We start from the raw sequence: 70,730 nt of genomic DNA, 5'->3' as shown, positions 1-70,730 counted from the left end.
TTATCCAAAAAACTGAACCCGGAAAAACCTAAATTGAAACAACAACAAAAAGATCCGAACCAAAAAAATCAAAATTGCACAAATCTATCCCAAAAAATCGAAAAAACAAAAAATTCAAAAACTATTTTGTGTAATTAACATATACACATATCGTACCAACCAATTAACATATCTAAACAATTACAATATTAGTAAAGTTTAAATATCATAATATCCATTAATATCAATCTAATTGAAAATTCAAAATCTATAGAAAATTTAAACTGATTTAAACAGAAGTTTGGAAAAAATAAATCAAATTTTAAATTTTGGTTGATATTTGATTTTCAAATATTTTGCTCACCCTAGGGAAATAACAATAAGGAAGCTATATGATTTTTGTCCTATAGATGGCATGAGATGTAAAGCATGGAAAAAGAAGAAGAAAAGTAGACAATCTATTTGAATATACTACGTATTAGAAATCAACTAGGCAACAACTAGCTAGTCTTTATAATTGTGTTTACTTCTCATGCAACCACCAAATGGTATGATCTCCTTTTTGTCATCAATAACATTTATAGATTGAACTAGTTGTTTGGACATAGAGTATTATGATTTCTTTTTTTCACATCTCACTTCTATCATACTTGATTGGCTTTTGAATTTGATTGATCATAGAGAATAATTTCTTCAAATTAAAGTTAAAACTCATTAATAGTATTTAAATCTAAATATTGTGAGCGCTCTAATATTTCCATTGGCCTTCCTAAGGACTCGAAGACGTGCTTCCTAAACGTGTCGTAATTGGATTAGAGACTGATGCCCAAACTTCTCATTCTCGTTGGGATCGTTGTTCGATAACTTCAGAGACGTTGATTAGCCAATCCTTTTATAAATTACACTTGCGATCGATGATTAGCCAATTTATATATGTTCATGTTTGCGTATGTACGTACGTAGGGATCCTATATCCAAATTCATTAATCAGATTATTAATTGGGAATTAGATTAATCGAGAAGAAATAGTTAGAAGATCAACAATGGGAGCAGTGAGTATCTAATATGCCTAGGTAGAAGAAGTAATTAGTTTTGTTAATCTCACTAGTACCTCTAGCATTAATCATGTATAATGAATCCATCATAAATTCATAATTTATCCCTTTCTCGACATTTGATAGTTCAAATTATGTTCTATATATTCTTAAGCTGATAAAATATCCAATTTCTGTAAATTAAACAAAAAAATCTAACGTTTTGTCTAAAGCCGCTATAAAAGAAAAGCAACAGACGAACATGCAGAAAGAAAAAAGAAAACCCACTTAACAAAACTTGATTTGATGCTAATTGCTAAGCACGGCTGTTATGTAAATTAACTCATATTCTAACACAAGGAACCAATTTAAAAATAAGCAGAGCAATCAATAGTTTTTCTGTTATTATTACATTTACGACTATAGTTCAAACTTCAAACATCATGATTAATATAACCCCTTTGTTAAGTACTTAATTTTCTTAAAATGTGATAATATGCCATTGGTTTCGCCAACATGTCCCCAACGTGTTCCAAGAGACAAAGAAATGTGAAACCTATAATTATTAAATCAAATATAAACAAATTGGTAAAGAGAAAAATTGAGGCATAATGGGAAGCTTCATGCATATAATTTGTTCAATCAACAATTATCTCGATTATTTGATATTCCGTCCGGTCCAAGCTACTTGTTTTTTTTTCGATTAATCGGGAGTGCCTCTTGTGTATTATCGGTGTCCTTGTTGTTTGATGTGTTTCCTTTTGTTTCGATTAGGCAAAGTTGATGCCTTGATGGTGTGATAGTCGTGCTCTGTCTTTGTATTTGGAGGACTTTGGGTTTGCCATCTAGGCTATTCGAGTATTTCTTTTGATGAAAAAATGCATGAGTTCCTCTTCGATCAACCCAAAATATGTACAAGAACAAAACCATCAATTTTGTTTCTTGTTTCTTTTCCAAGTTGAAATTATGATAGTGTAGAAGCCAAATGAGATTACAACATTGTCATTTAAAGGAGGATATATTTAATGTGTAAGAAATAAATAGTGACATGAATATTCAATTGTTGGGGCCATTCACGGAAGACATACGACAAATATTTTTTGTATTTATTTCCCAATACATATGAATTTAATACTTGTCGCTTTTCTTACCTAAAATTTACAAATTGTGCCGTTGAAATATTACGAGGGGGTACATGAATACCCTAATTTCCACATTAATCAGCCATAGAAAAATTGGAATTAAACAATGAAGGTGACATATTGTTGAGGTTTGAGACATTTTAGTAGCGTATAATATTCATAAGATAAATAATCTATAACTTGTATATTACTAGTAATTAACAATTTACAGAAAGTAGGTATTAGGTTAAAGTAGACAATACTCATTACTCAAAAAAGCAGAAGACAAAACCTACATACGTTATATATATAGGAGTTAATTAGGACTCATCTTGATAGAAAACTTCTTAATTACTACTTAGTTGCATTCCTCAACTTTATTAATCACAATTGTGACACCAAAAACACTCAAGAATAAACAAATTACTAAGCTTGATATGATAGTTTTAGTTGAGTTCAACAAGTACTTAATCAGTTGGCAAAATAAATACATTCAAATTAGACTGTCCCAAAATCTACTTGATTAAAGAAACCTTGTAACCTTGAATTTCTTAGAGTTAGACAAATTTAGACGTGCTCCTTAAATTTTGATAAATTTGAATGATCATGTTGTTTGTCATAATCCATTTCCTGTCCTAACTCCATTATATCATTATAACTAAATTCCTTGTGACATTGTAATTGATAACTAGTCCAGTTGAAGACTTGTTATCTTCCACGAGTAACTCGGTTGTTTAATATTTTTTTTTCCATTAGGTATTCACTTTTTTTAATGTCACGGATTTCAGAATGAAGTTGTTGAGTGTAAAAAATTTAGAGAAATAAAAGTAACTGAATATTTTAATAAAGAGATTAAAAAGACAAATTTTATTTTAAAAATATGGAAGTGAGATATCTTGCTTCAAACAATTTAAAAAAGAAGATGTGATCTTTGAAATTGGAGGGTGAGAGCTTTTTTATTTCGATTTTACTTTGGTTTTCCAATTCATTACAATATCAAGTAGTGGATTTTTGCTGGATTGTTGAGTGGTAGTACTTCTTTCTCTGATTTTACCGAAGTAACATTCGCATATAAGAACAACCTTTTACTTTATAAATTTTGATAGTTGTATGTTATGTACTCCTAATATTTAATTTATTTTAATAATAATAATAATAATAATAATCATTTTCCTAATATTTTTATATAGAATATTTTTTCACATGTGATTATTAATTAGTTAAAAATAAATAATAGCAGAACTACTTAATTGTAAGTAACACACTTCAATTTTATTTTGAAAAATAAAAGCAACTTCCATACTTGTATCATATACATTGATACGTAGAATATGTTCAACTTTAACTAACTAATTCCTTTTTCTTTCACCAAAAATTCAGTAGGCCAGCTTTAGTATCTTACACATTCAATAATTTTTCATTTAGTTATGCTCTCTTAATTTTTCATAATTTTATGTACATGACCTAATTTTTTTTGGTAAAATTCAGTTGAGACATTGACAGTTCATTACAAACAAAAAAAAAAGTCTTTTAATACTGATAATATGTAAAACGACAATTCAGGTATGCTTTCTTTGTGTATGGTGACTAATCACAACACCAAAATAAAATAAAATTAAAAAAACATAGTGATTGTACAGTGTAAAATATATAAATACTTCCAGAATAGAAGAAAAAATTTGGGTCTAAAAAAACAATAAGCTAAAATTTGATTAAATTTAGGAATAAGTTAAGGAGCCTATTTTGGATGAAAAGGAAAAGGAAAAAAAAGGGAAATGCATTTAATAATGTGGTAAAAGCACTAAATTTTACCCAAAAAAAAAGATTAACCATCTTTACAGTCTTTTGACTTTATTTCTTTTTCCCTTTTGTTTCCCACGTTGTTTGCACCTTTAATTTTTGGTAAAGCACTTTTATTTACTCTTTAATAAAAATAAAACTTTTATAATGAGAGATTAGGAAATCATGGCCGTTGAATGTGTGAGGTCAAACCTTTCAAAAACGAGTCGGAGTCTGACCCGTAGGCGTGGCGACCCGGTGCCCTATGTCTGACCCGCTCAGTTTTTTTTACGCCTAAAAGCAAAGGCTGAAAGGCGAAAGCTCCTTCTCACAAAATAAATATCCACTTTTTATTATTTATTTAATTTTTTACTTTCTTTTTGGAAGTTTATTGGGTATAGGCAGAATCATTCCTTTTTGTCATCGTCAGCTCATTTGGATTGAGCTATCGTTTTCCTAAACTAATGAATGGATTTTGTCATTCAGAAATTTCTGAGATGCAATTGATTTTGATGTTTGTTTATATTCGAAGTGAAAGAATCTTCACTTTGAACGAATCATGGCAAAATTTTCGGGTAAAAATTCGCTTTGATTGGTGCAGTTTATATGGGACTTGTTTGGATTGATTGAAAACCCGTGATGAAGAATAATTTGATGTTTTGTAAGATTGATGGGTTACCCGTGATGGAAAATGGTATGGGTATTATCACACCCCTACCTAAATCTATATTGAAATTAATTACTATAGTAAGGAGTTGTAGAAATTTTTTACTACTACACAATAACACAAACAAAGAATAAATCAGGCGACACAACAAAGAATTAACGAACGCAAAAGGGAGAGCAAAAACAAGAAGCTTCATATCACAACCAACTAAAACCACAAAATGCAAGATCAAATAGCAGAACAACAACCCGAGTAAATGAGAGCGAACAACAACCACATGAGAGAAGAAGGGAAGAATCACTTCCTTAACCAAGTGAACAAAACAAAAAATATACATCCGAAAACAAAAGAATTAGATCGCACTAGAGATCTGCAATTGAAGACGCCGTGTTCCGGACAATATATATCCCCTTGCTAAAGATGCAACGTAATATTTCAACAGTTATTGTCTTACCAATTAAGTTGTGATTTATCCACGATAAAAAAAATAAGTATTGTATATTCCCTTCGGCTCAAGATAGTTGAGTTGTATTCGATTTTAGGTTGTCGCAAAATAGTTGGATCATTTTCTTTTTTGTCAATAACTTTATTATCTCTCATATTTTACGTTTTTACTCTCTCTTCATCTCTCACTTTATTCCTTATATTTTTGTAGTCTCTCCATTTTAACACATTAATTTCTTAAATTTGTGCCCAATATGAGAAATTATATTTGGCTTAAGAGCATCTCCAATGGCGGCGAGCGGGCCGGCTAGCCGATTTCCGGCGCTCGTCGGTCTGCTCGCCGAACCATTGGAACCGGCGTGCGCCATTTCGGCGAAAAAATCGGCTAGCGCTGGCCGATTCGCGAGCGCTCGCCGATGTGCTTGCCGGTCCGCTCGCCGCCATTGCAGGCTCAGAACCGGCGAGCGTATTTAATTTTTTTTAATGTAAATTTTTTTAAATTAATGTATTTTTTTATTGTACTTTTTTTTAATTGAAATAATATTATTTGTTTTATATAATTAGGGGTGATGTGGCTAGACTATTGCTGGGCTATTGTTGAGCTATTGGTGGGCTATTTGTTTATCCTGATGATGTAGCAGGAGGATTTTTAGTGCTGATGATGTGGCAGGAGGAGTTTGTGGCTGGGCTATTGCTTGACGAAAGCCACCATCAACACCAAATAGTCCAAACTACCTAAAAGCCTGAGCCCTAGTCATGGTCAAGCTCTGACCGGTGCACCAGTTATTTCAGGCCTGCTTAAACAGTTCTACTCCTCTGCACTCTGTTTGGCATTATCCTCTTTCCTCTCCCTTTTTCACTTTTCTCCTGCCTTACGTGGTACCGCTTTTTATCTCTCTCCAAACATGACGCTACCTATTCCTCCTCTATATTTAGCTCCCCTCTCCTCCCCCCATCCATTATTCAACTCTCTCCATCTCTCTAAAATTTCAGATTTTCTCTCTTTTACACTTTCTCTCTATCCAATTAGATGGAAGCGCTTGCTCTTCTCAAATTCTGGAGAACTGCTGCCGCCAGAGCTGACGTGAGCTCCGAGGGGGATGACGTGCGCAATGCAGCATTCGTCACCGATGATGATGACTCCGACGAAGACTCGTTCTTCGACTTGGACTTCAAGTCGCCGGAGCGCGGTGGTGCGGCGGAGGAACGCGACGGAGATTCGAAGAAGGATTTTCAGTTCATTGAATCTCCGAGAGACGTTCTCCTAACCAAAAACGACGATTTCTCGAATTCAAAGCCGTTGTCTCCGGTGACGATCCTCCGATCAGCTCCGAAGTTTAAGGTCTTCATGCTAGGTTTCAGGAAATCGTCGAAATGCAGCAAGGCTGAGCCGACGAACGGCGAGACGAAGGCGGATCCGGCGAATCAGCTCTCGAAATCGTCGAAACTCGACCGGAGCAACCGTTTCTCCGCCAATTGCAGAGTCGCGGCGGAGGCGCCGGTTTTCACCAGAGACAACAGTTTGAGGAGCAAAATGATGAGAGAGAAGAGCTTCGATTACGAGACCGCTTCTGACGCCGGGTCGACGGAGAGATCCGTACCTATGTATTTAAAATTGATTAAGCCTTTCTACGCTAAGGCTTCGAGTAAGGTGAAATCGACGGATTCTGTTACTCCGTCGTCTTCTCCCCTGACCGCGGCGATTAACTTGTCTCCGAGGAAGTTTTCAGAAGGCAGCCGGATCGGAAGCTTTAAGATCGTGGCGCGGAATTTAGGAAAGAGCCGTTCGGCGTCGTCCGCGGCGACGGTAGGCGTTGCGCCGTCGTCGATCCGCCGCAGAGACGATTCGTTGCTGGAACAGAACGACGGAATCCAAGGCGCTATTCTCCATTGCAAAAAATCACTCAATTCTTCTTCACAAGGTAACTTCAATTTTTGTATATATAATCGGATTAAACTGTTCAAATTCAACCTGCTAATCATTTCATTATTCAATTAATTTCAGATTATTCGCGATTATTCCCGTTGAGAAATTCATTCGAGGAGCAAAAACGGTGCAGCATTTGAACTACAGCGGGAACACACAAAGCGATGATTTTAGCATGACGTCATATTTTCCAGAGCTATGATGAAGATGAGATTTTATTAGGATCTTCTTCATGTAAATTTAGGGCGCAGTAAAAAGAAAAAGAAAAAGAAAAATTCAGAAAATAGGAGGTTGGGCAGAATGTGAATGCCCAATGAGTAGAGCGTAGTTTTGGTTGTGTAAAAAGTAAGTTTGAAAGTCTGCCAAAAATCAAACGAGGAATTACTACGAAAAAAAGAAGAGGGAAATATGATTAATGATGTTTGGTGTGGCTGAATTTTGGAGGTGTCTTGGATTGTAATATTTCGAGTTGTTTGGTACGTATGGATTAGTATTTTCTACTTAAAATTAAAGTCATGATGTGATCATTTGCGTTTGTGGATTCCCATGAAAAATCAAATTATTTAATTATGGTGACTTAAATCTAAAGCTGACAAGCAATGCAGATTGGGTGAATTACATATATCATCATTATCATTCTAATTTCATATGTTTATTTTTGAAATCAACTTTGTGATATGTTGCTTTAATAAAAGGATACGTCCCTACCACTCCCACCGTTAGACTTTTGGCCTTAATCCGTAAACCCAAACTAGCAGGATTAGTCGGGTTCAACTAAATGCAACGTTCAGAATAACTATGGTCAAACCAGACAGACTTATCCATGACATAACATCAAATTACTGCTACATTTGTCCCGATTTAGTTAAAGCGTTGCTTTGTACGCGAGAGGGATTGGATCCCTGCTATGGTGGCAACACAGCAGGGGCTGTTGTGCCAATAAAACGCAGCGTTTGGAGTCAATTACTACTGCCCTTTGCATCATCAATTTAGCTTATACATGCTTACTTTTTAGTTTTTAATTTAAATCACTTGCGGTATACATGATTAATTTGATCAATGATTTAAGTTAATATTGCACTACTATATTGCCCACACGGCCACACCGACGGTTAAATTCAGAATTATTTTATAATATACGTATTGAATACTGATTTTACTTATATAGTAATGATACTTTTATGAATATTACTAATTTTTAGTAAATAAAAATTTATCACTTTTACATTATTTTAACTATAGCTAGTATTAATAAATAAATGTAATATCTACATATTTTTATTTAAAATCATAAGCACAGCTTATTGATTTCAATAGGGAGTTATTATTTACAATTCTAATTTATTTTGACTAAAAATTTATCAAATTTGAAAACTCATTTTATTTTTGAATTTAGGGTATTAAATAATAATTTATTGACATTAGATTAATTTATCATAATATTAATAGTTAATACTCCATCCGTCCACCATTAGGAGTCTCGGTTTACTATTTTGTCCGTCCGCCATTAGGAATCTCGGTTTACTTTCACTATAAATGGTAGGTACACCTCACTTTCCACAAACTCATTCTACTCACAATCTATTATAAAACTAACATATAAAAATGTGTCTCAAATTCCACTATATTTTCTCATCCACTTTTCTTTATAGTATTTCTTAAAATCTATGCCGAACTCAAATGAGACTCCTAATAGCAAACGGATGGAGTAGTACATAAGATTTAAATGATCATGTAATTGAATATAAAATTATGAAATTTATTTAGTATACTTAAAATAATAATTCATAAATTGTAATGAATAGTTTAATAGTACTAATTGATCGTTATTTATATGAAATTATTATCCAACGTAAACCACCTAAAATATGTTGACGCTATTTAGGAAGAATAAAGGAGCAAAAGTCGAGTAATAAAAAAGATAAGCAATATAACTATATTGATAATGAATATGGCTCAAAGTCGACTAAAACTGTTTTTCACAAATAAGTCGCTTTTAATATACCACTACATTGGTCTCATTATAGTTGAATCATATTCATTTTCTCACAATTATATTGTAGTTGAATTATTTGCATTTATGACAAAAAATAACATGCACTAATATTTTTTTTATCACTTCTACTTTATTTAATTTTACTTACTCTTCCACTTTACTCAAGTTTACTTACCTAAGGAATACGTACTTTAATTTTACTTACTCTTCCACTAAATATAAGTTTCTTAATTTTCCTTCGAAAAGAATTGTCTTAATTACGATAGCATGGAGGGAGTACTATGTATAAGTACAACAAACTAATGTAAGATAATTAAACATTATTGTTTTGGATGCCCAACTTCCTTTTCTTCACGCTTTATAGAAAAAAATGAATTATATTTTTATTGATTGAATAAACAATAGGGCATCCGCAGCGCTAACTCGTTGCTAGCTCGGTCTCGTCTCGATGAGGCGAGACAACATCGAGCCAGCGATGCGGCCACTCTGTCTCGTCCCGTATCCCTCCCGCCGAGAGCATGTTGGCGAGCTGGCTCGCCACGAGCGTTGGCCACGTGGCGAGTTCCCGTGCGGCCGTGACGCCCACTCGCCGGCCTGTGAGTGGGCGTCGTTTATATCCGTTGAAAAAATATTTTTTTTAATTTTTTTTCAAACTTCAGAAAAAAAATTGAAAAAAAAATTCTCCCAAAAATACTAGCCGTTTATAGCCGTTTTTCCAATATTTTATTTTTTTTCTATTTTTTTAAGCCCCAATCACTTCTATAAATATCAAATCATTCCCACAAATTATCTACCATAAAAAAACTCTCTATTCTCACTCAAACACTCTACATTCTTCATCTCAAAACATTAATCTTCTCCCAAATTTAATCCATTCATGGATCCGTTTGAGTAAGTAGTCCGTCTCGCAATGGAGTGCATCCTTCTTTGCACAAGCGAATGTGTGTTCGGGCAAAGACACGTGATTCTATCGCCTACGCCCAACTCCAGGAGGATCTAATGGAGCATATTTGGGTAAAATTTGGCAACTTTTAGACGATCACCGCATCACATTCCATGATTATGCGGATTTCAATAAATTGTAATATTAGGATTTCAATAAGTTTCAAAAGTTTCTGTTAATCAATAAGATGTGGTAGTTTATTACTAATTTAACACTACTTTATTCTCTATTCACTCAACTTATAAAACAAAATGCATACAATCTCGTCCCAATTAAGTAGGAAGTGCTCCATTTAGAATGTGATGAGAGAGTAGTAATACACGTTATTCATGGTTGTTCAGTTGTTCTCGCTACCATCAGATGTATGCGTCAATTGACGATTAAAATAATACATGCAATAGCGAAGTTTATTTGAATAACAACATTAGGTGTTTTTGGTATCCACGTAGACAACTTAGAATTAGATGTATACATCAATTGACAATAACATAATACATGCAATATAAAGTTTATTTGCATAACAATGGTGTGGGCTTTTAACATGGGCCATTAAAATATGACAGTTTGCTGAGATGCATAACTTGAAGAAAGATAAAGTCATAGGCTACATATATATCTTGTGGAACTCAGTCCAATAATAAGTATCTAACACATTTTGGTTCATATTAAATAGTACCTCCGTCCCACTGTAAATTGAGTCTTTCTAATTCGGCACGAGATTTTATATAGTGTTGTTTTATGAGTAAAGTAGAGATAATAACGTAAAAGTGAGGGAAAAAATAGAGAGAATGGTGTTTCTATATTTAGAAATATGACATTTAGAGTAGGAACATCCCAAAAACATAAATTTGACACTTAGAGGGACGGTGGGAGTAGTAATATGTAACATCGAAGAATGAAAGTCCTTTGAAATGTCAGTTTCTGCATGCCTTTCTGGTACGTCTTATGACTAAAATAATATGGGACAGTCCAAAATAAAATACTGACACAAATAACATAAAATAGAGATATTACTAAAATAGCCCTAAAGTCAAAAAGGTGAAAATGTCCAAAAGAATTATCTTACATTGAATATATCATTTCACCATATGCCTCGATATATATAGTGATATTAATTTTCACAAGTACAGCAAATATACAAATGACATTCACTAAATACCTTTTTTTAGATATAGTGAACTGACCCACCTAACCATATGCATAGTAAATAAACTAAATTTAATTCTGAAACGGCTATAGCTAGCTGTTGAAAAAAAAGGCAATTTTTTTTAAAAAAAAATGAATTTCAGATTTATTCAAAAAATATAAATAAATGGCCTAAACGATGCCCGACCAAGGGTCGCGTGCAACGTGTTGCACGCGATGAGTAGATTGACTCTTGCGAGTGATTGCGCAACACACAGAAGGCCACATGCGTGACGTGCAAAGCTGTGTTTTTAGATAGTTCATGCTATGATCGCCGATTGCGCAATTAGTTTGATATTGTTTGTTTTAGGCTGCTTTGTTTTAGATTACTCCTCAAACTCACCGTTAACTTATTATGCATAAAATTGTATAGTTGTTCTCATAGTAAATATGCGAAACAACTACTCCATCAAGCAATATTAATAAAAACTAATTTCATTCATCATAGTACGTACATGCATGATAGATGGCAAGTCCTTATTTCACTACACACATAGCTAGTAGTACAAGATAACACAAATACAAACATATTGCCATCATCTTATTTGTAGGACTCAAACGAGAGCAAGCTCAATCGCCAAGCCCTTATTACATCACACCATCAAATCCAAATCACACATATTGGTGAATGTGGCCGGCGCCGGTATTCACAAGAGTCGAAGTAAAATACCACGACACGACGTCGAAAACCGCGATCGCCCCGCCCGTGCTACCCGATAGCCCAACCTCCACCATCTGCGGAAGGAAAGTGCTCAAATCCTGCACATAGCTCACCTCAAAGCTCTCCGATCCCGCGCTCACCTGCACACTAATCAGCTTCGTCGCTTGAACGTAGTTGATCCGGGCAGTCACCTCCTGCCCGAGCAGCGCGCCGCCCACGTCTGTCGTGTTCTTCGAAACATTCGACCCGATATCGATCCCCACGTGGCGGTAGCTCGGATCCACCCCCGCGTTGGGATAGATATCGAACTCCACTGCAAACACGGCCGGGTTAAGCCCGGACGGGTTGAAGATGCCGAAGCTGGCGCCGGTGAAACCGAGTGGTGTGCCGACGGGCTGGATGAAGAAGGTGAGGCCGTCGCCGGGGACGGAGGCGGTGCCCGTGTGGGAGATGGTGAATTTGAGGGTGGTTTCGAAATCGGCGTGGGCCCCGGCTTGGTAGAGGTGGATGGGGTTGGAGTGGACGGCGCGGCCGGCGCGGTGGGAGAGGGGGTTGCCGGAGTTGTCGGTGTTGGTGAGGCGGAGGAAGGTGGAGTCGGAGGGGAAGTGGGCGTCGCCTTGGTAGAGTAGGTCGGTTGGTTTTTGGCCGTAGAAGTCGTAGATGAAGGAGGTCGCCTGCGACCGGGCCGTGGTGGCGGTGGCGAGGAGGAGAAGGGAGAGGAGTGGAGTTAGGGTTTGGAGGAGCTTAGCCATGGCTTTCTTACTTGCTTAGGTTGATGTATTTGGTTGTTTTTTTGCTTTGGATGTGGTGGATGCTTATGGCTTGTGTACACTTCTATTTATACTAGTTAGTGCTCATTTACATCATATTTTACAATTTTTTAGATTACATATCATGATAGTATTAATCTAATTGTATAAGTAAGATGTAACACGTCTCTCCATATCTAACAAACAATCTCGTATTTTCATAAAGTTTGTAACACTAACCAAATGAAATTTAGTCAAATACAAACTCTAAATATATTACAAACTCTAAACTATGATCTGGACCATTAAAAAATGTCAACAGATGACAAATAGTAGCAACAAAAAATGTCAACATAGTGTCAACGGTTGATGCTGTGTTGATATTATGAAACCAATGTGACCATTGACTTAATAACATGTACACGCTTGAATTGAACTAAAATAATATCCAAACGAACACTTGCTCTAGTGATACCAAAGGTTACTCGAAGACTTGCAGCAAAAATAGGTGCTCAATAGTTTTCGTCACTTATTTGCATAGAACACATCGGTCGTTCTCATTCTGACTAGTCTCAATTTAAAAAGCTTATCTCTGGTGTTTATTTTATTCGAAGAAGAAACTACTTGAAGTTTTGTTCATGTTGAGACAATATTCTGCGTTTTTGGCAAACTCTCATCCTCCATGATTTTTGATAATTTCAAAACAAAGTTAGAAATTGAGAATGAATTTGATAAATCACTCGACCAAATCCTCCTCATAATAGCTGTTGAAAGCAAGCCCGTTTACAGCCACGAAGGATGAAGCAGTCTTAAATATGTTCATTTTGTTGCAAGTTATGAATGATTTGGTTATCATCGACGATAATTTAATTGTGCATATAATAATATAAATATATTAACCTAAGAATACCATATGATATGCTTATATTTAGTTAATATGCATTGAATAAATATATAACGACAAAATAGAGCAAAGCAAAAAAAATGTGCGCAGCAAAAAAAAAAAGTTTACTACGGTTTGGTCATGTGGATAAATTTTCTTACTCAATTATTGCACTACTCCTTAGTACATGCACAATTATCAAGCTGAATTTAAAACGTGTTATTTTTGTCCTAAATGCAATAAGGTAACTTTTCATGGGACCACGGTATTGTAGTGTGGATAATATTTCGAACTCAATATTATCAATTGAATGCCAGATGACACCTGTCAAGAAGAATTTAAAATGTGTTAATTTTGTTCGAAATGCAATATTGCATTGCTCATATTAGTATGGGAGAATTATGAGACACAATATATTATTAGCATTGTAGTCACGAACTGAGATAAATTGTAAATTTGTAATAGGTCCAAGTTTTTATAGAGAAAAAACAATCAAACAAGAAATAAAAAAAAAAACATAACTTCTAGTCATGAATCAAGAGTAAGTGGAAATGCTTTGGATGGTAGCTTTGCTGTTTACTAATGTTGTTGTTTTGGTCATAAAATAAATGATCTTTGAATTTTGTTATTGAGGTACAATTGTTCAAGGCGTTCTGGTCAATCTCCGAAGATCCGAAGGTTGGCACGAACCAATCCGGCGATCACTATTGGTGGCGCATCTGTTGCCGATACAATGAAAACCGACCGGCGGGAACAATCGAGCGCAACGAGAGTATGATGCGCAACGCCATCTACCGAGCAAACGAAGAAATCCAAAAGTTCCAGGGGTATTACCTCGAGGAAGAGCGGTCGGCGGGGAGCTGCCGGAGCGAGGTCGACGTCATCACTGCCGCGATGAACACCTACCAATCCATGAACTACAAGCCGTTAAAGTACCTCAACATTTGGCAGGAGACGCGGTCGCATCCGAAGTATAGGGGAGGCGTAACATCCTCCTCTAGCGGCTCATCCAAACGGTCAAGGTCGGTATCCCTATCCGACACAGGCTCCGAAGACGTGGCTAGCTAACTCGCCGGAGCTAACTTGGGTAGCCCCGACGACAGACCAAGCGGTTCCCAACGCCGACAGAAGGGAAGGAAGAAGGCGGCGGCCAACCGCCGTCGCGCCGCGACTCCATCTGGCGATGCTCCCGAACCCGCTCCCGTTCCCGTGCCTTATGCGCCACCTCCACCCCCCACCAACTCGTTGTTGGGGATTTTGGCCCAACTCAATATGGCCGGTAGGTCAACTATGACCCCCGCGCAACTTCGATCGCACGAGGCCATGATATTAGGCCTCCAAAAACAATTGGGGGTAGTGTCGTCGGATGAATAGTCTTCCACGGGGATATTTTTAGCTTTAATTATGTAATTTTTAATTTTTAATATTTTAATTATGTAATTTTTAATTTTTAGGATTTTAATTATGTAATATTTATTTTTTAGGATTTTAATTATGTCTTTTTTATTTTATTTGTAATTTGTAATATTTTTTCGATTTTTTTAATGAATTTTAATATTATGGAAATGTTTTTATTTAAATTGAATAATAGAATTATAGGACCCTTGTGCTCGTCCTTGCGGAAGAGCACAGCTGTGGGTGTTGTGCTCTTGCCTAAGAGCAGGCAGAAAAGTAGGGCCGGGCCCACAACCGTGCTCGTTGGCAAGAGCACGGTTGTAGGTGCTCTTAAAACGTATTATTTTTGTCCTAAATGCAATAAGGTAACTTTTCATGGGACCACGGTATTGTAGTGTGGATAATATTTCGAACTCAATATTATCAATTGAATGTCACATAACACCTGTCAAGAAGAATTTAAAATGTGTTAATTGCAATTTTTTCAGATGCCACAACAATTGCAATTTCACTCAAATTCGATTCTTTGAAAAAATTGAGAAAAATGTTAAAATTCATAGTTTTTATTGGTAAATTTTTGAAATCCAGAATTTGACCAAAATTCATTGTTTTTGGAGTTTGGCCTTACATAAATCGAAGTAGAAATTAAGTAAATTGAAAATAGTATCCCGATCAAATTCAACGATAGATCTTAGAATGAGATATGCCTTCCAAGTTCCAACGATCAAGTTCCTATACTTCGGATGCGACCGCGTCTCCTGCCAAATGTTGAGGTACTTTAACGGCTTGTAGTTCATGGATTGGTAGGTGTTCATCGCGGCAGTGATGACGTCGACCTCGCTCCGGCCGCTCCCCGCCGACCGCTCTTCCTCGAGGTAATACCCCTGGAACTTTTGGATTTCTTTGTTGGCTCGGTAGATGGCGTTGCGCACCATACTCTCGTTGCGCTCGATTGTTCCCGCCGGCCGGTTTTCATTGTACCGGCAACAGATGCGCCACCAATAGTGATCGCCGGATTGGTTCGTGCCAACCTTCGGATCTTCGGAGATTGACCAGAACGCCTTGAACAATTGTACCGCAATAACAAAATTCAAAGATCATTTATTTTATGACCAAAACAACAACATTAGAGCACCCACAACCGTGCTCTTGCCAGCGGCACGGTTGTGGGCCCGGGTGGTACTATTCATGCCTGCTCTCTGGCAAGAGCACAACACCCACAACTGTACTCTTCCGCAAGGACGAGCACAATTAATATAAAATTCAATTACACAAAAACATTTTCATAATACTAAAATTCATTAAAAAACCACAATAAAAATTACAAATTACAAATAAAATAAAAAGACATAATTAAAATCCTAAAAATTAAAAATTACATAATTAGAATACTAAAAATTAAAAATTACATAATTAAACTCCTAAAAATTAAAAATTACATAATTATTGGCTAATATTACCCGAGGAAGACTACGCATCCGGCGGCACCAACCCCAATTGTTTTTGGAGACCCAATATCATGGACTCGTGCGTTTGAAGTTGCGTTGGGGTCATAGTTGACCTATCGGCCATATTGAGTTGGGCCAAAAGGGTCCACAACGAGTTGTTCGGGGGTGGAGGTGGAACATAGGGTGCGTGTTCGGGAGCGGGGGCAGATGGAGTCGCGGCGCGACGGCGTTCGGCCGCCGCCTTCTTCCTTCCTTGCGGTCGGCGTCGGGAACCGCTTGGTCCGGCGTCGGGGCTACCCAAGTTAGCTTCGGCGAGTTGGCTAGCCACTTCTTCGCCGGCGTCGGATAGGGATGCCGACCGTGAGCGTTTGGAGGAGCCGCTAGAGGAGGATGTTACGCCTCCCAGATACTTCGGGTGCGTCCTCGTTTCCTGCCAAACATTAAGGTACTTGAACGACTTACCGTTCATGGATTGGTAGGTGCTCAGCGCGGCAGTGATGATGTCGACCTCGCTCCGCCCGCTCCCGGCATTCCGCGACTCCTGGAGGAAATAGCCATTGAACTTGCCAATTTCGTCGTTGGCTCGGCCGATGCAGTTGCGCACCATACTCTCGTTGCGCTCGATCGTTCCCGGCGGCCGGTTTACATTGTACCGCCGAGAGACGCGCCACCAAAAGTGATCGCCGGATTGGTTCGTGCCAACCACCGCATCTTCGGAGATTTCCAAGTACGACTTGAACAATCTATCCATCTCTGCCGGTGAGTACGGTGTGCGGACACCGGTGCGAGATGGAGGAGTCTGCGTTTGGGAAGGGACGGGAGGCCTAGGCTCCGGAGTCCACCCGTATCGCCCATCGGAGCCACCTTGGTCGTCGACCGGGTATGGCCGGTAGCCACCCGGAACGCCCGAATCTTGGGTTTAAGGAGGGGCCGAATATTCCGTATCCGGACTAGGAAACGGTTGCGAACCGAACCATTCGGGGTTCCAACCGTGGGAGCCGCTTGGGTTGTCGTCGTGACCGGACATAGTGGTGTTGTAGGGTGTGAGAGGAAGATGAAAATGGATATGAGAGATTGAAGATGAGAATGGAGATGAGAGAATGATGATGAGAATTGTGTAGTGAAAGTGTGAATTTTTGGGAGTGAAATTGAGGATATTTATAGATGAAAGTGTGTATTTTTGGGGTAAAAAAAATGAAAAAAAAATTAAAAAGGTGTAAAAAACGGTTATAAACGGATATATTTTTTTGGGGAAGTGAATTTTTTTTTATCGGTTTTTTAATTAAAAAACCGATTTTTTAAAAAAATAATAAAAAAATTTTAAACTCAACGGCTATGCTGTTGACGAATGGGAGGGCGACACGTGTGCGTCCGCTGGCACGGACGTGCTCGATACATCGAGCAGCGCCGTGCCAGCGGCGCGGCTGCAGCGGCGGCGGTCCTTCGCCTTGCCAACGGCGCGGACGGCGGTGGCGACTTTCGCCACCGCTGCGGATGCTCTTAGTAAACAGCAAAGCTATCATCCAAAGCATTTCCACTTACTCTTGATTCATGACTAGAAGTTATGTTTTTTTTATTTCTTGTTTGATTGTCATTTCTCTAAAAAAAACTTTGACCTATTACAAATTTACAATTTATCACAGTTCGTGACTACAATGCTAATAATATATTGTGTCTCATAATTCTCCCATACTACTATGAGCAATGCAATATTGCATTTCGAACAAAATTAACACATTTTAAATTCTTCTTGACAGGTGTCATCTGGCATTCAATTGATAATATTGAGTTCGAAATATTATCCACACTACAATACCGTGGTCCCATGAAAAGTTACCTTATTGCATTTAGGACAAAAATAACACGTTTTAAATTCAGCTTGATAATTGTGCATGTACTAAGGAGTAGTGCAATAATTGAGTAAGAAAATTTATCCACATGACCAAACCGTAGTAAACTTTTTTTTTTTGCTGCGCACATTTTTTTTGCTTTGCTCTATTTTGTCGTTATATATTTATTCAATGCATATTAACTAAATATAAGCATATCATATGGTATTCTTAGGTTAATATATTTATATTATTATATGCACAATTAAATTATCGTCGATGATAACCAAATCATTCATAACTTGCAACAAAATGAACATATTTAAGACTGCTTCATCCTTCGTGGCTGTAAACGGGCTTGCTTTCAACAGCTATTATGAGGAGGATTTGGTCGAGTGATTTATCAAATTCATTCTCAATTTCTAACTTTGTTTTGAAATTATCAAAAATCATGGAGGATGAGAGTTTGCCAAAAACGCAGAATATTGTCTCAACATGAGCAAAACTTCAAGTAGTTTCTTCTTCGAAAAAAATAAACACCAGAGATAAGCTTTTTAAATTGAGACTAGTCAGAATGAGAACGATCGATGTGTTCTATGCAAATAAGTGACGAAAACTATTGAGCACCTATTTTTGCTGCAAGTCTTCGAGTAACCTTTGGTATCACTAGAGCAAGTGTTCGTTTGGATATTATTTTAGTTCAATTCAAGCGTGTACATGTTATTAAGTCAATGGTCACATTGGTTTCATAATATCAACACAGCATCAACCGTTGACACTATGTTGACTTTTTTTGTTGCTACTATTTGTCATCTGTTGACATTTTTTAATGGTCCAGATCATAGTTTAGAGTCTGCACAATATTTAGAGTTTGCATTTGATTAAATTCCATTGTTACAAACTTTGTGAAAATACGAGATTGTTTGTTAGATTAATACTATCATGATATGTAATCTAAAAAATTGTAAAATATGATGTAAATGAGCACTAACTAGTATAAATAGAAGTGTACACAAGCCATAAGCATCCACCACATCCAAAGCAAAAAAACAACCAAATACATCAACCTAAGCAAGTAAGAAAGCCATGGCTAAGCTCCTCCAAACCCTAACTCCACTCCTCTCCCTTCTCCTCCTCGCCACCGCCACCACGGCCCGGTCGCAGGCGACCTCCTTCATCTACGACTTCTACGGCCAAAAACCAACCGACCTACTCTACCAAGGCGACGCCCACTTCCCCTCCGACTCCACCTTCCTCCGCCTCACCAACACCGACAGCTCCGGCAACCCCCTCTCCCACCGCGCCGGCCGCGCCGTCCACTCCAACCCCATCCACCTCTACCAAGCCGGGGCCCACGCCGATTTCGAAACCACCCTCAAATTCACCATCTCCCACACGGGCACCGCCTCCGTCCCCGGCGACGGCCTCACCTTCTTCATCCAGCCCGTCGGCACACCACTCGGCTTCACCGGCGCCAGCTTCGGCATCTTCAACCCGGCCGGGCTTAACCCGGCCGTGTTTGCTGTCGAGTTCGATATCTATCCCAACGCGGGGGTGGATCCGAGCTACCGCCACGTGGGGATCGATATCGGGTCGAATGTTTCGAAGAACACGACGGACGTGGGCGGCGCGCTGCTCGGGCAGGAGGTGACTGCCCGGATCAACTACGTTCAAGCGACGAAGCTGATTAGTGTGCAGGTGAGCGCGGGATCGGAGAGCTTTGAGGTGAGCTATGTGCAGGATTTGAGCACTTTCCTTCCGCAGATGGTGGAGGTTGGGCTATCGGGTAGCACGGGCGGGGCGATCGCGGTTTTCGACGTCGTGTCGTGGTATTTTACTTCGACTCTTGTGAATACCGGCGCCGGCCACATTCACCAATATGTGTGATTTGGATTTGATGGTGTGATGTAATAAGGGCTTGGCGATTGAGCTTGCTCTCGTTTGAGTCCTACAAATAAAATGATGGCAATATGTTTGTATTTGTGTTAATTTATGTTATCTTGTACTACTAGCTATGTGTGTAGTGAAATAAGGACTTGCCATCTATCATGCATGTACGTACTATGATGAATGAAATTAGTTTTTATTAATATTGCTTGATGCAGTAGTTGTTTCGCATATTTACTATGAGAACAACTATACAATTTTATGCATAATAAGTTAACGGTGAGTTTGAGGAGTAATCTAAAACAAAGCAGCCTAAAACAGACAATATCAAACTAATTGCGCAATCGGCGATCATAGCATGAACTATGTAAAAACACAACTTTGCACGTCACGCATGTGGCCTTCTGTGTGTTGCGCAATCACTCGCAAGAGTCAATCTACTCATCGCGTGCAACAAACACGACCCTTGGTCAGGCATCGTTTATGCCCTTTATTTATATTTTTTGAATAAATCTGAAATTCAGTTTTTTTTTTTTAAAAAAAATTGCCTTTTTTTTCAACAGCTAGCTATAGCCGTTTCAGAATTAAATTTAGTTTATTTACTATGCATATGGTTAGGTGAGTCAGTTCACTATATCTAAAAAAAAGGTATTTAGTGAATGTCATTTGTATATTTGCTGTACTTGTGAAAATTAATATCACTATATATATCGAGGCATATGGTGAAATGATATATTCAATGTAAGATAATTCTTTTGGACATTTTCACCTTTTTGACTTTAGGGCTATTTTAGTAATATCTCTATTTTATGTTATTTGAGTCCGTATTTTATTTTGGAGTGTCCCATATTATTTGAGTCATAAGACGTACCAGAAAGGCAGGCAGAAACTGACATTTCAAAGGACTTTCATTCTTCGATGTTACATATTACTACTCCCACCGTCCCTCTAAGTGTCAAATTTATGTTTTTGGGATGTTCCTACTCTAAATGTCATATTTATAAATATAGAACATCATTCTCTCTATTTTTTCCCTCACTTTTACGTTATTATCTCTACTTTACTCATAAAAAAACACTATATAAAATCTCATGCCGAATTAGAAAGACTCAACTTATAGTGGGACGGAGGGAGTATTTGATATGAACCAAAATGTGTTAGATACTTATTATTGGACTTAGTTCCACAAGATATATATGTAGCCTATGACTTTATCTTTCTTCAAGTTATGAAGCTCAGCAAACTGTCATATTTTAATGGCCCATGTTAGAAGCCCACACCATTGTTATGCAAATAAACTTTATATTGCATGTATTATGTTATTGTCAATTGATGTATACATCTAATTCTAAGTTGTCTACGTGGATACCAAAAACACCTAATGCTGTTGTTATTCAAATAAACTTCGCTATTGCATGTATTATTTTAATCGTCAATTGACGCATACATCTGATGGTAGTGAGAACAACTGAACAACCATAAATAACGTGTATTACTACTCTCTCGTCACATTCTAAACGGAGCATTTCCTATTTAATTGGGACGAGATTGTATGCATTTTGTTTTATAAGTTGTGTGAATAGAGAATAAAGTAGTGTTAAATAAGCAATAAACTACCACCTCTTATCGATTAACAGAAATTTTGAAACTACACGAATTTTAATGCATAAGGGTTTCTATTTTTTAAATATGTCAATTAGAATGAGACATTAAAAAAGAAAAACATGTCATTTACAGTGGGATGCAAAGAGTATATCATAAAGCACAAAATGTCAGAAGAACTACTAAGTTTGCTCATTTTTCTAATAAAAAAAATGACCAGTTATATTATAACTCTGACATTTATTTCTTAATCGTCTTATAGCAAGAAATTTCACAAAATTTTATATTATGTACAAACCGTAAAATCATAACTTTCATATTCTTCTAATTTCCATCATTAAAAACAAAAAAGTGTAGCCATTCCCATGTCAATTTTATTGTTTCCATGTCATACAAAATTTCACTCAAACTCCTGATCATGGGAGTAATATAATTGACCACTTCTAAAAGTTTATCCAATATATAAGAATTTGATCAAAATTCATAATTTTCATGATCCATCATAAAATATGACTTAAATAAGCACTAGACTAGTATAAATAGAGGTAGAGCTGCCCTAAGCTTCCACCACATCCAAAGCAAAAACCTAACTAAGCAATCCATGGCTAAGCTTCTCCAAAACCTAATCCCACTCCTCTCCTTCCTCCTCTTCGCCGCCACCACGGCGTGGTCGCAGTCGACCTCCTTCTCCTACGACTTCTACGGCCAGAAACCAACCGACCTAATCTACCAAGGTGAAGCCCACTTCCCCTCCGACTCCTCCGGCAACCCCCTCACCCACCGCACCTATCACGCCCGCATTTTCTAAGGATAGAAAACACGGTTGATCGCGACTAGGGGAGAATTAAAGAAGCGGGGACGAAAGGGGAAAATCAACACAACTCGACCATAGCTCGAAACAAATGGGAATAGCTCGAATAAAATCAAAGTATCTCAACATTCAACAACTCGAAACAAATATTATCTCAACAATACTTGCAAAAGAAACAATATTCAGCGGAAGCATTTCGAGAGTAGAATAATGCTATGTATGAAGACACAACATATTCTAGACATTTGATAGACATTCTTCACTTTTATGATCAACACCCACCGCGCTCGTCACCGCTCAACCTGCACATAGGGAAAACATATGTAGGGCTGAGTACTTGATGCACTCAGTGGACAAATGCCAAAACAATTTTATAAAAACAGTTATATCATGCCACCATTGAGTGACCTCGGGGTTTTAACTTGAAAAGGCCCGAGACACTAAAAATATCTCAAACACAAACTTTCAACTCATCCTCAAATCATTTTTCCTCATCATTTCAAAACACAACCATTTCTCATTGACTTATTTAAGAAACTGCCATATCTGTTCTTTAGGGTGCCGTGTAAGGGGGCCATTTTCCACGGGCACGAAAACCAGCCAACCCGTTCGATGACTCACGGTCCTCATCGTGTACACTAGTCCGAGTAGGGACGCACCCTTGCTAGGACCCGAATTCGATTAAACTCATAGTAGGGACTCACTCCCCACTAAGCAATCGTCAACGTCAACATCAATATCAATCTCATCAACATCAACATCCTGTGAACGAGAATGTGGCCGCAAACTCGATCACTAGACTGGCCGACCCAAAAGACGGCTCACGATCCCCATTGGTGTACACTAGCCTGAGTAGGGACTCACTCCCTAGTCAGACCCGAATTCGATTTCAATAGGTCTAGTAGGGACAACTCCCTTGCTAAACAAACAGATAGGCATTTCTCAAAACAAAAACATGGCATGATATTCCCTTTGCAAACTTTATTTTCCTCAAAAACGTATTTGAAACATAAATAATTTTTCTGCATAGGTCGAGCATCATCTCACATCACATCAACAAGTCGAGCAATTCACAACCACTCAAAAAGCTATGCAGCGCAACACATGACAATCACTTTCACTTTAAGTACATAAATCACATAATCATGTAATAATCGCAAACACAGGCATTTCGTCACATAAAATGATGCTCAAACCAATATATCAAATCGAAAGCTCTTGAAAATACTTTAGTTTGAAAGCCCACCTCGTTCGTTTAAAGCTTTAGCTTGTGTTTCATTCTGTCCTCGAAAAGCGTGCGTGAAGTCACCCATTGATTTAAAGTACTCCGGCCTAATCTTCCATTCAATTAATTTGTCTCAACCCAAATCAATTCCAACTCCTTATCAAAACAGTAAGCCCAAATATTAAAATTAATTCATTAGGCCCAAATATTAAATAAATAAGGCCCAACTTTCATGTCTTTTCCTCACCGTACGTGAAATTTGGATTTGAAGCTCTCAAAATCAGAACTCAACAAAGTATCGCATCTCCCTTCACGCCTTCACGCATTGCTCCTGTTTTTCTCCTCTTCCAGCAACGATGTCATGCCGTCTCTGACTAATTCACGGCTGCCGTCCCATCTCTCTTCTCATTCGCTGATTGTCGCACGCAAAACACATCACCATCGCCGCCAACGTCACGAGTTGAAGCCTCCGGCCTCCTCTGTCTCCCCTTCTCTTTTCTCGGCAACACAGAGCTGCCGCCAAATTCGCGACGACTAGTGCACAGTCGCCTCTGCGGTTTGCTGCTGCTGCTCGCACTCCAAGTCCGACGCCGCCTTCGCTGAACCGCTGCACGGTCGGAGTTTCATCAGCCCGCTGCTGCTGTTCGTCATGAGCAGCTGCTGCTACTGCTGCTGTACATCTCCCGAGCTGCCGTTGCTCGGCTTCTCCAGCCTCGGCTGTTCACGGCAAGCGCCGCTGCTGCTCGGATCACGATGCAAAACTACAGCCGCCACTCCAGTGCCGTTCCTCTTCGTGTCTTCGCTCATTTTTGCGGTGTGACTTCACTCCCTCTCCTCAATTGAAGATGAAAAATTCACTCTTTAATTTCAATCGTGAGAGAGAAAGTGTGTGGTGTCTGATTTGTAGAAAGCTGGATTTCTCAATCGAGTGACGGCGGTTTTCTTGGTTTTCTTGAAATTGAAATAAACGTGGAGAGAGATCATGTGATTGGCCGTTGTGATATTTGTGGTGGTGGAGATAGTGGAATAGAGTATATAATGTCTTGTTGTTGAGATTTTGCAGGGTGGTGAATAAAATATTGCAATTTATTCCCATATTTTGTGGAACAAAAAGTCTGGGTGCTGGCCGATTAATTCTCATGGATTAATTGGGCTTCTCCAAAAATGGGTTTTAAAAGAAAGAATAAATATATGTTTTGGGCTAATTTTCAAATTGAGCTATGTAAGAATAATTATTTGGTCCAAAGAGTAAAATTTTTTTCTCGACAAAAGAACAACGGCAAAATATTTTCAGATGCACAAACGACGGTCCTTTCAAGAACACAATAAAAATGGTAGAAAAAGTCGGGGTGTTACAGCACCGGCGCCGCCGTCTACTCCAAACTACCAGCGGGCGACCTGTGGTGAGCGCGGGATCGGAGAGTTTTGAGGTGAGCTATGTGTATGACTTGAGCTTGTTCCTTCTGCAGGAGGTGGAGGTTGGGATATCGGCGAGCACCGGTGGTGCGGTCGCGATTCATGACCTTATTTCCTAGTATTTCACTTCGACTCTGGTGTATACCGGCGGCCTCGGCTACATTCTGTTGGCAATTGAAACATAAAATGAATATAATAATACCTCACATCGGTGTACACAAAGAGATTAATTAACTATATAAGTCTCATGAGTCTCTCCTCTTATCACCAATTGGTTTTAAGATGGAACCTATGGATTTCTATCACATTCACCAAGCTGCGTGATCTTGTGGACTGGCGATTGAGGTTATACTCTCGATCGCTCGAGTCCTAAGAATAAGAGGATGTCCATCTGTTTGTGTTTATGTTATTACTATGAATTATGAATGTATGTGTGTCGTAAATAAGGACTTCCCATATTAGTATCATGTATGATTGTAGTACCATGCTTTTATGAAATTACTATGTCTTTATGAAATTACTATGTCTTTATGAAATTGATATGTCATTAATCCCGCGGACTTTTATATAACAATCACAACAATTTGTACAACTTTACCATGCATATGCGTACACAATGTCAACTTAGTAATGCATGCGTAAAGGTGATAAAACTACAATTCTGAGTTCTTTGAAAATAGAAAAGTTTAAAATATTGTGAGTTCTCATAAATTTAAAAGGTGGCGAAAAATAAACTAATCTGAATCCACTACTGAAAGGGGAGAAACATGAGGCCCACCAGTGTCCGATATTAGGCATGTGGTGTCCACCACTCACCTTCTGCCACGTCACGACATAGGAAACAGCCGCTGTCTGTCTCCTGCTTTACTATTTGTAGCCACGTTCTATTAAACTGCATCGTGAGTATTGTTTGCTACCAAATATGCTAAATAATTCATTCATATTATGCCTTCAACAATTCGATTCATCACACATTTTTGGTAAATAAATTACACAGCATATTTATCAAATTGTATTATATAGATTGTGCTGATTGAATTTACTCCTTATTGCAATGATCTAATATGCTTACAATTTATATAATGGTAGTATTAGTAAATAGACATACATTATCAATAAAAATGATGTTCCTACCCTTTTCTGAATAATAAAGTCACAAGAAGAAGTTACAATATATGTCCAGTTTAGCTAAATTCATGTTAAATTAATATATATGTGCATTTGTTTATTTAAACTAAATTTCCTACTACATTCTACGGATATAGATTGATTATTCCCTTTTTATACATAGAGATATTGTATTTAATGTTTCTCGAATATGGAAATTTTTTGATATTTCAATCAAGCCTTATTCACTCTTCCAAAAAGAAGGAAATACCACGTTATATTAGGGCACAAACAATTTTATGTGAAATTATATTTTTGAAACATATAAGAAATTTTTTTGAGGATGTTTGTAATTTCACGTTTATGTTTTAACTAAGCTATAGTATGTATTATATGACCATTATTTAATTATATTATAAGACATATTACCTACTCCCATGAAAAATAGTTACATATTTCCGTTTTATTCATTTATCAAATCAATTTTGAATTTTTTAATTCAATTATTTTTCATTTTTGTCATCTTTTGTTACTTTATTATAATTTACAAATTCAAAACTACAAATGAAATCACCTTTCAAATTTAAAATTTGAAAAGTTTTAAAAAAGGAAAAGAGAAGCTCAGTATTTAACGGCCGTTATAAAACTCGATACCATCAATGCAGATTTGGAATTTCTTTTCTCGGTTTCCGTTACTCTAACCCAAGCGGCTCGGATACCCGAACCTCAGGGTCGGCAATTCCGAACCCAACGCCTCTGTTAAAACCCTCGGATTTTTCATTTTCATTCTCTCACGTTCAAGCGAAAAAGGTGGGAGCATAGTGTATCTAGCTAGTCAAGCAGTAAACTACTTTTCCAGCGGCGTGGATTGAGATCGAAGTTTGGAATCAATGGCCGAAGAACACGAGAAGCACGGATCCGCTGCTGAATCTCTCATCGATAAGATCACTGACAAATTCCACGGCAGCGGTTCGTCTTCATCTGACTCCGATAACGATGGGGACCTCAAATCAGCGGCATCCGCCGTGAAGGCCAAGATCTACCGTTTGTTCGGCCGCGAGAAGCCAGTGCACAAGGTTTTTGGAGGCGGAAAACGTATGATTATTGCCTTTCCTTTTTTTTTTTGAAAATTTCATTGTCGATTGTTTCGATTAACTTTAAGTGCTTGTTTAGGTATATGTGTTCTCGATTTGTCAGATTTAATATCGTTTATGAGATTTATGAATACACATTTGAAAGACTTAATTGGGGACTGAAGATGTGTTTGAATTGTATGAATCTGGAAGTTGATTCGCCGCTTGGTATGACTTTTAATCGGCATTTTAGTTTACTTTAGTTTCTGTAGATCGTGAGCAGTAATTTGATGATTTGGATTGCATTTTAGGTAAATCTGTTTCTTCTTTTTTTCCACTTTCACATCTGGTTTATCGTGTTATGGACTTATGGTCTTCAGAAATGATCATCTGTATCTATGTCTTATTATGTGCTAAAAGCATTTGTTAGAACTTAGAAATTCAAGCGTTTGGAATGAAACGATATTTTATTATCGGCATTTATTTACATCCAAGCTATTCTTTTTAAGATTAGCACATGGACTGAATTTATTTGCATAATGAGAAGTTGCATCTTTATTAGGGTTCGATTAAGGTTCATGACTAAATGTAAGTTTCATGATGAGACTGATGTAATTCATTTTTGCATATTGCAATTCATGATCTGTTATTGATGCATCCATATTTTACTGGCAGCTGCTGACATTTTCCTATGGAGGGACAAGAAGGTCACTGGTGGTGTGATAGGTCTTGCTACTGCAATTTGGGTGCTTTTTGAGTTGCTTGAGTATCACCTGCTCACTCTTGTTTGCCACATCCTGATTCTTGCATTAGCTGTAACTTTCTTGTGGTCCAATGCATCCACCTTCATCAACAAGTATGGTTATTTATAATGTGGAGATCCCGATTAAAATTTCCATCTGTCTCACCTGTTCTCATGTATCTTACTTCCTATATAACTTCTCAGGTCCCAGCCAAAGATCCCTGAAATAGCTCTTCCTCAGGATGTTGTCCTGGGCGTAGCATCAGCCCTTAGGACAGAAATCAACTCACTTTTTGCTTTGCTTCGTGTTGTAGCATCTGGACGAGACTTGAAGAAATTCCTTGCTGTATGGCATATGAGTTTTTCTCTTCTGATTAATTACATGTCTACTGCCCAGCTGTTCTTATTGATCTCATCTGATTTCTTGCTGATTGGCATTGCATTATGTCATAATAGGTGATTGCTGGCCTTTGGATTGTTTCAATACTGGGATCCTGCTTCAACTCCCTTACCCTGTTTTACATATGTATGTACCTAGCCGTCTTTTATCTCAGTTACTGATATGCTTGTCCAGTATCGTAATTAACCATCATCTGCACTACCTCATTCTGTTTTCTTCTCATTTAATCATACAGGTTTTGTGTTGCTGCACACGGTTCCTGTTCTTTATGAGAAGTACGAAGACCAGGTTGATGCTTTTGCCGAGAAAGCTGAAGCTGAGTTCAAAAAACAATATGCTGTGTTTGATGCCAAGGTTTTGAGCAAAATCCCGAAAGGTCTTAAAGATAAGAAGCTTGCCTAGAAGACTCCTTCATGTGAGGTGGTGCTACTCGGTCTTGAAAGGCCTCGTATTTCCATTTCCCTTGTTGTTGTGGCTAAGTTGTTCGATGCCCCGATGAAACGAACCTGTGTTTATGGTTTCATAGTTTAAAATGCTTACTGATATTGATTTAGGCGGTTTTGAGTTTGTCTTGCAACAGTGTTTGGAAATTATATTGCTTTATAATTATGGATAGCCGAATATTAATTGGCATGATGATTTTGCCTCTTTTCATGGTAACGACATGTTTAAATTGACATTTACCAACATTAATTTTAGTTTCAAAAATATTTCATTAACAAATAAATTTGATATTGAAATGGGCCGTTGAATCAGCCCACATATGAGACATTGGCCAACATGATGAGAAAGGCCCATATCAGACCATGGCGTTTTCCGACTGGAAATCGGCCGGCTCCTCCCTCCCCCTCCCTCTCTTAAAGGCCTCAGGTAACCTGGTCCACGGCCTTAGTGGTTGCTTTTCCGATGTCCGCAACTGTGAGTTTCTTCAATCCATTCTACACCTTCTCAGTCCTTGCAATTATTATTCCGAGTGAACTTCCAAACATCCTTGTTAGTCATGACCACGTTGATTACAACTGTCTTCCACATGCCATCATTCTGACTCGTTAAGCTTTCAAAGATATCAACAATATTACAGACAAAACATGAATGAGAACGTAGCGCGATTCAAAGCTAAGTCTTTCACCTTATAAATATACTCCATCCGTCTCAGAATAGATGTCATACTTTCATTTTATAATTTGTTTTATAAAAGATATCATATTTTCTTTTTTGAAAAAAAGTTCTCTCATATTAATATAATATACTACTTTTTTTTCCTTTCCACTCAACACATAAAACTATCTCCTAAAATCCGGTGTTATTGTTCAAGTGTATCATATATTATGGTACCAAGGGAAGTACATAATCATGTAACAATATTAGTGAGATTCAAACTTAAAATTTAACGTTTGAAATACACATGGGTTTGATTTTGCCAAATATTGAGTGAGGATGTGCCTAAATTAGACAGAGAAATATATCGAGAATAAAAGCATGCATGAATATGGAAATATGGAATAGACAATATTAAAAACATCCCGAACTTAACGATAAAAATATAAGAATATATTGGGTAAAGGCCATTTTATTTGCATTTTCATATTTTTAATTTTATATCAGTTTGTGATTTTTGTGTTCTTACAATTTTTCGCAACAATGAAATTAATATAATTATTTTATGATCATCTATTTGGAGTAGTACTAAATAGTAACTAATATGGAGTAGAATGTTTTGGATCAGTGATCACTAATAAATGACCACAAATAAATTATAACTAGTTTGGAAGAAAAATGAAATAGAATTAAGAAATACAAATGATTTTAAATTAGACAGATTTATTAATTTAACATCTTAAAGTTTATTCCATTGATTATAGTAACACAAAATAGGAGAAAATGGCACTATATATATTCGAGATCGCTCTGACGTTTCTCCACCACTGTTTTGATTACCAATTTGACTTAGCTGGCCCATGACATAGAAGACAAAAACACCAAGCTTCAGTAGTAGTAGTAATAATAATAATAATAATAATAATAATAATAATAATAATAATAATAATAATAATAATAATAATAATAATAATAATAATAATAGTAGTAGTAGTAGTAGTACATTCTAAGTTTACAATTACTCGTTTTTATCATTTTGTTTGTTCACAAAAATTAATCTCTTATAAACATTTTTGCTAACATGCCATGACCCATCATATCTCTTTCTTTTCCTATTTTTAACTACTACTATTAATAATCTCATTTTTTTCTTATATTTACTGATTTTATATAAAAATTGACTATTAATAATAGACTGATGAAATATAATTAAAAGAATGTATACATAGTTTCATTTCATCACCCCACCCCACTCCACCCCACCCCACCCCACCCCACCCCCTCAACTTTACCAATTAAAATTGTACTAATGGGATTTCTTAAAATTTATCATTCTAAATCCCGTACGGATTTAGACATTCACTACCAATTAAATTTAGCTGGCCAAAGATATGACAAGATACACCAAACTTGTCTCCTCTAACTTATACTCACAACTATAAAAATAATTATAATAATCTTAAAATTATAGTAGCACTTTCTATTGCTTGCAAAGTGACCTAACAAATTGTGAAATTTCAATAATTTCATAAAGGCATGGCCCCTTGGCCGATTCTTTTACTCATGTAGCTGTAAAACAATGACAATATTTAGATTGTATATAGAATTTCATCATCTTCCTTTCTCAACTTTACCAGTTAAAATCCTAACATGATTTCATCACAAGCCTTTATGAATGTAAATCCACTTCCCCAAATCTAGTTACCTTTTTGTCATTAACTAATGCTAGTTGCTTTAATTCTTTAGGTATTAGGTCATATACAAAAGAGGTAAATTGTTGCATCACACCCCACAAATCTATATAACTAGGACTAATATTTCCCACGTCACTTCCGCTGTAAAAAAAAAAGAGTGACTATATAATTTACCCTTTTGTATGAGAGTCATGAAGAAGAAGAAAAAACAAAATTCTCTTTGAATGGTGAAAGTACTGAAGTTTCGTACACACCTTTTTGTAGCTAATACAGCTCAACCTCAGTTGTAGACACCACTTGTTCACACTTTATTCGTTTTTTTGTTTGAAATAATTTATGGGTTTTAATTACTCTAGTAGTCATACAAACTAATAGTGGAAGGAAATTTCAAGAATTCTAAAAATACTCAGTGAGAAAGTAATTAGTAAATTAATAATAACGATGTGTAAAATATGTGATATGGCTAGTGTATAATTTAATGTGAGTTAAAATGGAGTAGATATTTTCTTCTCTGATTGAAGAAATGAAATCTGCCGTCAGAGAGCATCTCACCAATCAAAAAATGGTAGTTGACAAAATTTATGACGTATAGAAACAAACTTTCAGCTTTGCGTTTTGTGGGTACATTTATGTGTTTTTCTTGATGAATAAAAAACACAGCCACATGCATGAGAGATGTATGTGAATTTAAATATGTTATGGAGATAAATAAATAAAATATGATAAAAATTACATATTTTTGTGGTATAAGATGAATTATCTACTTTATCAAACTAATTACTTCCTCTGTCCCAACTAAGTTGGTACAAAATTTTTAGGGACGGAGATTAAGAAATTGTGTTGAATAGATTAAATGAAAGTAAAATAAAATAGGAAAGAGAAAAAAGTAGGAGAGATAAAAAGAGAATAAAGTAGATGTTGAAATAAAGTAAGAGTGATTGGATGTTTTGTTTTTAGTCAAAAAAGAAAATAACTCAACTTTATTGGGACGTCCTAAAAATGAATATCACTCAACTTACTTGAGACAGAGGGAATATTTTATTTTAACGCATCCCTATGCACATTTATTGAAAGGGTATAGTTTAAACAAAAAAACAAATAAAAAAATGCATAATCATTTTTAGATCAATTTAGTTTGTAACATGAAATGCCAATTTTAGATTGTTTTAATTCATAGGAGTTCATACCCTTCGTATAAATTAAATCGATCTTATCCTTCATTTTTTTATCTAATGATTGAGATCTGATCTCTATTTGTGCATTAGAATTTAATTATTTTTTTTATCACTAACCTATCGAAATATTGAAAAATTTTGTTAGAGTATTTATTAAAAACTTAATACATAAAAGAATTTGTATATATATTGAGAACGTTAACACTGCACATCCATTTAAACTAAACCACACTAAAAAAGAAACTCGCTTGATTTAGGCACTGAAATATATGAATAAAAAATACCAAGAACACAAAAAAAATTTAGAATATGTGAATTGCTTCAAGTGTTGCTTTCATGGGTTTGCCAATTAAATGATCACCGTTTATATATTTCGTGATGGTCCTTGCTACGTGAAAAATAATCCATTTTTGTCGTTATCGAAGGAAAAAAATATCCGAGAATATAGAATATAATTTGGTAAAGATTATAATCAACCTCGTGTGTAAATTTGCACGGATCGATTCATTTGCTTAAATCATGTTTTACAATACTGCTAATTTTGTACTTGCACCATTTGTTTGGTTTTGATTGTTCACATTTAATTCATAATTATGATGTTTATCACATAATTCAAATGGTTCGGCGCAGACTGATAAACATGTAACCTTATCACGCCGTACATTTCATTATTCATTTAATTCACTTTTGAATACTATTATTAATCAACTCTTGACCAAATTCTTGAAATTTATCCAACAATTTGATTGAACTTAGTATATGTGTTTCAATTTTGTTGTGAGATGCCAACTTCACCTAACTACTTACTACTTTATTACTAAAATTTCTCTCTTTTTAGAGCTAGCTGTATGTGAACAATCAGAGACGGTGGCTTCCAACAACATTGCTTATTTCTTTTCTATAAATACTTCCTCATTTTCTTGACGCCTTCACTACACCATTTCTTTTCTTCTTCTTTGTCTCTACCAAAGAGAGAATTTAAAATTTAAGCATTTTGCTTTGTTGATACTATAATTTGAAGATCAAGGACTAATGGCTTCCAAACAAGATTGTCACGATATTGCATTACCACCTTTGATCAAAGCCATCTCTGCAAATGAAGTGGACGGTTTCGATGAAGCGAAATCATCCACCCTTCATCCTCCGAGCACCTCGGTTTTCGTAAGTAAAACATCCTCCACATTCGAATGTGTCGATAGACATACTATTCCGTATGTTTATAAGTGAAATTGTTTTTAATCTCAGGGGATCGAAGCAGCAAGCATGGTAAAGGACACAATCTCCATCAGTATGCCGCCTTCTCCGGCTGAAGCTCATCTCAAAAACAAAAAGCGCATCTTCTTCACAAGTGGTGATGGTAAAGTTGAGGAAAAAGCAGAGAAACCTGAGGCAAAAGGGGCTAGATTCCATTCCCAACCAATGCCCAATCGGAATCCGGCTCACGACAGAAGGTTCGACTCATTCAAGACATGGTCGGGAAAACTCGAGAAACAAATCTCAAATCTACGCGGCGTACCCACACAGGAAGAACAACCTCGGCCGCAGGAATTCGAAAATCTACCCGTCCACCGATATTTCGACGCTTTGGAGGGCCCAGAGCTGGACACTCTACGCGTATGTCTCGGAAAAAAAAAATTAAAACTTCGTGATTTAATATTTAAATATTTAATTTTCAAAATTTTATGAGACTGATCAGAATTTGACTTAAACTGCCATAGGCCTCAGAGGAAATCATTCTACCTGGGGACAAGCAATGGCCATTCCTCCTCCGGTTCCCGATCTCCTCCTTCGGTATCACCCTCGGCGTCGGCAGCCAAGCCATAATGTGGAAGAGCCTCTCGTCCTCCACCGCCACCGCCTTCCTCGACGTCTCGCCTCACATTAATCTAATACTGTGGCTCATCACCGCAGCTCTCACCCTCACCGTCGCCGTCGTTTACGCCCTGAAAATGATCTTCTACTTTGAGGCCGTCCGCCGCGAGTACTACCACCCGGTCCGGGTCAACTTCTTCTTCGCCCCGTGGATCGCCCTCCTCTTCTTAGCACTCGGAGTTCCGCCCTCAGTTGTTGAGACGCTTCCCCCGTATCTTTGGTACATTCTCATGGCTCCGATCTTGTGCCTCGAGCTTAAGATCTACGGCCAGTGGATGTCCGGCGGCCAGCGGCGGCTGTCCAAGGTGGCCAACCCTACCAACCATCTCTCCGTCGTCGGGAATTTCGTTGGGGCTTTGCTCGGAGCGACGATGGGGCTGAAGGAAGGGCCTATATTCTTCTTTGCGGTTGGGATGGCTCATTACATAGTGCTGTTTGTGACTCTCTATCAGCGGCTCCCGACGAACGAGACGCTCCCGAAGGAGCTCCACCCGGTTTTCTTCCTCTTCGTGGCGGCCCCGAGCGTCGCCTCCATGGCTTGGGCTAAGATTCAGGGCTCGTTCGACTCTGGTTCGCGCATAGCCTACTTCATCGCCTTGTTCCTCTATGTTTCGCTGGTGAGTCCCCGGTTAAATGTCTCATATTTTTATTTTAGTACGCGAATTCATTTCATTTTTATTATGTTTAGTAAATAAATCTCATATTTTACTAACTCACGTAATTAGGTTAATTTCATAAATGGAGTAGTTACTAAAGTGTTGTACTTGTATTAAATTGGTTACTAAACTTTAAAATTTTAATTATTTTATTTTAAATAGCAATTATAATGCCAAATAATTTTTCCGTTACTAATTAATTTATTTTGTCGTGTCACTTAAAAAAGTAGGATTCGCATCTCACTAACTTTGTCACCCCTTTGTTACTCTAGGCTGTTCGAGTGAACTTTTTCCGAGGGTTCAAATTCTCGTTGGCGTGGTGGGCCTACACGTTTCCGATGACGGGGGCGGCGATTGCAACGGTGAAGTACTCGAGCGCGGTGACATGCAGGGCGACGCAGATTTTGGCGGTGATGCTCTGCATCGTGGCTACAGTGGCGGTGGCCGCGTTGCTTGTGAGCACGGTCGTCCACGCGGTGGTGCTCGGGGACTTGTTCCCCAATGACATGGCGATCGCGATCAGCAAGAGACGGCCGAGGCGGCGTTGGTACCACAAGAGATCGGGAAGCTCCGACAGCAACATCGAGCAGTACCTTAAGTATATTGATTCGGATGAGAAAGATGTGGAGGCTTCTCTTCATTCTCCCAGCCCCAATAGCCAAGATTGATCATACTCTGTTTCTGTGGAAACGGTCTTTATCAAGTGAGGAGATCTCTATGATTGGGAGAGTTTAGTTTCCGGTGATCTTGACTTGATTTGGTTGCTTATGTGTATCTTTTCACCGATGAATAATGAGTTTGTTCAATTCCGCCTTGTTGGCTAGGAGTTACTATTACATTCTGTCCACTAATTATTCCATTTCCCAACTATTTAATATTTTCTTAAATCTTTTATACAAATAAAAAGTAGCTTGGATAAAGTATTGTCAATTATGAAAATGGGCAATTCGTTTAATCATGGGAAGATAAATTCTAGCCATATACTCCATCCGTCTCAAAAAAAAATAAACTAGTTTTACCATTTTTAGCCGTCCCTCAAAATTAAACCAAGTTTAAATATGAAAAGCTTTTAATAATATATTAATATGGACCTCACAATCCACTAACACTATATCCACTATATTTTTCCTCTTTGTCTTACTTTTTTCTATCTCTATCTTACTTTATCAATTACATATTAGAACATTAACAATGGTTGAGCCCTTACAGAGGGCACTTCTTTTTTTATTATTTCCAAATCATCATTTTTTGAAAGGGCCTATCTCCCTGCAATGGAAGGGCCCTCCCAGAAGGCCTATCCCTTTCCATTTTATTTCCACATCATCATTATTTTGTTTTAATTTTTTAGCACTTCTATATTTAATATGTTATCAAATTAAATAAATTTAAATGCAAAAAATATTAATACGCAAATCTTTGTTGTATTGGAATATTGGAAAATAGAATACAACGAGATGCAAATTAAAAAAAAATCCTACATTAAAAAAATAGAAAATAACAAAAAAAACACAAATAAAAACATAGAAATGATCACCGATGAAAAACACAGATAACACAAATAAAAACCTAGAAATGATCAACGATAAAAAAAATAACCAAAAAAAAATAATGAGAGGGCCGATCAAAGGGCACTTCTCATCGGCATGAGCCGATACACCAACCATATGGGGGATAGGTGAGGGGGCCTGATGGGGAAGGCCTCTCCATCGGCCAATCATAGTGAGTGCTCTTAAAATCCGTATCATTTATAAGTTTGCCTATTTTTTAGGGACGAAGAGAGTAATATATATAAATATATAAAGTGTTTAAAGTAGTACTAGCGCTTTTGAGATTTTTTTCGCAAGGAAGACCTTGTTACATCAGCCATTTGATGAGAACAATTTTTTTTAATTGGTAAATAAATTTAAATTTAAAGGTCGTGTGGATTTGAACCCGAGACCTTTGCCAATTCACACCCACGACGAGGACAAATTTTTATTAAATGAGTAGGGTGTAACACCCCACTTTTTTATTGTAGTAAATTGCATTAAATTAAATTTGAAATCATTGAGGGCCTTCGGAATTTTATGTTCAAAATTTTGTTTTGGCCGTAAATGTAAAATAAATCTAACACTCCAATCTTGCCGTTACTATATTTAGTAGGGAGTTACATGGCTCAAAAATTAATCCGAGAGGCCTAATATACTGTTCTATTTTCATTTTTTCACGTAGAATTTAATTATTTTGATAGAATAGAATTGTTACAAATGAGAATTAGCATTTGTAGTCCACTGTCACACATACGAAACAACTCAAATATATGACCTATTAATCATAGGAGAAATACTTAAATTAACTAAGCTTTATTTGTTTGTCAACTTAAATTTCCTTTTCAACAAATTACTTCGCACAGTACTATTCAATAAACACTTGATATATGATGAACTAGGATCATCACCAAGTTGTTGTGGGACAAGATTTAAGAGTTTTAACAAGGTCCGATATGATATCAATTGAGGACGAAATAGTCAAGAGGATGGAAATATATTTTTTGCTTGAACATCAAAATATCGTGTTGACACTTTAAACGAAAAATAAGTTTCCAAAATTTTAAGAATAAATCAGAATATTCCCATTGTATTCGGGTTTTACATATGAGAATGTTTCAAGTTGACGATGTTGGCACGAATATTAGAAACTTGCGTCCAAAATTTAGACTATTTGAAAGATTATGTTATTTTTGCAGCTTGGTAAAAACGACATGTCATAAATTATGTTTAATCCTGAAATTTGTTAAAGTAGTATATATTGGAAATAGATCTATTCTAAAATATAACCATAAAAGGATTCCTATATATTTTTTTAAAAATAATAAAATAGTACTCCCGCCGTCCCCTATTAATTGTCACCGTTTGACTTGACACATGTTTTAAGAAATATAGTAGAAAGTGAGTGTAAAAAGTTAGTAGAACGTGGATCATATTTTTACATATTAAGTTTTAATAAAATGTGAGTGGAATGATTTAGTGGAAAAGATAAACTAGTAAGTATCAATTAATAATAAGTTAGTAGAACGTGGATCATACTTTATATATATATATGCATTAAAACATGCTTTATCTAAGTTGTTTATAATAAAAAAATTGTATGATATAGGAGTACTTTTTTGGAAAATATTTTCTGCTCAAATCCAACCTGCACCGCTCGTTCTTTGTTGAAAATGAAGTACTCCCTATTCTCGTTGCAAATTGCACTAGATTACAGAATTTCACAAGGTAATTAACTAAGGTTTTAACTATGTGAATAATTAGATGTTAATAGTCTGCTTGGCTAGTCTACTGCTAGATTATTGCAAGTCTAATTATGTGGTGTACATACCTTGATTCATTTTGTGGTCTCACTCATATTTTACTCTATTTCGTATATTCATAGAATTTCAACCAACAATTAGATATTGTTTGCATGTATCTTAATTATTCTAACTTTGGGTTTAAAATTTCATTGGAAGGTTACTACTTACTAGCAACCTAGCATCCCTATATATAATATACAAAATATCTTATGCAATGTTAGCTTAAACTTGCATGCTATTGCTAGCTACTTGACCAAACTATTTAGTGACTAAAAATTCTACCCAATTTCTTATTTTATCAATGATATTTGTCGCCAATAAGTGAATAATTAGAGACAAGTGGTCTGGATATATTTGTCGCAATCACAAAAACATTCTCTATTTTTCTGTAATTGTATTGGCTGGACATACCACATGCCAATATGTCCAAACCACAATTTTTTACTCGAAAAGCTTCCAAGAACATTGGTTGCTCAGTTTTAAAAACTCTATAAATACTGCCTCATTTTCTTGACGCCTTCACAACAAAATTGCTTCCTCTTCTCTCACTTCTTTTCTAGGGTCCTCAGTCTTGCATGAGAACGAGGTAAGCTTCAAATTTCTGGCCGCGATCATAAACTTAATCATAATATGTTATGGTGTATCTTAATATGGAATTGAAGCTCTTCAAGTATACACATTTGTAACATAATTTAAGCATTGCATTGTGACAATTTTTGATCATTTTGTAGAACTCAAGAATTCATCCTACTTTAATGGCTGCCAAGGAAGATTGCCACATTGCACTACCACCGTTGATCAAAGCCATCACTGCAAATGAAGTGGAGGGGTTTGATAGTTTCAGAGGGCGTGATCAAGATTTGAAGCGTGAAGCCAAATTATCCGTTACCACAGTTTTGGTAAGTAATTAAAATCCTTCATAGTATTTGAAGTCGACTCATCCGTGCACGAAAAATAATCACGACAGCGAATCGAAGTAATATATAAAAGAATTCTATTGGTTTTTCATCTCAGGGAATCGAAGTTGCAAGCATGGAAAAGGAAAGCGAAGACAAAGACGACGACTCTATCTCCATTAGTATGCCGCCTTCTCCAATTGAAGCTCATCCCCACAACACAAAGACGGTCTTATGTCGCCATTCTCAACCAATACTTAAACCTTGTCGAATCAACCCAGTTTACAACAAAAGATTCAACTCTTTCAAGACATGGTCTGGAAAACTCGAGCGTCAGCTCTCAACAATTCGGGGGAGACATCGCGAAACGGAGCAGCCACATATTCAAGCCCCACAAGAGTTCGAAGTTTTGCCCATACAACGATATTTTGACGCCCTAGAGGGCCCAGAACTCGAAACTCTACGCGTATGTCTTCCTCACCGTTAGCAAATCAAACAAACAATATCCTACGTCCACTTAAAGAAATAACTAAAATCACTATATATATCTTAGGGTACATATTTAATTTGAATTAAGTACTATTATGGAAAAATGAAAAAAAGCAAGAGCTTACAAAATAATTGAAAATATATGTTAAATTAATGCATTGAAACTTGTGTAAAATACAATGCTTCGGAACAGACCAGAATTTGACTAAATTAATGCAGGTCTCGGAAGAAATAATTCTTCCAGAAGACGAGCAATGGCCATTCCTCCTCCGGTTCCCGATCTCCTCATTCGGAATCTGTCTCGGCATCGGCAGCCAAGCCCTAATGTGGAAGCATCTCTCGTCGTCGGCCGCGATCTCCTTCCTCCACGTCAGCCCTTTCATCAATATGGCATTATGGATCATGTCCGCGTCTCTCACCCTCGCCGCCGCCGTCCTTTACGCTCTGAAAATGATCTTCTACTTCGAGGCCGTCCGCCGCGAGTACTTACACCCGGTCCGCGTCAACTTCTTCTTCGCCCCGTGGATCGCCCTCCTCTTCTTAGCTCTCGGAGTTCCACCCTCAGTTGATGAGATGCTTCCCTCGTATCTTTGGTACATTCTCATGGCTCCGATCTTGTGCCTCGAGCTGAAGATCTTCGGGCAGTGGATGTCCGGCGGAGAGCGGCGGCTGTCGAAGGTGGCCAACCCCTCCAACCATATCTGCGTCGTCGGGAATTTCGCGGGGGCGTTGCTCGGGGCGCGATTGGGGCTGAAGGAAGGACCCATATTCTTCTTCGCGGTTGGAACGGCGCATTACCTAGTGCTGTTTGTGACTCTCTATCAACAGCTTCCCACAAACGAGACGCTCCCCAAGGAGCTCCACCCGGTTTTCTTCCTCTTTGTGGCGGCGCCGAGCGTCGCCTCCGTAGCTTGGGCTACGATTCAGGGCTCCTTCGACTACGGCTCGCGCATCGCCTACTTCATCGCCTTGTTCCTCTACGTTTCGCTGGTGAGAAGTCTCATAGACTACTTCACTTATCATAATTATTACTTCTTACGTCCCAACTTAATTGTCACTCTTTTCTATTTCGGTCCGTCCCAACTTAATTGTCACACTTAATTTTTACCATAAATGGTAAGTAGGTCTCACATTCCACTAACTCACTTTACTCACATTTTATTATAAAATCAGTATAAAAAAATAGGTCCCACATTCCACAACTTTTTTTTACATTTTTTAAAACATGTGCCCACTCCAAGAGTGACAATTAAGTTGGGACAGAGAGAATATTTTATTATTGAATCCTATAAATATTTTTCATGCTATTAGAGTGAGTTGAGTGTGGGCTAAAATTTAATTTGAGTTGCACGAATTTTAAATACTTCTTCTGTCCATAAAAAATACTCCTATGGATGAATGACATGAATTTTAATAAGAAATTAGTAAGTAAAAGAGAGAAAGAGAAAAATGTTAATAGAAGGTAGGTAAAAGTTGTAAATATGTAGAAATAGAATGTTAATGATTTGAGGGAAACTTTTCACTTTCGGGTGAAACTATTTTTTGTGAACATTCAACGTTAAAAAAATGAGAGTATTTTTCGTGAACGAATGAAGTACTGTTTTATAGTGAAATGGTTTAGTTTATTGTAGGACACATTTACCTCTAAATCGAAAAAATGTAAATGAGACTTTAAATTGTAAAATCCGAAATAACAATTGGGACATAATTTCGTGGAGAGAGTAAAGTAATTGATTCAGCAATACATCTGATGTTAATACGTAGGGTGTTCGAGTGAATTTCTTCCGAGGGTTCAGATTCTCGTTGGCGTGGTGGGCATACACGTGTCCTATGACTGGGGCGGCGATTGCGACGATGAGATATTCGAGTGCTGTGACATGCAGAGCCACACAGATTTTAGCGGTGACACTCTGCGTTGTGGCAACGGTGGCAGTGGCTGCATTGTTTGTGAACACGGTGGTTCACGCGGTGGTGCACAGGGACCTCTTCCCCAACGACATGGTGATCGCGATCAGCAAGAGGCGGCGCCGTAGACGACGATGGTACCACAAGAAATTGGGCAGCTCCGACGTCGGCAGCGTCGAGCAGTACCTTAGGTATTCGAAATCGGATGGGAAAGATGTTGAGGCTGCTTTTCATTCTTCAACTCCCACCAACAAAGCTTAATCATACTCTATTTCTAGTTATTAGAAATATGCCACTCACCTCATTAAAAAGCTTTATAAGGGGAGGGTTTCCACTCTTTTTCTCTTGTTGTTTGATGTTTTTGTCAAGATGGTTCAAATAGAAAATAAAATTATAATTAGTTAGTATATGGCTTTTACTGTATTTTATAGTTAACTTTTGCTTTAATATAGTCATTAATGAATTCACGTTTTTCTCTTTTATAAAAAATATGGTCAATTTCTAATATGGTATCAGAGCAGGCACAAGTCGACGATGGATATCTATTTATCTCTTGTCTACTTCATGATTTGAAGTCCGATGTTCATTCCAGTCCACTTCGATGATGTATCTCTTATTGTCTATCCCACGTGTGGAAGTCCGATGATCATTCCACTCTACACGTGCAAGCGTATGTTGTCACGCATCGATTTAGTGATGATCCTATCACATCTATGTAAGAGTGGATAACATTCCCCCTTCTGATCCTGATGATTAGTAGACTTCAAAAGTTTCTTGATCTCAAATTCAGAATAATTCACAGATCAATGAACAAACACATGGGGGGTTGGGTAGTTTCTTTTTACAAGTATACTAAATTAATCTCAAGATTTGCACTAGGAGAGAATATCTCACAAACAAGCAGCGTACAAACAATATTTCATGCAGTGAATATATCATAGTTGACTAAGTATGAAATAGACTCCTATCCTATGTGCAATAAGTCGTCTTACCACTTGCTATGAGTCCCTTTTAAGTGAAGTACTCCTACATTTTGTGGAATGGAAAAGAGGATGGAGACTTCTAACTTGTTTTAGAATAAAAAGGAAGAAAACGCATGAGACTTTTTAACTCTCGTCTCTGCATTCACTTTCTCTAATTTTGTCAAATTTTGGTATCAAGTGCGTCAAGCACAACCATACTAATTCAAAAGGCCAAATGTATATTTATATATACTAATTTTATACTAGCCTCTCCTTAAAGAAATTACCAGCTACTAATATCACAAAATTTAATTTCTTTGATAAGAACTAACTTCTTTAATAACCTAATAGATAAATGTTGAATAATGCACATAATAGATCTCCAGATTTGATCTCCTGGGCGACATATAGGCGACTGCCTACGTGGCAGTTGAAGTGGAATAATATTTTTTTAATTTATTATACTTTTATATTCTCTCTGTAATGCACTTACATCTTCACCATTTACTCAAGCCTGTCAAAAAACAATTCCCAGATCTAATTCATCTTCTCTCTACAGTTTCGCTCAATTGCTCTTTTTTTTCCTCCTTGTCTAACTCTCCATCGATATTATGTGTAACCCAACAATTCCATCTTTCATGATTTCATTCTCCAAATTGAAATTACTTGGTACATTTCAGCTTCTGATCTCTTGTTTCTTCCATAATTTCAGAAATCATAAAATTGCAAAGCACAAGATGTAAAACCCTTCCATCCACTCTCTTCCTTCTCCTAAAATTTCAGAAAAATTGCAGAGCGTGACAACAAATTTCTTATATCCACTTATCCCTTTTTCGATTTATGGGCGTTGGGGATTTCTTATAGCCACCGCCCAAACTTGAAATCAATCAAAAAAATTTGATGCGGGGTGATATCTCCCGCATCAAATATCAATAGATCTCTACCAAATCAATCTTTTAATAAAAGAAGTAAGAAAATTATTATACTAAATCCAACAAAAATCATGACAAATTAACAATAGTATAGTTTTCTTGTAAAAAATAAGAAAAAAAAATCTAATTCAGTTCGATATCTCCCAAATTCAGGGGCAAAAGGGCATAAAAAATTGGTACCAACCAAGATTCCTTACAGTTGAAAAACGCAATCAAATTTTGCATTTCTGCAACGGAGAATGGAGAAAATGAAATTCGCGGAGGAGTTAGTGAGAGAATTCCTCGTGTTTAGAGGATTTACCAACACTCTGCAATCCTTCGAGAAAGAGCTAGCAACTGATATCGGCAAAGGATTTCAAGTCGACAAGATTTTAGACCTAATTTTCTCCGTCTACATCCCCAAGTTCGAGGCTGGGAAGTTGATCGAGCTGCTCAGCTTTTTCCGAAACTGCTTTTCATATTCTGATCCCAATCTGATCGATGTTATTTCAAAATTGCACCAGTCGATTCTGCGCTATTACGTCGTTTATGCCTTGAAATGTGGAAGGAAAGACGCTGTGTTGGAGCTTTTCAGAGATTTTGGGAATGAATTGATGCGGGGAGATGAAAGCTGGACTTCCTGGTTCGGTGAGTACAGCTTTTTGATGAATTTCCTGCCTTGTTATGGCTCTGATCTTGCTCATTTTGATCGTTGCAGCTGTTCCGTATTTCCAGAATCCGCATTTGGAACCGCAGTTTCGCGTTTACTTCTCGGACGAGTGGTTCCGCACGTTGCACCTTTCTGTTAGGAACTTCTTGAGCGAGATGCTCAATGGTACTCATATCCTTAATGATGATTGAATGCAGCTTGTAGTTCATGACTTTAAGTAATAATTGAGCTGTGCAATGTCCTTAAAACAGATTCTTGAGATGTCACTTAATTCTAATAGTTATCAAGCATAGGATTGTCACTTGAATAAAATCCTTAATTGTTGGTTTGTTGGATAGGGAAGACCAAGATAAGTACTCATGCTTTCAATGTGACAATGCTTTGTTGAACTGACTTTTATAACTTGAGAGATTGAGATGATTTTTAGTTTGCTAGAGTAAACGAATTATATAATGTAGTGTGTCAAGATATGTAAGCACCGAGCACAAGTTTGGATATGATTTAAGTTTGTTTAGTGCAATAATTGTTTATACGTATGTTGTAATGTACCCAATAAATTTGCCAGCTTTCCTCCTGGTTCATTGCAATACGAGGCTTCCAAGTAAAAAAAGTCTATATACATTCAAGTTATTTGTTTCATTTGTTTGCGGAGCAAATTATTGAATTGTTAATGTCTACAGCTAATGACTTTCCAGAAGATATTATATGAATTTTTCTTAGCTTATCCACGTACCCCTGCCTTATTAAAGATCGGTTCTGAAAGAGACACTGTGAACCGTCTCAAACAAGAGATAAAGCAACTTTCTCTCAAGTTATCTCAAGCTCAGATTCTGCTGGAAGAAACTGAGGCGCAAATATGTCTATTTAGGAGGTTAGCTTAATTACTATTGCTCCAAACTTCCGTATATGTCGGGTAAAAGGAACATACTCTATATGCACTTCAGAGTGAAACTTTCTAATTTGTTTTGTTTTATTTATTTCAGCTCTGAAGCTGCTAGCATTGCACCTAGTATGACTTATGAAACTCATGTGAGTGCTTGATCATAAACCAAAGAGACCATTTTTCTTATCGGATACCATACTTATATTTTGGAATGATTTGTTTCTCAGGATAGTTTAAATGAACTTGCTGATGACAATAGAAGTAATGATATTGGACAAGGTTTCAAAGAAAACTCTGCTGCAGGTAAGTCGCTGTTGTCGGGATTTCTTACCTTACAGACAAAGAAAACTTTACGGTGTTTCAACTTCTTTGATCATGTAGGAGGAAATATAGCATATACACAATACAACGTGCATAAACAAACCATGGGTTTATCTAACAATCATTGGAATGGGCTGTAGAATTTTGTCAGCGTGCCATCATAGATTGCAACCTGGATGCTGATGAAAAATGCGTTTTTCCATCACAGGCAGTAGTTTTGATTTGCGTAATGAAGAAGATTTTCCAGAAGTGAAAACAGTGTTTGAGGTTAATTCTTTTGACAGAAATTACTAGTAGTTTTATTGATTGATGGACCTTTTCTGTATCTTCGAATTGATGGTCCTCATATACATGTTCTGTAGGATACATTCCTGGGCCACACAAGTCCAATCAATTGTAGCCGCTTTTCTGCTTCTGGCGATAATATAGCGAGTGCTTCTGTGGATGGCACAGTCAGGTATATTTTGTCAACTTACTCCACTTCTAAAGGAAGGTATACAGATCTCATATGAAACCTATTATATGAAGAATTCAGGTGTATAAAAAAAATGCAGAGAATTGCCACAGGTAGAGGTCTTTGTTCTCAAACAAGAGGAAGGAATGGGGGAGTAAAATAAAATTTAATTTAATAGATTTATTAAAATTTCCTTGAGATTAATTGCTATGGTCTTGGTGATCATTTGACCTATTCAAATACTATATTTTAAGCTTTCTATTTATGCCTCAAGTCTCTTGACATACTTGCTGGCCTATCCTTTTTCATGTTGATGTGGTAAAGGAAGCTTTATATTTAGGCCTTGAGTCTCTTAACTTACTTGTTGGCTTATCCTTGTTCATGTTACTTTGCTTAAGGATATGGACCTATGATTCGTCAGCACCAACATCAAGAAACGCAACCATCTACTGTGGAGCTGAGATCATGTCTCTTGAGTGGGATTGCAAATCTGATCGTTTGGTATGTTGCTCAATGATATATTTAGATTGAAGTTTCTTTTGGTGGTCTTGTGAAATATTTACCAAGTAATGAAGACTGGGCATCTGATTTGATTTTATTGCCTATTTCACTAAAGCTACTCATAGGCACTTCTGATGGAGGCATAAAAGCATGGAACGCAGATGCTAAGCGAGTTGTTTGTGACCTAAACACTTCAGAAGCATATCCGAGGTGCACTTCTCTGACCTTTGTATATTCGTCTATAACCCCTGTGTCAATTATCTTTGTTTCTTTTGCTATTCACCTGTCCTGATCATTATCATACTTCAGCATTTTGGACCTGAAATGCAGTCCCGTGGAGCCTATTTTTGTTTCTGCGGCAGCATCAGGGAGGTACTTTTGAACTTGCCATACCATTCTCTTTTGACCCGCAAACATGCAATTCTCTTTCTGGAAGATGATAGTTTTTGTCTCTACCATTATACAGTGACAAAGAAAAAACCAAAAAAAATCGTAAATTGTAGCATCCAATATCGTTTGCAGGCAAGGTTCTGTTTCTTCTGATAGCTTGGGGTTTGCCTCATTGACTGTGTGGAACATGAGGACATGGAAGGCTATGGTATGTGATTGTTTCTCATGAAGGTGCAAGAGACAGTAATGCTCGTAAATAAAGAATCTTAAATCCTCACTTCTTTCAACTTTTCTTGAAGACAGTCCTTCCTCTTGGAAAAGATCCACCAGCAATAACCTCATCGAGCTTCAATCACAATGGAAAGCTTTTAGCAGCTGCTGCAACAGATGGCTTGATTCATATGTTTGGTATCCTTACTTTAGATCTTCTAAAGAATTTTTTTTTAGCCTTACATATACTCCGTATTATACCAAGTTTATCCATGTACGAGAATGCCCACCTTAACTGAGAGAAGATATGTCTTCTTACCAACAAGTTACTGGATGGCCTGCACATGATGGCGGAATTAGCTCAATTCTTTTTGGGCCCGACGAGACCAGTATCTTTAGCTTGGGAACTGATGGAAATGCAAGTCCCCTCGATTTTGACTTTGCAGCTAAAATGAACAGGAATTGTATTACAATACTATATGTATCAGGAATCTAACCTGAAAATTTGTGCACACAGATATTTGAGTGGAGCTTGCACAATCAAGGCAAAGTACTTTGGTCAAGAAATTGCAGCAGGTATAAAGCTGTTAGGGTGCTACCATTCGTATTCTGTCTATAGATTTAGCATCACACAACTATAAAAACTCAATCTCTGTTCTTGGTTCTGATTTTCAAATCGTTACTATGATATAGGTTATGCAATCTTGAAAATTCTTCCCAGTGGAGACATCAAATGGCATTAGATTCCGAGGGGAGGAGACTTCTGGTGACATCTAGTTCAGAAAGAGCACCGATATACCAGGTAAGCAGCATAGTACTCTCCACTCTCCTAACTTTGCCACTTGACATTAGCTACTGGTTTTGCTGATGCATATGCAACCTGTTATTCATCCTTCACTGTGGGCAGGTTCGTGGTCGAACGAGTGGCATGAGAAGTCTTGCTCATAAGGGCTCGATCACAACTGTAGATTGGCATCCACACTTGCCCATCTTCTTGACTGGGTCATCTGATCACTCTGTCAGGGTCACATCAATATCATCATAGTACTTATTTCTTTCTCTTTTTTGATACTTAGCAATACACAGTATAGACATATTAATAATATTTGATTAAAAAATTTGTGACAATCCATAATGTGACTACATAGTTTTATTCTTTGAGAGAAGTTACAGAAACCAATGTCCTGAGAAGCAAAATTTGAGGGTATATATTTTGATTCAATTATTTTTTTTATTAGCAGAGCAGTAGATAAAAAAAATTACAAAAGAAAATACTCCACTTTTTGTTTTTGATCTAGTCTTTATTCATAACGAAGTATAATTGGTTGTCTTTCAACTAATAAATTGGCCTATAAATTAAGTCACTTAAAGAAATGAAAAAAAATCTAAATATTATTTTTTAGTTTTGTTATTTAAAGGCATTCACAATGTAAGCAGTGTACACAATTTTTTAGCACATCGTGGAGTTGAGTACTTATTTTACTAACTACTGTTTCCTATTTTTTTTTCTATTTATTATTTTTTATATCTTTTAGTTAAATTAATTTGATAATAAATGAAAAAAAACACTAAAATATACTCACAAAAATTACATAACTAAACTTAAAATAAAAAGGTTAAAATTTGGGAACTAATGCATTCATAAATAGAAATAGAACAAAACAAACATAAAATTTGAGAAGAAATATCTAGCCGTTACTCATTTTCAATTTTTATTAAAATCATATTTTGAAAATTATTAAAACAAGTCACCGCAACTCTAATAGAGCACGTGCTCTACTAACATTATTGCAATAATGCAATGCATAATGCATGAAATGATATACCATCAAAATTAGGCGTAAATTAATGTAGAATTTTTTTTCTGCATCTATTTTTCGGCTATGAAAACAACAATTCCACCAATTTTGGAAACCCTATTTTACCCTTTTCTTCGCCTATGCTATGCTATGCTGAATTGCCAACCGCTGTCAACTAAGTTTGCTGAGCTACTGCTGTTCGATACAAACAAGAAGACGATCCTCCTAAATCATCGCCGATTTCTCCATTCCCTCTCACTCCTTCTGCTTCCACCTCCTCTCTCTCTCTCCGCCGCTCACTTTCTCTCTACATATCTCCGCCTTTTTTGCTGCTGCAATGGCCCAGGCGGCGGCGACGGGATTGATTCACGCCGCATTTGCCCCAAATTCGGCCTCTAGATCGCATCGGTTCGGTTTGGAAAAGCTCAGGCCAATTCATAGCTTTGAATCCAAGGTTTTTGGACGAAATGAGAAGCAGAAGAGTCACCGCGGAGCCAGCGCAGGGAAAATCGTGCGCTCTGAACTGCAAGTGATTCCGGTGCGTATGTGTTTTTTCTTTTAATGATGTAGCGAATACTATTTTCCAGCTTTATGAATGTTGTTACTGGAAGAGTGTGGTTGAACGATTTTTAATTTTGTTTTCGAATATAGGTGTTTATAAGATCATTTTTCATATAATTACAATTGGTTTAATGCTGGTTTTGTTGAAAAATATTACTATCTGCTTAGTGTGATTTCCTGATAATACCTAGTTTAATAATTAACTCGTGGTTGTGTTTTATAATGCCGCATATGATTGTGTCAACTGAAAATCGAATTCTGGAGCTGACAAGTCTGTGGATATAGTCCTATTAATGTAGTTTGTTCAAATTCACTTGATCAGGCAGAAGAGCAAAACCGGTATGTACAGGAGATTCCGCAAACTGGCGGAACATCAGCGGCTATATGGTCTAAGCCTAGTGTGGGACGGAAGACAAAGATTGTTTGCACGATTGGGCCCTCCACGAACACCAGGGAAATGATATGGAAGCTCGCGGAGGCTGGAATGAACGTCGCGCGTCTCAATATGTCCCATGGAGATCATGCGTCTCACCAGAAAGTCATTGATTTGGTCAAGGAGTATAATGCTCAATCCAAAGACAATGTCATTGCCATCATGCTTGATACCAAGGTGAGTCCTTTTTTTTAAAGTTGGGGAGAGAGCAGAGGATTGTGTTTGGTTGGTCAAGTTAGTCATCATGTCTAGTATGTTAGGATCACATTCGAATCCATTTAGCATATTACAACTCACAAGAGTGGTGAATTTGCCGCTAATGCCTTCTGGCGTCTAATGACAGGGTCCTGAGGTTAGGAGTGGTGATTTACCTCAACCTATTCCACTTGCAACTGGTCAGGAATTTACTTTCACAATTCGAAGAGGAGTTGGCACGACAGATTGCGTCAGTGTAAACTATGATGATTTTGTTAATGATGTTGAAGCAGGAGATATGCTTCTTGTTGACGGTACACTACTACTGACTACATTAACTGTGTATAAGTTTGGCCAAAAATCAGATTTCGCATATACTTTTGAGGTTTGACTGTTGTTATAGGGATACCCTTTACTTATTCCTTTGTATTAGTTGAGGGAAAAGAGTTATTGAGTGCTGTTTTGAAATGAGATAATTGTTGCTAACTAGTCGAGCAATGATCGATGCTATACAATATGGTTCTCTTTGCACTATGATCACATCAGAATGTGGAGACCATTTATGGAAAATTTTGGGAAGATGTCTTAGATTTTTGTCTGTTTAATGTCTACAGCCTGATGATGCAGGTGGTATGATGTCATTCTTGGTGAAATCAAAGACTGAAGATTCAGTGAAGTGTGAAGTTGTTGATGGTGGAGAGCTTATGTCTCGAAGGCATCTCAATGTTCGAGGAAAAAGTGCAACACTTCCGTCAATTACTGGTTAGATCAGCAGTTACACTTTCTGACATCTGTGATACTTCTAATGCTCAATATTCATGTTATATATGCATAATGAGTAATGCTTGCTTATGTGCTGAGTGTTATTAGTTCCTTTTCAACTATCTTTTGTATCAAATGAGTTGACTTTGCAATTAACTATAATAGAAAAGGACTGGGATGATATCAAATTTGGAGTGGACAACAAAGTTGACTTCTATGCCGTTTCCTTTGTCAAGGATGCATCTGTGGTCCATGAACTGAAGAAGTATCTTAAAGGTACAAACAGCATCCATACTTCAGCTTATGAGTATCTGTTGTATTTTAACATAACTAATCATGAATCTTTAACTTTGCGTTTATCCCTGTAGATGCTGGCGCAGATATCCATGTCATTGTAAAAATTGAAAGTGCAGATTCGATACCAAATTTACATTCAATTATAACTGCATCTGATGGGGTAAATAATCATTACTTATTACTTTTGTGGAAAATGAAATGTTGGTTTTTGCACTAGCCACTAAGGACTGAATTTTAATTGCGTCATTAGCTAGGATGCTCTCATTAGTGTTCGGATAACTCATTCCTTTTTTTTTGGTAGTCAGTTATCAAGATATGAGATGGTTTACTTATTTTCCAAAATAATTGGATCACTCTTGAAAAATAATAACATGAGATAGCATAACTTCTGTTATGTGGTGAACTGGTGTCAGTCTTTTTCTTAATTTCCTCCTGTCTATTTTCCTTCATAATATCATTTTGATATATATTGATGCTAGACTGCAGATTTAGCTGAAACTCAATTTTTGTTCAGGCTATGGTTGCCAGGGGGGATCTTGGCGCAGAGTTGCCGGTTGAAGAGGTCCCTTTATTGCAGGTAACATTATTAATATGGTGGTAAATGAAGACATTGTTTCTATTTGCCTTTAGCTCTTGCCTAGATTGCTGGAAAGATGGGTAGCAGGATTTATCAATGCTAGTGACTATAAACACAAATATGTCAATTTGTTACATTTGCAGGAAGAAATTATTGGGCTGTGTCGTAGTATGGGCAAGGCGGTCATAGTGGCAACAAATATGCTGGAAAGCATGATTGTACATCCCACTCCTACCCGAGCTGAGGTATCAGATATTGCGATAGCAGTTAAAGAAGGGGCCGATGCAATCATGCTCTCTGGAGAAACTGCACATGGAAAGTAAGTTAACTTTCCATTGATAATAGGCCGATAATAGTCTCCAGATATTTTTCGCATTGCAGTTGACTGGGTTAAAATTCAACATTAGGTTCCCACTGAAGGCAGTTAAGGTAATGCACACAGTGTCCTTGCGGATGGAAGCTACAATAACCGGCCCACAAATTCCAGCAAATCTTGGCCAAGCCTTCAAGGTAGGACTAGTGTTTTCCCAAAAATGGATTATTCCCGTGTTATCTGAGTATGTGCTACGTGATGTGCACTCTATTTACTTTTTATTTTTGTCTTTTGCAGAATCATATGAGCGAAATGTTTGCATTCCATGCAACAAAGATGTCTAATAACCTTGGAACATCAATTGTTGTCTTCACTAGAACTGGCTTCATGGCGATTCTCCTGAGCCATTATAGACCGCGTGGAACAATATTTGCTTTCACAAATGAGTGAGTTATCTAATTTACATTATACTATTAAGCTAGTAAATTATGTCTCAAGATAAATGTTACATTATGAAAATATAAGGCGTAGCTTATTGATTTTCCTTTCACGTTGATCTCTTAATTGTGTAATAATCCTATCGTTAACAACGATTTAATATGCAAGACACGAGGAGCTGCTTCACTGGTTTGTTCGTCTTTTAGCAAGTATGGTTTCTCCATTTGATGGATTTAATCGTCTAACAGGAAGAAGATACAACAGAGATTAGCACTATACCAAGGCGTTTGCCCCGTACACATGGAGTTCTCTGCTGATGCTGAGGAGACATTTACCAATGCTTTGACTTTGTTACAGGTGAACATTATTAGGCTTATCTTTTTCACATATGTGAAGTGCTGCTGCTTCACATCCAAACTAACTAAACTAAAAAAATGTACAATGTTTGTTTCCAATCTTACAGAAGCAAGGACTAGTGAAAGAAGGTGAGCATATAGCAGTTGTTCAAAGCGGTAAACAACCCATTTGGCGCTCCGAATCCACCCATAATATTCAACTGAGGAAAGTATAGCTGACAAACAGCGACGGAGCTAGCATAGGCCAAGCCGCAATTCCTGTGGAGGCATGGTCGGTGCCGGACCGCGACAAAACGAGGTAATGGGGTCTGCATAAAAAAATGGAGCAAAATTGGAGCTTTTGGGAGTTTCAACCATTTTGAACGGATGAAGAAGAAAAACAATAAATAACAAATTTTACTTTCATATTTAAGATGAATTAATTTTTTAACTTAATGGAAAGTGATGTGTTTTTTTGGTTACTTTAAAGTTTTTAATTAATACTATTAATACTAATTCTTTATTTTCTATAAATATAATTTTTGGTAGCTTCTTCCTTTTTCTAGACTTAATAATGGTAGTATTAAATTGGTGTGAATGACTTCTTCTATAATAGTACATCCGTTTGCAACATTTCGTTTTTGGTTCGTCCTAAACTACTTGTACTATTTTTTATTTTAAGTAAGAATTATGGTGTTTAAAATATTAATTTAATTACACCAATTACTCAATCCATAATTTCGACCCAAAAAGAAATGGCGTGAGTAACATGGGATAGAGAGAGTAAAATTGTTTATAATTAACAATTAGGAGTACAAATATTTGATTTAAATACGAATTGATCTATTGAGAAATTAATTAGTTATTAACTTTGGTCAATTAACCATAAATTTAATTACAAAAGTATATAGTAACTTTGTTGAAATAAACAAACAAACTTGATATAGTTAATTTATTGAAATAATTATAGTTGAAATATATTGATTTTATAGTGACAATATCTAGAATTTTATAGATAAAAAGTTAGATGTATATGATTAAAATAGAAAATTCTATAACATTGAAATAAGACCTATAAGTATATGTTGTAAACATTTGAATAAATTCATAACTTAAGAGTAAAATGTTGCTAAGTTTATACGCAAAAGAAAATGTAAAAATGATAATGTATTTTAAGAACAGAATATTAAAAACTAATTATTTTGGACTTCGAACAAATATTAATTTGTTAACCAGTGAAAAATTAATTATACACTAGATCCTACCTTTCCTCACAATAGGAATTTTTAGTGTATTTTTTAAATTTGTTTAAAAATATATACGTGTTAACTTTTTATTAGTGTTAGGATATGTTTTAGGAAAGGACATAACTGATCCCTCTCCACTAATCAAAATGAACTTGTTGACTAGTATTGCTTGTTGGAGTGTTGGAAAGCGATGATCATCTTAAACAGGATTATGGTTTTGCGATTTGATTGTTATTACGTTTCTTTAGAGCTTTTTCGTCAGCCAAACACAATAGCTATTTTATTTAATTAATACTTTAATATAAATCAAAGTTTAAAATTAGAACCAAAATAAATATACTATATATTTAGCAAGAAGCCCCTAGCAGTTTATATTACAAGAATAATCAATTTATATTATGAGAATAATTAAGGTTGAAGCTTCACGCAAAATCACTTAATTGTGTTAATTTGAACGTTGTATTACAGTAATTTGTTCAATTTCGAAATATTGCATGAACTTTGATTTTAGATGAGACATTTTTTTGTTTTATAAAAAAAATTTAATTTACGCAATCATGTGAAACTTGAAGTTTTGCATGAACATTTAACACCATACAAAATAGCCTGGTTCGCGTGATCACATGAAACTTTGGTTTCGAAAGGACCTTTCCTTTTGACTTATGAATTTATATATACTTCATCCGTTCCATAAAAATAAAGACTTTGGAGATGACATAGATTTTAATGCAAAACGGGTAAAGTACGAGAGATGTAGAAAGAAAAAGAAATTGAACTATTGTTATAAGAGAGAAAAGACTTGGCAAATGCAGAAAATGACTATTTTTATGGGACGGACCAAAATGAAAAAGAAGACTATTTTTATGTGACAGAGGAATTACTCTATTATTGTGCACAAAATCTCTCAATTAGTGCAATCGCATGAAACTTTGAATTTTTGCATGGACATGAATTTTATTCATTTCGTTAGGGATAGAAAATCTATTTACACAAGATGCTGGAATTTATATTTTTAAAAGTAATTATGTATGTAAATCAACGAATTTTCAGTATTTTAGTAATTTTGCTTTAAGCTATTTTTAAATACAAATATATGAAGCTTTTTTTTTGTTATATTTTTCTCGGTAAAAGTTTTAGGAGGTTAATGAAAGTTGACATGACAAATTTAAACTAAAGTGGCAATGAAAATAGCCATAATAATCATAAACTTTCCTCAAAATCTGATATTTCCCATTAACTATAAACTTTCCTCAAAATCTGATATTTCTCATTAACTTTAAAAGTGGTGAGATATTCCATGAACTTTGGAGATGTGTCAATATCCCATAAAGTTAATGTTTCAGCCTTTTTTTTAATGTGGCTAGCTGGATGCCCTACGTGTAATCTCAAAGGGTGAACAAAACACATCGTTTTTTAAAGACTAAAGTCCCAAAATGATCCTTAACATATTGCGTTTTTTTTATTTTGGTCAAAAGCATTATCTTTTGAATTATTCGGTCCGTCACATTTGAAATCGGATCACATTTGGTCCATTTTGGACAGTTCCGTCAATTTTTTGACGGTTTTAATTATCGGGTCACAAATCCGTCACAAATCCATCACTAACTGGGAGAAACTGATCCGTCACAAATCCGTATAAACTCCGAATCCAAAACCAGAAACAAACCCTACACAATCTCTCTCTCTCCATCTATATAAGCAAAATTGAAGCTTAAAATTCCCAATCCAATTCATGTGTTTCAGTTCAAGCGCAATCATCTACCATGAGCAACATCCCTAGATCTCTCACCGATTCCGCCCTAACCACCTTCAAACTCGTCGTCTCCGCCTCCGATCCCTGGCCTTTCTCTATCTAGCATCCGTCGATTTGTCTCTGCATCTAATTTTGCGCATCAATTTCACATCGATTTGGTTAGATTGAATCAATTTCACATCGATTTGGTTAAACTGAATCTCGAAAACATGCCGCACATTCACTTCCACCACCACCACTAGCGGCGGAGCATTCCGAAGGGGTATCTGGCGGTGATGGTTGGGCAGGGCGGCGAGCAGCAGCGGTTTGTGATTCCGGTGATGTACGTGAACCACCCGTTGTTCACGCAGCTGCTCAAGGCGTCGGAGGAGGAGTACGGTTTCAGTCAGAAAGGTCCGATCAACATCCCCTGCCTGATCGACAAGGAGACGGCAGAGCACCACGACCACCACCTCCACGGCCACCATCACCACCACCACCAGTTTTTGTGCTTCAAGGCGTGATGAAACTAACTGCCGTTGGAGTTATTGTTAGGTGATTTTTAAATTTGATGTTTTTGTAAAATCAAAACTCGTTTTATTTGGCTCTTGGTTTGAATTTGACTTGAATTTGCGTGATCTTTTGATGGTTTTATGTTTTGATCGATCAATCAAACAAATATTACGGAGTTTCTAGCAAATTTACCAATAATTTTGGATGATTTCTAGCTTAGAATTATACAAAATGTTACGTACGTTTATAAGGTTTAACGAATCAAAATATGACGATAAAATCCAAGTAATAAGTTTTTAGGTGATTAGTGACGGATTTGTGACGGATCTGTTTCTCCCAGTTAGTGACGGACTTGTGACCCGGTAATTAAAACCGTCAAAAAATTGACGGAACCGTCCAAAATGGACCAAATGTGATCCGATTTCAAATGTGAGGGGCCGAATAATTCAAAAGATAATGTTTTGGACCAAAATAAAAAAAACGCAATATGTTAAGGACCATTTTGGGACTTTAGTCTTTTTTAAAATAAAACATCTTCGTTTTGAATACTAATTTTGTGAGAAAGAAGAAGATGCTTTAATAAATGATGACTTTGAAAACGATTGTAAATGTAATTTGGGTTCAAAACGACGATGCGTTCTATTTTTAAAATTGGGGTCCGATGAGCAAGGACTAGTGAAGTGTTTGGGGTCTCAAAAGGTGAAGTGTTGTTTTACATCGAGCACGTCAGTGCCGCTGAGCAGGGCGACGTGGCAGCATTCTACTGGCCAACGGCAATGCCGTTGGCTTTTTCTATTTTTTTAATTTGAATTTAATTTAAAAATCGTTTTTAAATTTAAAAAAAATATTTTCCCACTTCCCAATACATTATATCCGTTTTCTCTCCACTTTTACTTTATTATTCATTTTTTCCCCCAAAATTCACATTTTTCATCTATAAATACCCTCATTTCCACACAAAAATTTCACACCACACTATACAATTCTCATCAAAATTCTCTCATCAATTCTCAATCTTTTCACTTGATGCACTATTTATTAGCACTAAAAATACCTGCAAGTTTACAGGGTAGAACTAGTATAGCTAAAGGTCAGTACCAGGATATCGAACACAGGGAATAAGATTGCAACTGGCTATCATATACTAAGCGTCATATACTATCTAGAGACACAAAGTATTGGGTTTTGGTTTTATAAACTAGACAAAAATATAAACAAATATAAAAACAAAATAATACAAAGCAGGCTAGAGAAAGTAGAGTTTTAGGATCCAACTACTACGACCTAGTGATGATTAATCTCACAGAACCCTTACCTTTATGTGTCTCCAGGATTATTAGGAAAGTCGCGATTTTCAGATAAGCCCTCTCTCGAGTGCACTTATCCAGTAGATTAGAGTCTAACTATCAAAGTCTCCTTCCAATAGATTAGATTCTAACTCCTTAAGTTCCTAAGACTCAAGCCCTCACAAAGAGTCCCCTCTCTCGAGTGCAGATAAACCTATGTGTTGTACTCGTTCCTTTTACCACGTAAAACTAGCTATCTCTCGATTAATCTAGTTAGACGGACATAGTTCTAAAGTTGGCCAGACAAAAGAACAATAAAAGCACAAGAACAAGCAAAATAATCACAAGAGCTAGAAAAGGGTTCAATTCAATAAATCAAAACATATTCATAATAGTTTTCACCAAAAAATCTACAAATGATGTATAACTACTCATAGACAAGTAGTAAAAATAAAAATTAAAGTATAAGACATGAAAGAAATTGATAAACCCAAGGTTGAATCTTCAATCTTCAGTCTTTTCTTGCCTGGATCTGCAGAGCTCCGCTCCAATGGAAGATGGATGAATTATGTGTGGAAGATGGAATGGAAGAATGTGTAGAGGGGGAGGATTGGAGGCTCTGAGATGAAGATTGTGAATTAGGTTTAAAGGTATTTATAGGCTGGAAAAAGGTTTATTTTTTATAAATTTCGTGCCCTACAAGAAATAGGAGAGATTTGGCTTCACAATATAATAATTTCTTTTCTTCCGTGAATTTCCGCCTAAATTCCCGCCAGCTTTGACTGCACTGCGCAATGTTCGTAGAATTGTCATAACTTTCTCCACAGAACTCCGATTGAGACATGCGAGATATCCAAGCGAAGCTCTTTCGAAGACGAAGAGAATGACATATAGTAAGCACTGATTGGACTTCAAAATCGCTTCCAGAATGGGCTCGAACAGAGGCTGCTGCACTTTGGCTTTTTTTCACCTTTTTCTATCTTTTTCTATCATTTATCAACAAACACGTCAAAAATACCAAATGTATAACATATGCAATTTAAGAACATAATTTGCATGATTGACATTTAAAACAAGTCAAATCTAGTCCTTAAAAACATGCAAAATCTGTGTTTGTCATCACTCTTGCAAAAAAAATGTCTAGCTTCGGCGATCACCCCACCGACTCTCGCGGATGGAACCACGAATGGTTCAACCCAACATCATTCCCTCATCCGGATACGGAATTCTCGGTCCCTCCTCAAACCCAAGGTTCTCAAATTCTGGGTGGCTACCGGATAAGCAAGATGCCACCGATGGGTGATACGGGTGGACACCCGAACAAGGATCGGGAGGGATAGGCAGCTCCCAAACTCTGGAGGACAACCCTAGCGCTCCTCCTCTTCGTCCTCGTAGTGTTCCTACTCATAGTCGTGGCGGTGACATTCACATCCGCACCGCATACACTCCGCCGGAGATGGAGAAGATGTTCAAAGCCTATTTCGAAATATCCGAAGATCCGAAAACCGGCACGAACCAAACCGGGGAGAGGTTTTGGTGGCGCGTCTCTCGCCGGTACAATGCTAACCGACCGGAGGGAAGCATCGAGCGCAATGAGAGTATGGTGCGCAATGCCATCTTCAGAGCCAACGAAGAAATCTAAAAGTTCCAGGGTTATTACCTCCAGGAACAGCGGTCGGCGGGGAGCGGCATGAGCGAGGCCGACATCATCACGGCCACCATGTCGACCTACCATTCCATGCATTACTAACCCATTCAAGCACCTCGGCGCTTGGCAGCAGGTGTGTAGAAATCCGAAGTATATGGGAGGCTTATCATCCTCCTCCAGCTCCTCCAGCAAAGGGTCGAGGTCGTTATCCCTATCCGACGGCGGCTCCGATGAGGTGGTTAGCCAGCTTGCCGGAGCTAACTTGGGTAGCCCCGACGACGGCACGAGCAGTTCCCAACGCCGGCCGTAAGGAAAGAAGAAGGCGACGGCCAACCGCCGCCGCGCCGAGACTCCATCCACCCCCACTCCCGCTCCCTTTGTGCCACCTCAATCCCCCACCAACTCGTTGTGGACCCTTTTAGCTCAACTCAATTTGGTCGATAGGTCTCGGATGACTCCTGAGCAACTTGATTCATATTTGGCAATGATACGGGGTCTCCAAAAAACATTGGGGATAGGGCCAGAGGACTAGTCTTCCACGTGGGTATTTTTAATTATGTAATTTTTAATTTGTAGGATTTTAATTATGTAATTTTTATTTTTTAGGATTTTAATTATGTAATTTTTAATTTTTAGGACTTTAATTATGTAATTTTAATTTTTAGGATTTTAATTATGTACTTTTTTATTTTTTTTTCTAATTTGTAATAGTATTCTGGGTATTTTTAATGCAAATATTGTGGAAATGTTTTTATTTAAATTGAATAATAGAATGGTGGGACCCTTGAGCGTATCCTTGCAGAAGAGCATGAATGTGAGTGTTGTGCTCTTGGGGAAGAGCAGAGAGTAAAAAATGAATAAAAGTGGGTCCGGGCCCATTTCCATGTTCTTGCCTAAGAGCATGGATGAGGATGCTCTAATGGCTATGATTAGTATTATGGTCTCACTCTAAATATGGTGTCACCCTAATGCTCCCCTCCCCTATAGATTAAAGTTTAAAATTTGAACCAAAACAAATATTCTCTCCGTCCCATTGAAGATGACTCACTTTCTTTTTTTAATTGTCACAACCAAGATGACTCATTACTAAAATTGAAAACACATTTCATCTCTACTTTATTCCATCTATCTTACTTTACTCTCTCTATTTAACACATAAAATAAAGTTGCATAAAATCCCGTGTCATCCAAGGAATGAGTCATCTTCCTTGGGACGACGGGAGTATAAATTTTGAGCAAGAAGCCCCTAGCAATTTGTATTGCCAAAACAATTTAGGTTGAAGCTTCACGCAAAATTATTCGATTGTGATTGTTTGAACGTTGTATTACAACAATAAATTGTTCAATTTCGACTCCTTCCCAAAAAAATATATATACTTTGGGTTCAGCATAGGTGTTAATGCAAAAATGGTAAAGTAAGAGATGTAGAGAGAAAAAGTAATTAAAGTATTGTTAGTGAAAAATAAGTCTCACCTCATTAGAGAGAAAAGAATTTCCAAAATTAGAAAATGCATATTTTTGTTAGGCGGACTAAAAAGGAAAGAGTGTATATTCTCGTATGACGGGGAGAGTATATTGCATGAACTCTGATCTCGGATGATTTTTTTTTTTGGTTTAAACATCATGCGAAATAGGTTGGTTCGTGTGATCACATGAAACATTGGTTTCGAATGAACCTTTCATTTTTAAAAATTTTGTTAGGATAGAAAATCCATTTACACAAAAATGCTGGAATTTATATTTTCAATAGTAATTATGTTTGTACATCAAAGAATTTTTAGTAGTTTATTATTTTCCTTTTAACTATTTTTAAATACAAAACATACGCAGTTTCTTTTTGTCATATTTTTCACATTAAAAGTTTTAGGAGCTAAATGAAAGTTGACTCATAAATTTATGTACTTAATACTTTAAAAGTGGTGAGAAATATCATTAAATTTGGACAATAGGTTAATATCCCATAAAGTTAATTTTTCAGCTAATTTTTAGTTAATGTGGCTCACCAGACGTCTTACATGTTACCCCCGGAAGGTGAGCAAAACGCACCATTTTTAAAATTAGAACGTGTCGTCATTTTGAACCCAAATTCTGCGAAAAAGAAGATGCCTTAATAAACAACGATTTTAAAACCGGCCGAAAATTAACATCATAGGAAATTGACACATCGGCCAAAGTTCATTGTATTTATCACCACTTTTAAAGTTTGGGAGAAATACCAGATTTCGGGAAAAGCTTGTGATTTGTACGTTCCCTTAAAATAACATACTTTAGATTTAAATTAATATTTAAAAATAATATTAAATTATTAATAGAAAATCTAAAATTTTAAAATAACGTTATTAGATTTTACTCCTTTAGTAAATAACATTAATAGAAAAATGTAAAATTTCAAATTACTCGGTTTACTCCCACCCTTCCACACCACACCTCTCTGAACAGAATACCACAGAGAAGAATTTGCGTCAATAAATCATGGTTTTATAATTGTTAGTAACAAAACTAGCAGGGAAAAGAGAGAAGAAAAAATAAAAAAGATAACGCAAAATGACACAAATTATTAAACTAGGACCCAAACCCAATATCAAAAGATGAAGACAACAGTAGTTACAGCAAATATGTTCATAACTTGAATATATATCTACTGAAAACAAAGGCAATCTAACTAAATCCAAACCTATGTAACTAGCACGACGCTTGACCTCAGTTTATACACTAGTGATAATCTTTAACCACCATAATATAATCATAATCATACCCATTACTGTCTAAATTCTTAACCACCATAATATAATCATAATCATACCCATTACTGTCTGAATTCAAACATGATATACTACCACATACTTCAATATAACTCATACCTACCAGCCAAATCAGATGCACATGATTCCCTAATCAGCCACTGCCTTCTTTAATCCTATCTGCCGTTGCAGCGATTGTGCGTCCACCAAGCATTGCCATCAAGGCACCTCCATGGACCCTGCCTTCCGGAAGAGACATCTGATCCCAGCGAATATTTCCAACTGCAAATGGCACAGAGGCCTGGGCGTGTCCGAAACCTATCGACGTTGCTCCAGTGCTTCCGTGATAGGAAATTCCAGCTCCAGGTGCAAAAACGCCATTCATCTGTGTAGATGTACTAAAACTGGGGCCTTGCGTTGCCGAACCCAATGAAAAGTCACCATGTGTTTTTTCTTCTTGCACTTGTACACTATGGGCAGCACAGAGGCCAGACTTTCCCCTTGCAAACTTATCACATGGAACAGCGCCGTGACTGCCGAGACCTGAGCCCAGATGTCCCCAAGAGCATCTTTTTCCTCCACCGTGTGCCTTGCAAAAATCTGTACTTCCTTGTGCACTCTTTGGGCATCCTTCAAACTTGCACCTTTTACCGCCACCATGCCTGACGCAATGATTTGTGCGTCCCCTCGCACTTTTGGTACATTCAGGCACTGCACACCTCTTACCCCCGCCATGGTTAACGCAAAATAGAGTACCCCCGTGAACACTCTTGCTGCATCCTTCTGATGTGCATCGTTTCCCACCACCATGGCCTTTACAAAACGGAGTGCTCCCTTCAGCCCCTTTCGTGCATCCCAAATACGTGCACCTTCTGCCACCACCATGAGCTTTGCAGAACACTGTGCTTCCCTGAGCGCCCTTTGTACATTCGGCGTATTGACAGCGCCGCCCACCCCCATGAGATATGCAGAGGCCAGCAATACCCTCGGCACTTTTAGCGCAATTTTCTATTTTGCATCTTTTCCCACCTCCATGACGGATGCACAGACCAGACCTGCCTCTTGATGCCCGAGTGCAATCCTCATGACTGCACCGCCTACCACCACCATGGCGTATGCAATGGTCAGTACGACCTTCTGCACTTTTAGTACACCCAAGATGCTGGCAACGCCGACCACCACCATGTGCCTTGCAGAAAACAGTCTTACCTTCAGCTCCCTTCTGGCAGCCAGCTTTCTGGCACCTCCGGCCACCTCCGTGGGCAATACACAGACCAGAAGCACCTCTGGCACCCCTGGTGCAATCTTCAAACAGGCAAGTTTTAACACTAGTTTTCCGTTGTTTTACCGGTGTAGAAATGGTTCCAATAGAACTTGGGGGGGTCATTGGATACGGCAAGATACTCAGGTCCACAGTAGTAGGGTTGTTACTGCCATGGCCTTGGTCATAAGGAATAGTAATCGCTCGCTGACATTTCACGGGAGGAAAAAAAGGATTGTTTTTCCATCGAGCTGATGTTGATCCTTCATCTCTTGGCTGTTCAACTGTCGGGGCTAAAACTGGCGACTCGTAGTAATTCTGGCAAGGGAGTAATTCTTGGGTCACAGAGGTTACATCAGATTCAGTAGTTTCAGTGGACAGACTTAATTGCAGATCAATTACAGGCCTCTGCATCTTCACTGCATTTAGTGTCCCACCAGAGACCTTCTTTAGATTCGATAGCCTGTTAGCTCCCACATTCAGGTTCATACTTAAACCAAGATCCAGAGAAGACTCCTCTTCTGCCTCCTTTCCCGAGCATATCGTAGTGCAGGAGCTGGATGGAAGTCCCAACTCAAGAACCAATGAAGACCCATCTTTGAATTTAATAGGCTGATTGCAGGAACTATATTTTCTCTTGCTTCCCTTGGAAACAAAAGATCCTAATGCCCCAGGTGAATGAAAGTCCAGATCACATGTAACGCTGTGCACAACTTTGCCCTGATCGTTTGATGCAGAGGCGAAAGTGATATAGTTGCCAAGGGTTCCATCCATGCAATAAATTTGTAATTTTATCCAACCCAAGTAAAAGAAAATATATATGAACAAGATATGAATGAAAAGAATAAAATTCTGGATTTCTAAGGAACACGGTAGGAAAGGGCAGGAAAGACTCTAATGGCTAGAAATTGTGACAAAGCTTTTAGTGAAGCAACCCCCGCTAACAAAGCCAGATGTGTCCTTGCGATCCATTTTAGGAGCTAAGGAAGCTGATTGAGCACTTCAAAAGTTATGACAAAATAGTAGACGCATTCACATCCGCGACTGAAAGAGACTTAGAACTGACATCCTGTTTCAAACAGACAAGGTAACTTTGTTATCACTTCACAGTTTCAAGAGATATAAACTGGGGAAGCTTGAAAAATGAACTAATCCTATATAACGACGAACAGAGAGCTCTCCAGAAAACATACTATAGTCAAAATAAAATGAAACGCCAAATTGATCAATTAATATACCTAGAAGAGTGTGTTCCTAGCTTGTGGATTACGTTTAACTTTCCATATCAGGGGATCACGTGTAAATAAATCACTCTGACTTTACTATATCTCATAAGAAATGGTATCGACTTATATTTGCATCACTCTACGATGGCCATCTATTTGACACAATACAACTATTGGTACATGTAAGTATGGTCAAGGCATCACAAAAAAAGCTGGAATAAGCATTGGTCGCGGAAACATGCACATGTAGATTTCTGCAAGTCTTTATAAGAGAAAAATTAACTCAACCACCTACAGCTTAAACATCATCATTCAGTGAATGAGGTTTTCAATTTGTTTTTCTGCTGTGGAAGGGAAATTCTATTTTTTCATACAGAAAAAAGATCTCCTGTTTCAATAGAGAGATTGAAAGGGGCAAAACCATGATTATACATATACATATATAAAAAAACATCCATAATTCAACAGAAAAACACCACTTCTTATATAAGCATCATTTCCTTTCCAATCCAGATAGGAAAAGCATATCAAATAATCGGTTTCAAAAGGTCGTTCTCCCCTATCATTCCAGAAATACAAAATTTCTCTTATAAACAACGACAACAACACTCGAATCACTGACCGAGTAACAGAAGATCGAAATCAAATTTAAACAACGGTATAATGAAGTATAAAATTCACAACAGAAATGAGAAATTACCCAAGGAAATTAGGCAGAATTGGAGCGGCGATTTGCAGGGGTGCAGGAGAGTAGGGTTTATGAAGATGCCAGCGAAATCTGAGAGCAATTGAGAAGAGACAAAAACGATAGAAGCAAATTAGTAGTGAAGGAGCTGGAAATTAATAGTGGAACAGGATGCGCATGTTAAGAGATAAGCGCACGTTAAGAGATAAGCGCACGTTAGGTGGGGCATCTTCGATCCTCCGCGGGCATCCTCACGTTAAATCCAATGTTCCACCGGGAAAAACGATGATGTCAACACTCTTGAAGTCATAAACATGTAAATAAATTAAATTCTAATTTCTAATACTAATACTTATTCAAAAGAGTCAAAACAATAGTAGTAGTTATTCATAATTTGCGTAGCACAAATACTAGTAATATACGAATCTGGACTATTTTGTAAATAATGAGCAGTTAAGTTGTTTAAAATTTTGATAATTTAATCATATAATCACTACTTACCACCCTGCGTTGTTAAATCACAATTGATCATAATGGTTATCGAAAGTATTTGTTTGTTCAAACATAAGTCAAATGATATGCACTTACTTGAATAAAAATGTACCAACGTAATCATTTTAATTAACATTGAATAACTTTGGTTTAAAATTTATTAATACCCTATTAAGATAGATTAACCCAATTATGGAGGAATCTAATGAGTGTGTTATATTGTTAACTTATATTTAAATTAATAACTATGAATGATCAAATCAAGAGCCAATATCTATTATTTTTCGAGTATCAATATATTAAAAAATGTCAATCATGGTATTTATGTCAATTAACAATAAAGTAGTTATAAATAACTTTTTTAAAATATCTCAAAAGTTTAAATGTATATAACTATCTCAATTTAAATTATTTTTTCACACAACATATATCAAATTAAAGATAATTTTATAAGAATTCTAACAAGATCTCACTGGTATATGTTCCGATGTCAAAATTTGAAAAAATTAAGGAGTTTTCATATTTTTGTGGTGTTAGACTAATGCAAACATGGCTAATAAAATATGTCAACATAATACATATAAAATGTAGTTCGAAATTATGATGACATGTTCCAAGCATCACATTACTATATTGATATTTTGATCCAAAATCCTAAATTTAATAGTTCTTTTATTTTTTTAAATTTAAATGATAATTGTATAGTTTTCGGTGAGCGTTTGCTAACTGTATAGTTTTGGTGAAAAGTTAAAAAAGTTGTTAGATAAAGTACATAATTTATCGAAATGGTCATATGACTTGTAACAAAGTACTTTATTAAAAGATTATCGATATGAATAAATATTCCCTCGGGGCTCTGTCCGCGAATAGGAGTCCCGTTTTTCCATTTTAGTCCGTCAGTGAATAAGAGTCTCGGTTCACTTTTACCATAAATGGTAATAGGGTCTCACCTTCCACTAACTCATTACACTCACATTTCATTTAAAATTAATATATACAAGTGGGATCCCTATTCCAGTAACTTTTTTCCACCAACTTTTCTTAACATTTCTTAAAACTCGTGTCGCTCATAAATGGGACTCCTAATGACGGACGGAGGGAGTATCACTTTGTTAAATTATCAAATCTTATGATATACTTTTTCGTCCTTATTAATTGATAGCATTTTTTTTCGCTCCTCATTATTTGACACCCTTACATTTTATTACGATTGGTAAGGGACTTCACCTTCCACTAACTCATTTCACTCGCATTTTATTATAAAATTAATATATAAAATAGAACCTATATTCCACTAATTTTTTCAATTTGCTTTCCATTACATTTCTTAAAACTCGTGTCAAGTCAGCCGATGTCAATTAATGGGGACAAAGGTAGTACAATATTTTAGTACGACGCCAAAGTACTATTATATCAAAATCTTGTTCCATACTCCCTTCGTCCCACTTTAGGAGTCCCGATTAACCATATTTGGGTGCCCCACTGTAGGAGTCCCAGTTATAATATTTCATAAATGTTAATAGGCCCCACATTCTACTAACATTTTTCCACTCACACTTTATTATAAAACTAATATATAAAAGTAAGACTCATATTTCACTATCTTATTTCACCAACTTTCTTTTACATTTCTTAAAATCAGTGCCGAACTCAAATGGGACTCTTAAAGTGGGACGGAGGGAGTAATACTTTTTACATATTCAATATAGTACAAAAATTATATACCGGCCGACTATATACCGATCTCATGGTAAGCCAAAAAATACGACGTAGTACAAGATTTTTGGTAGACCAAAATATACATAAATACTGTATATATTACTCTATCCGTCCGTCCTATAAAAATATCTCATTCTATTTTTAGTACCTTCTTTTTCTCTAATAAGATGAATCATATTTTTCACTAACAATACTATGATTATTTTTTCTTTCTATCTCTCTCCTATTGAACTAATTATACATTAATTTCAGTGTCATCTCAAATATCTATATTTTTATGAGATGGATAAAATATTATTTGCATGTAATACGGTGTATATGATCGAAAATCACAATATTAAATGATAGAATTATTTCAATTTTCAGGTACATTTTCTCAAGCTAGAGAAAAAAAGCTTAGGTGGGGGTTTGCTAATTGCACGTGTAGTTTGAAGTAGCACGTGGTAGAAATGATAGAATGAATGTCTGCACACGTGCAAACACAGCCAAATAAATCTGACCTGTAAATGACGTAATTGATAACGTAATATAGTGTGTCACGAATATAATTAAAGTTACAGTATAAATACAGACTTAATAACAGTGAATTGTGTAATGTAGATACTATTTCTATTTTATTTTAGAGTAATATACTAATAGTCCCTGATTTTGTCAAAAAATGCATCAATGGTCAATAAAAAAAATTTATAGCCTATTTGGTCCTTAAAAATTATATTTTTGGTACATGTCGGTCTTTTATACCCCTATGCATTTGAAAAATCTCCTAAATGCTATGGAGGGCATATTCGGTATCTGGAAATTATAATTTTGGTACATCTTCAATCTTGCAATTATTTTGGACATACATAAAAGCACATTTTACAACAAAATTTTTTTTCTTTTAAATTAATTCACTTAAACTTTTTAAATAATTACTTGAATAATGTATAGATTAAACTTTATAATGAAAAAATTATTGTAGTTCACTTTAATATTTTTAGTAAAAAATATTACTTGCAAGAGTTCACTTTAATTTACGTTAGATATAATTCACTTAAATTTTAATTATTATATTTAAAAATTATTTTTCACTATACTATATTTTAATTAACGTAATTAAAATATTTATTTTTCACAAGTATAGTAACATTTAAATATTTAAGTAACATTTTTTAAATAAAAAATTACTAGTATAATTCACTATAATATTTTTTCTTCTCAAATTTAAAAAATTTAAGTAAAATTTTTAAGTAAAAATAAATCCCACAAAGAATTTTCTATAATTCACTTTAATATTTATATAAAAAATGTTACTATTAAATATATTTTTTTCTTCGCAAACATACAGATTAAGCTGTATAATAAATCATATTTAATTTTAAAAACAAATAAAGCATAATTAAAACATTTGGTTTCCTATTTAACATTTTGAAATCATAAAGCATAATATTATTTAAATGAAATTATAATTGAGTTTATAAAAGAAAATGGTGATGGAAGAAAAAATGAAAAAATTTTAAAAGGAGAGTAGAAAGGTTCAAAATGCCTCAGAAATTTAAATATTTACACTAGTGGTGCCTAGGGTTACTTTAGTCTTATCGTACCAAAAATGATATAAAAAAAATTTAGGGACCATTGGTGCATTTTTCGACAAGATTATGGACTATTAGTGTAGTTCACTCTTATTTTATGTATAGACCGTATGCTATCTATCTAATTAATTTAACAGAGTTTGAATTTGATCTATTGAAAATACATTTGATTTGCAAACAATTACCACTGTCTTTTGACAAGAGACATTGGCATTTGTGTATATAAAAGTTCGAAATTATCAAATGTACTATGTATTTATTTACAGAAAAGTGCAAATTATTGGTATTTCATAATAGCATAATAATTACTCCACTTATGAGACTGCCTATATACATGTGAATTGTGATACATCATGTATCATGAATAATTTATAAAAATAAAAAGATGCGAATAAAACCGACACAGTACAGTTACAGCGATAGTGGAATCCTACAATTAGTTGGACCCAATCAAAATATTTAAGTTATAGGTTGACAAATATTTTCCACTTATTAAATTTCATTATTGGGATTAGACACAGCGGTTACCGATTAAATACCACCTAATTACCAGCTAATCAAAAATTAGAGAGAAAATCTCAAATTAAAACAATATATTTCATTGCACTGCATGCGTGCCTCAGCAATTAACATCCACATAATTTAATTCCTAATTACATAGCCACAATTTTGTTTTGTCCCATAAATTATCTAGCAAGTATACGTATAATGAATTATATAGGATTTGTTATTGCGGATCTTCTTTTTATTCGTGAGTCCGCAAATCTCATTTTTATTATTATAAAAGTATAATTTATATTATAATTAAAATTACTGAATTTGCTGTGCAATTTATTTAAATCAAACTTGAATGTACAGTGAAGTCATGAGAACTTGAGAAGTATCAAAAGTTCACTTTTCCCTTAAAATCAGTTCATGAGAGAGAACCGTTGATTTAATTTGTTGGCAAATAAAGAGGGAATATTACAAGTAATATTCTCCTCCACATTCCAATATATTCTAACTTACTTATAAGTAAATTATTCTTTTTGTCACCTTCTCTACACTTTATTGCGTGGTGGAGTTTATGTGGCAAAAATTAGTTGCTTCTTCGGTTAATAAATCTAAAGGTTTGAACTGTTTTGTTTGACACTGATCGAGATTGAAAATTATTCTAATGACCACTAATTAAATTATTGACTAAGAAATAAATTGATGTTGATGTTTCTTTGTTTTGTGCTTCCATTGTGTGTGAAGTTGTACTTGTGTATAAGTGTAAGACATATCGGAAATAGAATCTGTAGGGTCAGATATAGTGAAGATCGTCGCTGACTTGTCGTCGTCTTAATTATTCAAAAATAAGAAAGTTATAGTAAGTTACAGAAGGTCGTCATTGACTCATCGGCATGCCTGTGCCATCTGGCCCTAGATTTGACTGCGCAAATATATTTCTCCTAATCACTATAATCAGTTCAACAGGCATGGATTTCAGATCATTCATGCACCAATAGTCATCAAGGATTTCAGATCATTCATGCACCAATAGTCATCAAGGTTATAGATGTAAGTTTTATGTAACATGTGATAGAATCTTAAATAGAATTAGATTTTGAATGTAATATATTAACTTGGTATAAGATACATTTTTCCCTAATTAATTATTATTATTGGTGGGACGTTTCTTAATCACGTGATTAATTAGCTATTAATTGACAAAATCAATTAGTAGCAAATCGCGTATGATTCAAATTACAATTAAGGAAATGAATATATTTTTATATATATTTTTTGATTAGCAATTCGTTGACTAATCAAAATAATGAATTATAGTATATTTTAATCAAATACTTATATGGTAAGGATTGTGATTGCCATTAAACTTGGGAATCAAGTTTAATAGAAAAGAAACGTTCTTATTATTATTATATTATTATATAGCTAATACTCCCTCCCACCATAAGCGAGGTACTTTATTTTTGCACTCGTTTTAGAAAAACAATACTTCATCTGTCCCACAATAAGAGTCACATTTTGCCACTTTGTCCGTCTCACAATAAGAGTCACATTTCACTTTTACCATAAGTGATAAGTAGGTCTCACACCCCACTAATTCAATTAACTCAGATTCTATTATAAAACCAACATAAAAAAATAAACCTCATATTCCATTAACTTTTTCAACCCACTATTCTTTACATT

General features: G+C 36.4%; 9 protein-coding genes and 1 pseudogene across 10 annotated transcripts; 8 read left to right on the top strand and 2 right to left on the bottom strand.

The window, feature by feature from the left end:
* The first annotated feature begins 5,972 nt into the window (after positions 1-5,972).
* On the top strand, positions 5,973-7,458 carry LOC121778179 (probable membrane-associated kinase regulator 2). The gene is made up of 2 exons (XM_042175479.1): positions 5,973-6,946; positions 7,030-7,458. The coding sequence occupies exons 1-2, from the start codon at positions 6,055-6,057 to the stop codon at positions 7,089-7,091; spliced, it is 954 nt and encodes a 317-aa protein (XP_042031413.1). The 5' UTR covers positions 5,973-6,054; the 3' UTR covers positions 7,092-7,458.
* A 4,036-nt stretch (positions 7,459-11,494) lies between these two features.
* Positions 11,495-12,565, bottom strand: LOC121778372 (lectin alpha chain-like). The gene has a single exon (XM_042175716.1). It carries the CDS (start codon positions 12,486-12,488, stop codon positions 11,688-11,690), a length of 801 nt encoding a protein of 266 aa, XP_042031650.1. The 5' UTR covers positions 12,489-12,565; the 3' UTR covers positions 11,495-11,687.
* Positions 12,566-19,050: 6,485 nt separating this feature from the next.
* On the top strand, positions 19,051-20,130 carry LOC121778373 (agglutinin-2-like). The gene has a single exon (XM_042175717.1). The coding sequence runs from the start codon at positions 19,127-19,129 to the stop codon at positions 19,925-19,927; it is 801 nt and encodes a 266-aa protein (XP_042031651.1). The 5' UTR covers positions 19,051-19,126; the 3' UTR covers positions 19,928-20,130.
* Positions 20,131-26,871: 6,741 nt separating this feature from the next.
* On the top strand, positions 26,872-28,936 carry LOC121780180 (reticulon-like protein B5). Its single transcript, XM_042177699.1, has 5 exons — positions 26,872-27,183; positions 27,837-28,017; positions 28,108-28,249; positions 28,360-28,429; positions 28,539-28,936. Exons 1-5 carry the CDS (start codon positions 26,979-26,981, stop codon positions 28,703-28,705), a joined length of 765 nt encoding a protein of 254 aa, XP_042033633.1. The 5' UTR covers positions 26,872-26,978; the 3' UTR covers positions 28,706-28,936.
* Positions 28,937-33,118: 4,182 nt separating this feature from the next.
* LOC121778647 (S-type anion channel SLAH2-like) lies at positions 33,119-35,685 on the top strand. The gene is made up of 4 exons (XM_042176031.1): positions 33,119-33,431; positions 33,516-33,884; positions 33,989-34,759; positions 35,071-35,685. The coding sequence occupies exons 1-4, from the start codon at positions 33,303-33,305 to the stop codon at positions 35,464-35,466; spliced, it is 1,665 nt and encodes a 554-aa protein (XP_042031965.1). The 5' UTR covers positions 33,119-33,302; the 3' UTR covers positions 35,467-35,685.
* A 3,520-nt stretch (positions 35,686-39,205) lies between these two features.
* Positions 39,206-41,782, top strand: LOC121778826 (S-type anion channel SLAH3-like). Its single transcript, XM_042176230.1, has 3 exons — positions 39,206-39,491; positions 39,734-40,504; positions 41,279-41,782. Exons 1-3 carry the CDS (start codon positions 39,210-39,212, stop codon positions 41,678-41,680), a joined length of 1,455 nt encoding a protein of 484 aa, XP_042032164.1. The 5' UTR covers positions 39,206-39,209; the 3' UTR covers positions 41,681-41,782.
* Positions 41,783-42,905: 1,123 nt separating this feature from the next.
* LOC121778351 (WD repeat-containing protein 91 homolog) lies at positions 42,906-47,946 on the top strand. 2 transcript variants are annotated; one of them, XM_042175684.1, is made up of 17 exons: positions 42,906-43,050; positions 43,467-43,940; positions 44,011-44,133; positions 44,692-44,833; positions 44,946-44,991; positions 45,073-45,148; positions 45,375-45,433; positions 45,529-45,623; positions 46,019-46,121; positions 46,237-46,331; positions 46,431-46,493; positions 46,644-46,719; positions 46,811-46,919; positions 47,027-47,139; positions 47,239-47,297; positions 47,415-47,523; positions 47,629-47,946. In XM_042175684.1, the coding sequence occupies exons 2-17, from the start codon at positions 43,553-43,555 to the stop codon at positions 47,764-47,766; spliced, it is 1,794 nt and encodes a 597-aa protein (XP_042031618.1). In that variant the 5' UTR covers positions 42,906-43,050; positions 43,467-43,552; the 3' UTR covers positions 47,767-47,946. The 2 variants fall into 2 exon arrangements, with proteins under 2 accessions (XP_042031618.1, XP_042031617.1); XM_042175683.1 differs by having other exon boundaries at positions 42,906-43,349.
* Positions 47,947-48,609: 663 nt separating this feature from the next.
* Positions 48,610-52,913, top strand: LOC121778090 (plastidial pyruvate kinase 2-like). Its single transcript, XM_042175372.1, has 12 exons — positions 48,610-49,058; positions 49,404-49,691; positions 49,858-50,023; positions 50,337-50,471; positions 50,637-50,747; positions 50,840-50,928; positions 51,283-51,345; positions 51,489-51,664; positions 51,753-51,855; positions 51,956-52,104; positions 52,345-52,453; positions 52,560-52,913. The coding sequence occupies exons 1-12, from the start codon at positions 48,858-48,860 to the stop codon at positions 52,665-52,667; spliced, it is 1,698 nt and encodes a 565-aa protein (XP_042031306.1). The 5' UTR covers positions 48,610-48,857; the 3' UTR covers positions 52,668-52,913.
* Positions 52,914-55,358: 2,445 nt separating this feature from the next.
* Positions 55,359-56,050, top strand: LOC121778672 (annotated as a pseudogene).
* Positions 56,051-61,414: 5,364 nt separating this feature from the next.
* LOC121780204 lies at positions 61,415-64,916 on the bottom strand. Its single transcript, XM_042177735.1, has 2 exons — positions 64,786-64,916; positions 61,415-63,928 (listed from the first exon to the last, which is right to left on the bottom strand). Exon 2 carries the CDS (start codon positions 63,631-63,633, stop codon positions 61,753-61,755), a length of 1,881 nt encoding a protein of 626 aa, XP_042033669.1. The 5' UTR covers positions 63,634-63,928; positions 64,786-64,916; the 3' UTR covers positions 61,415-61,752.
* Between the last annotated feature and the right edge of the window lie 5,814 nt (positions 64,917-70,730).

The sequence above is a fragment of the Salvia splendens genome, chromosome 19 (genome assembly GCF_004379255.2).
Source record: "Salvia splendens isolate huo1 chromosome 19, SspV2, whole genome shotgun sequence".
Classification (NCBI taxonomy): Eukaryota; Viridiplantae; Streptophyta; class Magnoliopsida; order Lamiales; family Lamiaceae; genus Salvia; species Salvia splendens.
This window is presented reverse-complemented; position numbering and strand designations above follow the sequence as displayed.

Bases quoted from the DNA above. Each gene is read 5' to 3' on its own strand.
- LOC121780180 (XM_042177699.1), top strand. From the start codon at position 26,979: ATGGCCGAAGAACACGAGAAGCACGGATCCGCTGCTGAATCTCTCATC. The intron at 27,184-27,836 runs GTATGATTATTG...TTTTACTGGCAG, and splicing joins GGTTTTTGGAGGCGGAAAAC to CTGCTGACATTTTCCTATGG. The intron at 28,018-28,107 runs GTATGGTTATTT...ATAACTTCTCAG, and splicing joins GCATCCACCTTCATCAACAA to GTCCCAGCCAAAGATCCCTG.
- LOC121780204 (XM_042177735.1), bottom strand. From the start codon at position 63,633: ATGGATGGAACCCTTGGCAACTATATCACTTTCGCCTCTGCATCAAAC.
- LOC121778179 (XM_042175479.1), top strand. From the start codon at position 6,055: ATGGAAGCGCTTGCTCTTCTCAAATTCTGGAGAACTGCTGCCGCCAGA. The intron at 6,947-7,029 runs GTAACTTCAATT...AATTAATTTCAG, and splicing joins ACTCAATTCTTCTTCACAAG to ATTATTCGCGATTATTCCCG.
- LOC121778647 (XM_042176031.1), top strand. From the start codon at position 33,303: ATGGCTTCCAAACAAGATTGTCACGATATTGCATTACCACCTTTGATC. The intron at 33,885-33,988 runs GTATGTCTCGGA...AAACTGCCATAG, and splicing joins CAGAGCTGGACACTCTACGC to GCCTCAGAGGAAATCATTCT. The intron at 34,760-35,070 runs GTGAGTCCCCGG...TTGTTACTCTAG, and splicing joins TGTTCCTCTATGTTTCGCTG to GCTGTTCGAGTGAACTTTTT.
- LOC121778826 (XM_042176230.1), top strand. From the start codon at position 39,210: ATGCCGCCTTCTCCAATTGAAGCTCATCCCCACAACACAAAGACGGTC. The intron at 39,492-39,733 runs GTATGTCTTCCT...AAATTAATGCAG, and splicing joins CAGAACTCGAAACTCTACGC to GTCTCGGAAGAAATAATTCT. The intron at 40,505-41,278 runs GTGAGAAGTCTC...GTTAATACGTAG, and splicing joins TGTTCCTCTACGTTTCGCTG to GGTGTTCGAGTGAATTTCTT.
- LOC121778372 (XM_042175716.1), bottom strand. From the start codon at position 12,488: ATGGCTAAGCTCCTCCAAACCCTAACTCCACTCCTCTCCCTTCTCCTC.
- LOC121778090 (XM_042175372.1), top strand. From the start codon at position 48,858: ATGGCCCAGGCGGCGGCGACGGGATTGATTCACGCCGCATTTGCCCCA. The intron at 49,059-49,403 runs GTGCGTATGTGT...TCACTTGATCAG, and splicing joins CTGAACTGCAAGTGATTCCG to GCAGAAGAGCAAAACCGGTA. The intron at 50,748-50,839 runs GTACAAACAGCA...TTATCCCTGTAG, and splicing joins ACTGAAGAAGTATCTTAAAG to ATGCTGGCGCAGATATCCAT.
- LOC121778373 (XM_042175717.1), top strand. From the start codon at position 19,127: ATGGCTAAGCTCCTCCAAACCCTAACTCCACTCCTCTCCCTTCTCCTC.
- LOC121778351 (XM_042175684.1), top strand. From the start codon at position 43,553: ATGGAGAAAATGAAATTCGCGGAGGAGTTAGTGAGAGAATTCCTCGTG. The intron at 45,149-45,374 runs GTAAGTCGCTGT...TTTCCATCACAG, and splicing joins CAAAGAAAACTCTGCTGCAG to GCAGTAGTTTTGATTTGCGT. The intron at 45,624-46,018 runs GTATATTTTGTC...ACTTTGCTTAAG, and splicing joins TCTGTGGATGGCACAGTCAG to GATATGGACCTATGATTCGT.